The sequence below is a fragment of the Oncorhynchus mykiss genome, chromosome 14, assembly GCF_013265735.2.
Source record: "Oncorhynchus mykiss isolate Arlee chromosome 14, USDA_OmykA_1.1, whole genome shotgun sequence".
Classification (NCBI taxonomy): Eukaryota; Metazoa; Chordata; class Actinopteri; order Salmoniformes; family Salmonidae; genus Oncorhynchus; species Oncorhynchus mykiss.
The window spans coordinates 36041003-36113091 of record NC_048578.1 but is presented as its reverse complement, the minus strand read 5'-3'; the positions used below and the strand labels follow the sequence as shown (position 1 = coordinate 36113091).

Here is a 72089-nt window from a genome sequence, read left to right as displayed (position 1 = left end):
GGTGTTATATGTTATATTATCTCTGTTGTATTAGTGGTGTTATATTGTCTCTGTTGTATTAGTGGTGTTATATTGTCTCTGTTGTATTAGTGGTGTTATATTATCTCTGTTGTATTAGTGGTGTTATATTGTCTCTGTTGTATTAGTGGTGTTATATGTTATATTGTCTCTGTTGTATTAGTGGTGTTATATTGTCTCTGTTGTATTAGTGGTGTTATATTATCTCTGTTGTATTAGTGGTGTTATATTGTCTCTGTTGTATTAGTGGTGTTATATTGTCTCTGTTGTATTAGTGGTGTTATATTGTCTCTGTTGTATTAGTGGTGTTATATTATCTCTGTTGTATTAGTGGTGTTATATTGTCTCTGTTGTATTAGTGGTGTTATATTGTCTCTGTTGTATTAGTGGTGTTATATTGTCTCTGTTGTATTAGTGGTGTTATATTGTCTCTGTTGTATTAGTGGTGTTGTATTGTCTCTGTTGTATTAGTGGTGTTATATTGTCTCTGTTGTATTAGTGGTGTTATATTATCTCTGTTGTATTAGTGGTGTTATATTGTCTCTGTTGTATTAGTGGTGTTATATGTTATATTATCTCTGTTGTATTAGTGGTGTTATATTGTCTCTGTTGTATTAGTGGTGTTATATTGTCTCTGTTGTATTAGTGGTGTTATATTGTCTCTGTTGTATTAGTGGTGTTATATTGTCTCTGTTGTATTAGTGGTGTTATATTAGCTCTGTTGTATTAGTGGTGTTATATGTTATATTATCTCTGTTGTATTAGTGGTGTTATATTGACTCTGTTGTATTAGTGGTGTTATATTGTCTGTGTTGTATTAGTGGTGTTATATGTTATATTGACTCTGTTATATTAGTGGTGTTATATTGTCTCTGTTGTATTAGTGGTGTTATATTGTCTCTGTTGTATTAGTGGTGTTATATTGTCTCTGTTGTATTAGTGGTGTTATATTGACTCTGTTGTATTAGTGGTGTTATATTGACTCTGTTGTATTAGTGGTGTTATATTGTCTCTGTTGTATTAGTGGTGTTATATTGACTCTGTTGTATTAGTGGTGTTATATTGTCTCTGTTGTATTAGTGGTGTTATATTGACTCTGTTGTATTAGTGGTGTTATATGTTATATTGTCTCTGTTGTATTAGTGGTGTTATATTGTCTCTGTTGTATTAGTGGTGTTATATTGTCTCTGTTGTATTAGTGGTGTTATATTGTCTCTGTTGTATTAGTGGTGTTATATGTTATATTGTCTCTGTTGTATTAGTGGTGTTATATTGTCTCTGTTGTATTAGTGGTGTTATATTGTCTCTGTTGTATTAGTGGTGTTATATTGTCTCTGTTGTATTAGTGGTGTTATATTGTCTCTGTTGTATTAGTGGTGTTATATGTTATAGTATCTCTGTTGTATTAGTGGTGTTATATTGTCTCTGTTGTATTAGTGGTGTTATATTATCTCTGTTGTATTAGTGGTGTTATATTGTCTCTGTTGTCTTAGTGGTGTTATATTGTCTCTGTTGTATTAGTGGTGTTATATTGTCTCTGTTGTATTAGTGGTGTTATATTATCTCTGTTGTATTAGTGGTGTTATATTGTCTCTGTTGTTGATCTCTTGATCTGATAAGTTCCCCTGATTCCGTCCAATGGTCGGGGGGGGGACTACTCTTAAACGCTTGCATACTCACAACACTATATTGACCAGCGTCATTGTATCAATACATATCTTTACGTTTGAACTCACTTTGCTGTGCATCATCAATGGACCCAATTATGATAATCAGTTTATGACCGACTGACCAATATCTACAGATCAGTGTTCCTCCATGTAATGTCAAAGTCCAGCACCTTCCCCTTCTTCTCCTCTCCTCCTTTTAAAATGTACATTGTAGATGTAGATGTAGATCCCACATCAGAAGGCAGGGCATCATGAAACCTGCTATATGACACTTTCTTTTTTGCGTGACCCGACCATATTCACATAGAAATGTGAGTCATAGATCTGTCATTCTCATTGAAAGCAAGTTTAAGAAGCAGTAGATCTGTTCTGTGTGTGCTATTTCTATGCCACTCGTACTTAAGTTGTTTTTTTTGACTTTTGGTTTTGTGCACCAGCTTCAAACAAGTTGAATAACAATATTTTTGTTTATGGAAAATATATTTTACAGCGGTTTAGATTGTACAATGATTCTCTACACTAAGCTTGTTTATTTTGTCACGTAAACTGACATTTTTTAGCAACCAGGAAATGACAGAGCGTTCTGCATCTTTAACTTGACATTGAATGGGAGGAGCTGACATTAAAATTGTGGTTTTCAGCCGCAACATCTGCTTGTCAGCTGAATCATATCTCTTCCTCCATTAGCGTGCCACTCCTCATGTCCAATCACAGAATGGGTAGGAGAGGAAAGTAGATGAGAGGAGGGGAGGAGAAAGGAAAGGAGATGAGAGGAGAGGAGAGGAGAGGAGATGAGAGGAGAGGAGAAGAAAAGTGATGAGAGGAGAGAAGAAAGGAAATGAGATGAGAGGAGAGGAGAAGAAAGGTGATAAGAGGAGGGGAGAAGAAAGGTGATGAGAGGAGAGGAGATGAGTGGACAGGAGAAGAAAGGAGATGAGAGGAGAGGAGACACCACTATAAACTTTAATTAAGTGACAGCAGCGAGTCTGTTACAGCTCTGTGTCTTTGATCTGACTGCTACATCAGTGTGTGAACATGCTGACCATTAAGTTACAGTGGACCATAACTCGATGTGATGCAAATTACACCTTTTTTCACTCTGAAGTCAGATATTGGCTGGAAACATAGGTCTACAGTTGAATCAAATCCCTGAATACACTTGAAAAGGAATTGTCCAGTAGTACAGTAGGATGCTGTACTACTGAAGGGTCAGGTCAGAGGTGTAGAAGGGTCAGGTCAGAGGTGTAGAAGGGTCAGGTCAGAGGTGTAGAAGGGTCAGAGGTGTAGAAGGGTCAAGTCAGAGGTGTAAAAGGGTCAGAGGTGTAGAAGGGTCAGGTCAGAGGTGTTATCAGACAATACACCAGATTGTGCTTGTTTAGCCATGGACCACAGATCTATTTTATGTTTTTAGTTCACCTTTATTTAAATAGGCCATAGTAGCAAGGTATTACAATTTAGCAAATGAACACTGAATTTATAGATGTGCAGATGATGATGTGCAAGTAGAAATACCGGTGTGCAAAAGAGCAGAAAAGCAAATAAAAACAATATGGGGATGAGGTAGGTAGATTGGATGGGCTATTTACAGATGGGCTATGTACAGCTGCAGCGATCGGTTAGCTGCTCGGATAGCTGATGTGTAGGCATATTGACATTTGAGAGAGACATAAAGCAAGGCATAATACAATCACAGGTGTTGATTGGGAGAGCTAGCTAAGACAACAACAGGTAAGACAACAACAGGTAATCAGCTAAGACAACAGGTAAAACGGCGATGAGTTGGATGAGAGAGGGTCAGTGAACTACACACAGGGCCTGAGTTCGAGGCTGGGGCCGACAGATAAACAAAAAATAAACTAACTGGTATCTATGCATTTTACAAAATCGTCTTAGATGTCCCACAATAAAGAGGAGAGGTTTAGTCAACCATGTAACAGTTCAACTATAAATCTGTGTTTTTTTCTGTGATACTCCAAGATTGAGAACAGAAGCTCAATATAACGCCTCTAAGGGTATTTATTTGCTAATCATGTTGTCAGTACACTATAAATAATATATAAGCCATAATACATAATTCTACATAATGCAGTGTTAGTTGTTGTCTTGCAGCTGACCATAGAATATCACTGACACATTGTCAGCTGTGCACCTTGCTACTGCTGTGTGCTGCTGTATCCACTCTCCAGCTGGTCTGGGGAGGCTATTTTCAGATAGTGGTTGGGTTGGGTTGGACTACAGCGTGTCCCTCAGGAGGGGGCTTTATGGATGGGCGAATATGCAGAACATCACAAGTGACAATCTGGAGTGAGAGAAAGAAAACAAATGACTGTGTTGCATAAGAATACCAATACAGAATACCAATACAGAATACCAAAACAGAATACCAAAACAGAATACCAATACAGAATACCAAAACAGAATACCAATACAGAATACCAATACAGAATACCAATTCAGAGTACCAATACAGAATACCAATACAGAATACCAATACAGAATACCAAAACAGAATACCAATACAGAATACCAATTCAGAGTACCAATACAGAATACCAATACAGAATACCAATACAGAATACCAATACAGAATACCAATACAGAATACCAATACAGAATACCAATACAGAATACCAAAACAGAATACCAAAACAGAATACTAATACAGAATACCAATACAGAATACCAATACAGAATACCAAAACAGAATACCAATACAGAATACCAATACAGAATACCAAAACAGAATACCAATACAGAATACCAATTCAGAATACCAATACAGAATACCAAGACAGAATACCAAGACAGAATACCAATACAGAATACCAAAACAGAATAACAATACAGAATACCAATACAGAATACCAATAAAGAATACCAAAACAGAATATCAAAACAGAATACCAAGACAGAATACCAAGACAGAATACCAAAAACAGAATACCAAAAACAGAATACCAATAAAGAATACCAATAAAGAATACCAAAACAGAATACCAATACAGAATACCAGAAAGAATGCCAAAACAGAATACCAAGAAAGAATACCAAGAAAAAATACAAAGAAAGAATACCAAGAAAGAATACCAATACAGAATACCAATACAGAATACCAAGAAAGAATACCAAGAAAGAATACCAAGACAGAATACCAAGAAAAAATACCAAGAAAGAATACCAATACAGAATACCAATACAGAATACCAAGAAAAAATACCAAGAAAGAATACAAAGAAAGAATACCAAGAATTAATACCAATAATTAATACCAATACAGAATACCAAGAAAGAATACCAAGAAATAATACCAATACAGAATACCAAGAAAGAATAACAAGAAAGAATACCAGAAAAGAATACCAATACAGAATACCAATACAGAATACCAATACAGAATACCAAGAAAGAATACAAAGAAAGAATACCAAGAAGGAATACCAAGAAGGAATACCAAGAAAAAATACAAAGAAAGAATACCAAGAAAGAATACCAAGACAGAATACCAAGACAGAATACCAATACAGAATACCAAGAAATAATACCAATAAATATTACCAATACAGAATACCAAGAAAGAATACCAGAAAAGAATACCAAGAAAGAATACCAAGAAAGAATGCCAATAAAGAATACCAATAAAGAATACCAAGAAAGAATACCAAGAAATAATACCAATACAGAATACCAAGAATGAATAACAAGAAAGAATACCAGAAAAGAATACCAATACAGAATACCAAGAAATAATACCAAGAAAGAATACCAATACAGAATACCAAGGAAAAATACTAAGAACGAATACCAATACAGAATACCAATAAACAATTCCAATACAGAATACCAATAAAGAATACCAATACAGAATACTAATAAAGAATACCAATACAGAATACCAATAAACAATTCCAATACAGAATACCATTAAAGAATACCAATACAGAATTCATCAATAAAGAACTGCATGATCTTTCAAGTCAGCCCCTTTCTGATGTTCTCAAGCTCTAAGCCTTCATGAATGTCTCTTTACTAGAAACATCACACATGCATGAGTTGTATATATATATAACATGTTCATCCGCTTCATGCTCTAGTGCTGCTGAGCCATCATCCAATGGTTCATGGCTTCTCTATGAATAGCTACATCAGTCTTCATTTTCATCAGCAGAGACACACACACACACACACACACACACACACACACACACACGAGACAGACACACACACACAAACACGTCTTCACACGCACTCTCAGTCAGTCATTCATACATGCAGGGTCCACTGCTCCTCAGTCTGTAACGTTGTCTCAGTAATCCAGTTCAGTAAAACATGGTCCCTCAGGGGAACAGAATGTAAATTCATCTCTCTCTATGGTTCCGTGTTGCAGCATCCCTCTCTGTGGTTACGTGTTGCAGCATCTCTCTCTGTGGTTCCGTGTTGCAGCATCTCTCTCGGTGGTTCCGTGTTGCAGCATCTCTCTCTATGGTTCCGTGTTGCAGCATCTCTTTCTGTGGTTCCGTGTTGCAGCATCTCTCTCTGTGGTTCCGTGTTGCAGCATCTCTCTCTCTGTGGTTCCGTGTTGCAGCATCTCTCTCTATGGTTCCATGTTGCAGCATCTCTCTCTGTGGTTCCGTGTTGCAGCATCTCTCTCTATGGTTCCATGTTGCAGCATCTCTCTCTGTGGTTCCGTGTTGCAGCATCTCTCTCTATGGTTCCATGTTGCAGCATCTCTCTCTGTGGTTCCGTGTTGCAGCATCTCTCTCTATGGTTCCATGTTGCAGCATCTCTCTCTATGGTTACGTGTTGCAGCATCTCTCTCCATGGTTACGTGTTGCAGCATCTCTCTCTGTGGTTCCATGTTGCAGCATCTCTCTCTGTGGTTCCGTGTTGCAGCATCTCTCTCTGTGGTTCCGTGTTGCAGCATCTCTCTCTATGGTTCCGTGTTGCAGCATCTCTCTCTGTGGTTCCGTGTTGCAGCATCTCTCTTTATGGTTACGTGTTGCAGCATCTCTCTCTATGGTTACGTGTTGCATGGTTTTATGTGATGAAATAGCAACGATTAAGAGTGTCTCAGGAGTCTAAATGACTTGCAGGAAACAGAAACGTCATTTCTGGTTGTAGGAGGACTGACAACCAGGAAACCAAGGCCGTGTGTTCTCTAATGAACAAATGATATAATTTATTGATGAATGTCCTCTGTTGAAATGACCACTTAACCTCTAATCCCCTCTTCAACCCATTCACATCCCTCTGTTCACATCAACATCTGTTCCCATTCACATCTGTTCACATCAACATCTGTTCCCATTCACATCCCTCTGTTCACATCAACATCTGTTCCCATTCACATCCCTCTGTTCACATCAACATCTGTTCCCATTCACATCCCTCTGTTCACATCAACATCTGTTCCCATTCACATCCCTCTGTTCACATCAACACTATCTACAGTTGGTCAAATACATGAATGATCTGAAACTGTGGTCGGAGGCGTCGTATGGGGGGTCGGAGGCGTCGTATGGGGGGTCGGAGGCGTCGTATGGGGGGTCGGAGGCGTCGTATGGGGGGTCGGAGGCGTCGTATGGGGGGTCGGAGGCGTCGTATGGGGGGTCGGAGGCGTCGTATTGGGGGGTCGGAGGCGTCGTATGGGGGGTCGGAAGCGTCGTATGGCGGGTCGGAGGCGTCGTATGGGGGGTCGGAGGCGTCGTATGGGGGGGTCGGAGGCGTCGTATGGGGGGTCGGAGGCGTCTTATGGCGGGTCGGAGGCGTCGTATGGGGGGTCGGAGGCGTCGTATGGGGGGTCGGAGGCGTCGTATGGGGGGTCGGAGGCGTCGTATGGGGGGTCGGAGGCGTCGTATGGGGGGTCGGAGGCGTCGTATGGGGGGGTCGGAGGCGTCGTATGGGGGGTCGGAGGCGTCGTATGGGGGGTCGGAGGCGTCGTATGGGGGGTCGGAGGCGTCGTATGGGGGGTCGGAGGCGTCGTATGGGGGGTCGGAGGCGTCGTATGGGGGGTCGGAGGCGTCGTATGGGGGGTCGGAGGCGTCGTATTGGGGGGTCGGAGGCGTCGTATGGGGGGTCGGAAGCGTCGTATGGCGGGTCGGAGGCGTCGTATGGGGGGTCGGAGGCGTCGTATGGGGGGGTCGGAGGCGTCGTATGGGGGGTCGGAGGCGTCTTATGGCGGGTCGGAGGCGTCGTATGGGGGGTCGGAGGCGTCGTATGGGGGGTCGGAGGCGTCGTATGGGGGGTCGGAGGCGTCGTATGGGGGGTCGGAGGCGTCGTATGGGGGGTCGGAGGCGTCGTATGGGGGGTCGGAGGCGTCGTATGGGGGGGTCGGAGGCGTCGTATGGGGGGTCGGAGGCGTCGTATGGCGGGTCGGAGGCGTCGTATGGGGGGTCGGAGGCGTCGTATGGGGGGTCGGAGGCGTCGTATGGGGGGTCGGAGGCGTCGTATGGCGGGTCGGATGCAATTGCGGGGGGGGGGGGGGGGGGGCTCAATATAACTCTTCATTAACATGATTGGGTGAAGGTAGGTGAGGGCAGGAGGTCCTGTATAAACACAAATTCACTTCCTTGAAAACAGCTCTGCGCTGCTCCTCGAAGCTCAAGAAACACGAATGCCCTGACTTCTGCAGAGGCCAAGACACACCTCCAACAACAACACATAAAACCTCACATTATTCTGCCCAAAAACAATTACAATTTCTCTCAACCAGAGACACATGGGCTTTTTTAGGTGAGCGCTGATGCCGCCCTGTGATAAGCAGTGTCCACTTTGTCAAAGGCAGGGACGCAACATATTTATCTTTGTCCATACCCAGCGCTCCTCTCCAGGGTGCTGTTGGAGAGAGGTGTCAATGCGTCGCTCCCACCAACGTTCCGTCCCCCCCCCAAAAAATGTATCTAACATGAATCATGTAGCAGATTTAGGATACGGTAGAAAGAGTCTGTGGCCTTTTCTGTAGCCTTCAGGCTGGAGGTAAAATGTGAGAGACAGTTACGCTTTACGTCATGCAGCTTTCTCCAATCAAATAGCCTAACCTGAATGGCGCCCAATCAAAAAACACAAATGCGTTGCCATGTTAACAAACAACATATCCTAAAGAAGAGGATTGGTCAAAGGAAGATGGATGATATGGATCATCAGGATACTCATAACTGCTGCCCAGGAGTTTCATCCCGAGGGGTAAATTGTCACGATCAGACGTTTCAAGTTTGAATCCGTAACTTTTTATACGAGCTGATCCATATCGAAAAAGAAAATACTTCTGTGTTTCCTGCCAATAGGCTCACGATAAGTCCTGATGAAGTTGGGTAGCTGATATTCTGAGCTTAAATAGGCTCACGATAAGTCCTGATAAAGTTGGGTATCTGATATTCAGAGCTTAAATAGTCAAATCGATAAGTCACAGGAATCAGGACTAATAAAGCCAATGCAACGGCTTGTTTTACAAACGGTGGGCCTACCACATGGATGGGCCTACCACATGGATGGGCCTACCACATGGATGGGTCTACCACATGGATGGGTCTCTACCACATGGATGGGTCTCTACCACGTGGATGGGCCTACCACATGGATGGGTCTACCACATGGATGGGTCTACCACATGGATGGGTCTACCACGTGGATGGGCCTACCACGTGGATGGGCGTACCACATGGATGGGCCTACCACATGGATGGGCCTACCACATGGATGGGTCTACCACATGGATGGGCCTACCACATGGATGGGTCTACCACATGGATGGGCCTACCACGTGGATGGGTCTACCACATGGATGGGTCTACCACATGGATGGGCTTACCACATGGATGGGTCTACCACATGGATGGGCCTACCACATGGGTGGGTCTACCACATGGATGGGCCTACCACATGGATGGGTCTACCACATGGGTGGGTCTACCACATGGATGGGCCTACCACATGGGTGGGTCTACCACATGGATGGGCCTACCACATGGATGGGTCTACCACATGGGTGGGTCTACCACATGGATGGGTCTACCACATGGATGGGCCTACCACATGGATGGGTCTACCACATGGATGGGCCTACCACATGGATGGGTCTACCACATGGATGGGCCTACCACATGGATGGGCCTACCACATGGATGGGTCTACCACATGGATGGGCCTACCACATGGATGGGCCTACCACATGGATGCTTCTACCACATGGATGGGCCTACCACATGGGTGGGTCTACCACATGGATGGGTCTACCACATGGATGGGCCTACCACATGGATGGGTCTACCACATGGATGGGCCTACCACATGGATGGGTCTACCACATGGATGGGCCTACCACATGGATGGGCCTACCACATGGATGGGTCTACCACATGGATGGGCCTACCACATGGATGCTTCTACCACATGGATGGGCCTACCACATGGATGGGTCTACCACATGGATGGGCCTACCACATGGATGGGCCTACCACATGGATGGGTCTACCACATGGATGGGTCTACCATGTGGATGGGCCTACCACGTGGATGGGCCTACCACATGGATGGGTCTACCACATGGATGGGTCTACCACATGGATGGGTCTACCACGTGGATGGGCCTACCACGTGGATGGGCGTACCACATGGATGGGCCTACCACATGGATGGGCCTACCACATGGATGGGTCTACCACATGGATGGGCCTACCACATGGATGGGTCTACCACATGGATGGGCCTACCACGTGGATGGGTCTACCACATGGATGGGTCTACCACATGGATGGGCTTACCACATGGATGGGTCTACCACATGGATGGGCCTACCACATGGGTGGGTCTACCACATGGATGGGCCTACCACATGGATGGGTCTACCACATGGGTGGGTCTACCACATGGATGGGCCTACCACATGGGTGGGTCTACCACATGGATGGGCCTACCACATGGATGGGTCTACCACATGGGTGGGTCTACCACATGGATGGGTCTACCACATGGATGGGCCTACCACATGGATGGGTCTACCACATGGATGGGCCTACCACATGGATGGGTCTACCACATGGATGGGCCTACCACATGGATGGGCCTACCACATGGATGGGTCTACCACATGGATGGGCCTACCACATGGATGGGCCTACCACATGGATGCTTCTACCACATGGATGGGCCTACCACATGGGTGGGTCTACCACATGGATGGGTCTACCACATGGATGGGCCTACCACATGGATGGGTCTACCACATGGATGGGCCTACCACATGGATGGGTCTACCACATGGATGGGCCTACCACATGGATGGGCCTACCACATGGATGGGTCTACCACATGGATGGGCCTACCACATGGATGCTTCTACCACATGGATGGGCCTACCACATGGATGGGTCTACCACATGGATGGGCCTACCACATGGATGGGCCTACCACATGGATGGGTCTACCACATGGATGGGTCTACCACGTGGATGGGCCTACCACGTGGATGGGCCTACCACATGGATGGGTCTACCACATGGATGGGCCTACCACATGGATGGGTCTACCACATGGATGGGTCTACCGCATGGATGGGTCTACCACATGGATGGGTCTACCGCATGGATGGGTCTACCACATGGATGGGTCTACCGCATGGATGGGTCTACCACATGGATGGGCATTCATACAATTCCATTGTGGCCCGACATGGTAGGCTACAGCCCAGTAAGCACGGACCGATGCTGACGTCTTTTGGACGTCTTTTGTGTTGGTGCGGTCCAGATAGGCCTTGATTTCCACATGCACGGACTTTGGTTTTTGGTATGGTCCAGATAGGCCTTGATTTCCACATGCACGGACTTTGGTTTTTGGTATGGTCCAGATAGGCCTTGATTTCCACATGCACGGACTTTGGTTTTTGGTATGGTCCAGATAGGCCTTGATTTCCACATGCACGGACTTTGGTTTTTGGTATGGTCCAGATAGGCCTTGATTTCCACATGCACGGACTTTGGTTTTTGGTATGGTCCAGATAGGCCTTGATTTCCACATGCACGGACTTTGGTTTTTGGTATGGTCCAGATAGGCCTTGATTTCCACATGCACGGACTTTGGTTTTTGGTATGGTCCAGATAGGCCTTGATTTCCACATGCACGGACTTTGGTTTTTGGTAGGGTCCGGACCAAATCTGAACCAATCCTAGACGTCTAGAAAAATTTTTTTTTTCAACTTTCATTCAGAACCAAAAATTTACCTGAATTCAACACCCGGAAAATATATATTTTCAACTTTCATCCAAACCCCGAAAATGAACGTAATACGTTGTGGGTGTGACCTCTACGTTGCCCTCTGTTCAGTGTTGATGTCCTGAGTTTGTGTTCTCTGTAGCTCATGTCATCAGCATGGTCTTTTCCCAGGCTCCCGCTGGCTTCTGGCTGACTCTAAGGTGTGTGTGTGTGTTCTCTCTCTCTCTCCGTGTGTGTGTGTGTGTGTGTGTGCATGCGTGAGAGAGAGAGACACACACCTTAAAGCCAGCCAGAAGCCAGCGGGAGGCTGGGCAAAGACCACGGCATCAGGACTAATAAACACACACACCGTCCTGCTGGTTTGCCCTCTGCACCCTCTCTGGTCTAAAAGAAGATGTACACACCAAGCATCCGTAATTAACTGAGACAAATAGAAAACGAGTCTCATAAGAATGTGCCACAGAAGCAGAGATCAACCAGAGAGAACCAAGAGGTTTTTGGGAGCCTTTGATTCTTGTGGTAAAAAGGACAATCTGCCAACACTTCCCAACAGAAACCCAATTTGCAATAGCCTGAAAGTGTTACCCCCTTTCCTTAAACAACTAAAAAATGTGTTATCTCTTCAGTAACCCCATCGCTCACAGAAGTATCACCTCATTTCCACATATGATCTGACTTACTAACTAATGATTTTATAAGAGCTCAGTCCCTTCGTCCCTGGAGAGATGACGTGTGCAGAGATGACAACTTTAAAGGTTATTTGTTAAAGTCTGTCTTCCCTGTTCCCTGCAGTCGTAATTAGGAACAAAAGTTCAAACACCCATAAACACACACACACACACACACAGAGAGAGAGAGAGAACACACACATACATGCACACACACACACACACAGAGAGAGAACACACACAGACACACACACACACACACACACGGAGAGAGAGAGAGAGAGAACACACACAGACAGGCGGTTCAGCACAGATGAGGTTATTGTCCTCGTTATTATCATCCTGGCACAGCAAAAATGCTTTCCGTCACTGGGTCTGGTTCTCGGGAAAATGTTAATTCTGAAATGTTAATTCTACAATCTGAGTGAGACAGTCATTAGCTGTATCATAAGGCTTTAGAAAAACCCACGATGGATGTTGATTGAAATACTGTGACGCACTGATGGTCCGTTCAGATACAACAAGTCTCTTAACGGGGGGAATCTGTTGCATAGGAGGGGGGGGGGGGGGGGGGGGGTAGACTCAGTAGGCTGTTTTCAAAACTATACAATATTTTAATGTTTATCAGATATCGATTATGTTTCTCTGAAAAGCTCCATCGTAGAGATCCTCTCGACGGGCCTGATTCAGACTTAGGAAATCCTTTCCTACGCACGTCTTTCCTACGCACTTCTCAGTAGTTGGTGTTCAGACTTACCTTATTCACGGTGCGGTACGGGCTTTGCAAGCGTGGTTCCCTTGCATGCTGAATAAATGTAATTCAACGGCTGAAAACCCTCCCACTTGCTGACCAACACATTTTTCTTGTGGCGTTTTCATTTAATGGTGTTTTCAGTAAATGTATCTAAAGCCATCCCTTTAAATATGGTGTACCTTTAAATTATAATTTTTTTTCAACATGCGCTAGAATACATGGTAGAGAAGGTTCAGAATATCAGGGACCAATGAATGAAAGCCATGTAAATACATGCATATTCATCACCTGTTCAGCAACAATTGGTCGATCCACTATTGCTAGCGGTCCTCAGGAACAACCACACAAACGTGACAGGGGAAAGAAAGGTAAACTAACAATGTCATGCAAAATGTAAGGAAACGAAGACTAAAGTGACAGTTATAAATGTAAGTGTAAAGGTGAGTAACCGGTGGCAGGGAAGTCAGACGTAGGAGAGCAGAACTAGGTAATAGCCGAGGCGGTTTCATTGTCAAAACCAACGGCATAACGAAATAAACAAACATAGGTACAAAACGTGACGCGCACCAGTAACACGTGCTCAAGCACTTACAATAAACAATTCCACACAAAGACATGGATCGACGATGGCTAGAAGACTGGCGACACCGAGCACCGCCCGAACAAGGAGAGGAAACGACTGACAGTAACCCCCCCCCCATTGACCGGCCTCGGGGACGACCCGGAGGGCGAGGTGCAGGGCGATCCGGACGGAGACGTTGGAACTCCCGCAGCATTGAAGGGTCCAACACGTCCTCCACCGGAACCCAGCATCTCCGGTCCGGAGGAGAAATCGTCATCGTAGTGAGACCCCAGTGTTCGCACCGGTGGACCGGGTCTGGCTCTCAACCCGAAACCTGCCCCTCCGCCTGCTCTGCCTTCGGTGGAAGTCGTGACAGTAAGGAAACGTATGTTATAAATGTATGTTGGTAACGGATGGTGGCTAATATTTAACACGATGCAAATTGTAGTGAAAAGTCTGGGCATATGATTTAAAACAGTCTGGAAATCATGAATCAACTCGGTAGGTTAGGTGCTATACTGTCATTTGCAAATGGCTACCAAAGCCTATAACCTGGGTCTCCAAAGTTCATCCCTGCAAGTTATAAGGCCAGCATTTAATAAACTTCGATGTTGAAAATGTGATATGCTTGTTGCCATATGACTGGTTCCACGTGTCTCCAGCGAGGTAAAAATAGATTTAAAACAGTTCTCCTTTATATTTACAATCCATTTATCCAAACGGCTTACTCATTTACCCAGCTCTTATCAAGATCTCTTATTGATTTTGTAAATGAATGCATTGGCATGGAGAATGCTGTCGTTTCTATTGGGGGGAAAAATTAAGTAGTTGTTGTTCCATTTGGATCCCACAGGTTGTTCAGCCGTATTCATCGTTTCATCGATGGTAGAATTCTGTGGGAATTAAGTCAAGGTCAACATAGGTCAAACTCTGTAGACTACACCTCCTCCATACCCCAGAAAACTGCAAGTAAGTTCATGCTTAGGTTCAAGAATACACGTTCAGAATAGACGTTCAAGAATACACGTTCAGAATACACGTTCAGAATAGACGTTCAAGAATACACGTTCAGAATACATGTTCAAGAATACACGTTCAGAATACACGTTCAGAATACACGTTCAGAATAGACGTTCAAGAATACACGTTCAGAATAGACGTTCAGAATACACGTTCAGAATACACGTTCAGAATACACGTTCAGAATAGACGTTCAGAATACACGTTCAGAATACACGTTCAGAATACACGTTCAAGAATACACGTTCAGAATACACGTTCAGAATACACGTTCAGAATAGACGTTCAGAATACACGTTCAGAATACACGTTCAAGAATACACGTTCAGAATACACGTTCAGAATAGACGCTCAAGAATACACGTTCAGAATACACGTTCAGAATACACGTTCAGAATAGACGTTCAAGAATACACGTTCAGAATACACGTTCAGAATACACGTTCAGAATAGACGTTCAAGAATACACGTTCAGAATACACGTTCAGAATACACGTTCAGAATAGACGTTCAAGAATGCACGTTCAGAATAGACGTTCAAGAATACACGTTCAGAATAGACGTTCAAGAATACACGTTCAGAATACACGTTCAGAATACACGTTCAGAATACACGTTCAGAATACACGTTCAGAATAGACATTCAAGAATGCACGTTCAGAATAGACGTTCAAGAATACACGTTCAGAATACACGTTCAGAATACACGTTCAGAATACACGTTCAGAATAGACGTTCAAGAATGCACGTTCAGAATAGACGTTCAAGAATACACGTTCAGAAAACACGTTCAGAATACACGTTCAGAATACACGTTCAGAATAGACGTTCAAGAATACACGTTCAGAATACACGTTCAGAATACACGTTCAGAATACACGTTCAGAATAGACGTTCAAGAATACACGTTCAGAATACACGTTCAAGAATACACGTTCAGAATAGACGTTCAAGAATACACGTTCAGAATACACGTTCAAGAATACACGTTCAGAATAGACGTTCAAGAATACACGTTCAAGAATACACGTTCAGAATACACGTTCAGAATACACGTTCAAGAATACACGTTCAGAATACACGTTCAGAATACACGTTCAAGAATACACGTTCAAGAATACACGTTCAGAATACACGTTCAGAATACACGTTCAAGAATACACGTTCAAGAATACACGTTCAGAATACACGTTCAGAATACACGTTCAGAATACACGTTCAGAATGGACATTCAGAATACACGTTCAGAATACACGTTCAGAATACACGTTCAGAATACACGTTCAAGAATGCACGTTCAGAATACACGTTCAGAATACACGTTCAGAATACACGTTCAGAATACACGTTCAATAATACACAGTCAGAATACACGTTCAGAATACACGTTCAGAATACACGTTCAGAATACACGTTCAGAATAGACGTTCAAGAATACACGTTCAGAATACACGTTCAGAATACACGTTCAGAATACACGTTCAGAATACACGTTCAGAATACACGTTCAGAATACACGTTCAGAATACACGTAGAGAAAAGTGCATTAAAAAGGGAATTACTCTCCATTCTCACATGCTTTAACTCGGGTTAGAATTTATCCTTTAAAATTATCACTACGAAGCACCTTACAGGTTTGAGATACAGTATCATTCAGTATCTAAACCCCTGTCAACCATGAAGAACCTTACAGGTTTGAGATACAGTATTATTCAGTATCTAAGCCCCTGTCAACCATCTGTATCTATCTTCCCTTCCTGGAATGCCAAGCACTGCCACCCTTTGAGAGTCATTCTGTCAATCCAAGAAATATCCCCCACTCAGAAAATGTCATTTATATTCCTTCACCTCTTTATCCTCCTTCCCAATCTCAGACCATGTTTACTGCACCTGGGAGAGCAGAGCATGGTATCGGAGAGCAGGACTGCTTCCAAAATGGCACCCTATTCCCTTTATAGGGCAATACTTTTGACCAGGCTCTATGGGGAGTAGAGGGATGAGAGGAGAGATGGAGAGGGACAGAAGACGAGATGGAGGTATGGGAGGAGAGAAGAGATGGAGGGATGGGAGGAGAAATGGAGGGATGGGAGGAGAGAATGGAGGAGAGGGATGGGAGGAGAGATGGAGGGATGGGAGGAGAGGAGAGATGGAGGGATGGAGGAGAGAAGGGAGGAGAGGGACGGGAGGAGAGATGGAGGGATGGGAGGAGAGGAGAGATGGAGGGATGGGAGGAGAGAAGAGATGGAGGGATGGGAGGAGAGAAGGGAGGAGATGGATGGGAGGAGAGAGGGAGTGATGGGAGGAGATAAGGAGGGAGAGGGATGGAAGGAGAGGAGAGATGGATGACAGATGGAGGGAGAGGAGGATACATGAAAAGATGGAGGGAGAGGAGGAGAGATGGAGGGATGAGAGGAGAGGAGAGATGGAGGGATGGAGGAGAGAAGGGAGGAGAGGGATGGGAGGAGAGATGGAGGGATGGGAGGAGATAAGGAGAGGGAGGGGGATGGAAGGAGAGGAGATATGGATGACAGATGGAGGAGAGATGGAGGGATGAGAGGAGAAATGGAGGGATGGGAGGAGAGATGGAGGAGATAAGGGAGGAGAGGGATGGGAGGAGATGGGAGGAGATAAGGAGGGAGAGGGGTGGAAGGAGAGGAGAGATGGATGACAGATGGAGGAGAGATGGAAAGATGGAGAGGAGGAGATGAGGAGGGAGAGTGATGGGAGGACAGATGGAGGGAGAGGAGGAGACATGGAAAGACGGAGGGAGAGGAGGAGAGATGGAGGGATGAGAGCAGAGGGACGGAGGGATGGGAGCAGAGGGATGTTAGAGGTGAGGTGTAAAATGGGATGATTCAGCGTAACATCTCAAGGGTAGCTTGTGATTCCAATTAGATAGGACTGATTTACCATACAAGTACTGTCACACCCTGACCTTAGTATTCTTTGTTATCCTTGTTATTTTGGTTAGGTCAGGGTGTGACATGGGTGATGTATGTGTTTTCTTGTCTGGTTGTTTTGTATGTTTATGGGGCTGTATCCTTTCTAGGTAGTTTGTATGTCTATGGTTGCCTAGATTGGTTCTCAATTAGAGGCAGCTGTCTATCGTTGTCTCTGATTGGGAAGCATATTTAGGCAGCCATATTCTGTGGGTACTTTGTGAGTGATTGTCTATGTCTGTGATATTGCATGGTTGCATTCAGTATTTATTAGCGGTCTTTGTTTGTTTGTTTGTTTGTTTGTTTGTTTGTTTGTTTGTTTGTTTGTTTGTTTGTTTGTTTGTTTGTTTGTTTGTTTGTTTGTTTGTTTGTTTGTTTGTTTGTTTGTTTGTTTGGTGTACTTTGTGTTTGTTTTCATCTATCATTAAAAGGATGTATTCACATCACGCTGCGCTTTGGTCTCCTCACTACGACGTTCGTCACAAGTACAGTATATACCTGTCTCTGATGAAGGGCAGGTTTCCAAGACACAAACCAGCCGTAGTTTTCTGTTTTCTACTTTGTTTCCTGACTATATGTTTACTTGAATAGAAAGATATGTTTGAGAAATTATAGCCTGTTTAAACCAGACTGAAATCTGTAGCTACACTGGTTTAAGTCTTTCAGTCTGGTTTAACCAGGCTATGCAATGTTGTAAACTGGTGTACATCCATCTAGGTCTCCAGTTGCCTGCCAGGGTCGGAGCTGTGCTCCGCAACACAACAGCTTTAAAATGTCAACCAAGACCTCTCTCTCCTCCGTACTGAGCCTTCACAGTGCATTCAGAACGAACCGAAAAAGGGTTACTTACAAATACCACAGAGTTCTTAATGTCTCAGAGAGCTCTGAACTGGAGTAGGGCCCAAATAGGATTACTGAAGCTTGAATGGCTCGGATGTACTGCTCTTACTGTAGTGTCACTATCTCCATCTCCCCTGCAGGTCTCACAGGGAAGTCCTCTTACTGTCAGAGAACATCGTAGTGAGATATTCCTGGCACTCCAACTCGACAGAAAGCTCCTAAACCATGAAAAGATTACGGATACAGTAGTTTGATCCTGACATTTGGGGGGGGGGGAGAAAAGAGTTTAATATCAAGATGTTAATGCAATATAAAATGCAATATCTCTCATCTTCCCTCTCTATGGATTAAGATGATTTAGGCCCCAAATTGAATTTTTGTCACATAATCCCTCTATGAACTAAATGCCGAAAAGATTTGAAAGATATGAAGTGGTGAAACAACACGAGGAATCCAGTCGTCTACAAGTAAAAGTGTGTGTGAAGACTACAGGCTCTTGTCCAAAGTAGTGCACTACCCTATGGGTCCTTGTCCAAAGTAGTGCACTACCCTATGGGCCCTTGTCCAAACTAGTGCACTACCCTATGGGCCCTTGTCCAAAGTAGTGCACTACCCTATGGGCCCTTGTCCAAAGTAGTGCACTACCCTATGGGCCCTTGTCCAAAGTAGTGCACTACCCTATGGGCCCCAGGTCCAAAGTAGTGCACTACCCTATGGGCCCTTGTCCAAAGTAGTGCACTACCCTATGCACTAGAAAGGGAATAGGGTGCCATTGACTATTTTTTACTTAAGACTTATTTTTCTTAAAACTACATTGTTGGTTAAGGGCTTGTAAGTAAGAATCTCACTGTAAGGTTGTATTCGGTGCATGTGACAAATACAATTTGATTTGATTTGGGAGACACCCATGAGTCAATGACAAACTGGTTGTGAAGTTGGGAAGGTTCTTCTGTTGTTGAAAACAACCATAATAAGTCCTACAGGGTTGAGAGAATATAATCCTACAAAAAATCAATCCATTACAAACGTTAAGTTGGAAATTGCTTGTGGTCCAAAGAGGTAATGTCCTACGTAGCCTAACTCCACTCAGTCTACAGTACAGTCGATCATCTAAAAACTAAAGATGCTATGTTTTCATTTATTATTTATTTATTTATTTATTTATTTATTTCATTTGTGCACTTTATTTAGTCAGGGAGTCATGCAGAGACCACAGTCTCTCGTACTTCCTATTTATTTTTTTTACCTTTATTTAACTAGGCAAGTCAGTTAAGAACAAATTCTTATTTACAATGACGGCCTAGGAACTGTGGGTTAACTGCCTTGTTCAGGGGCAGAACAACATATTTTTACCTTGTCAGCTCGGGGATTTGATCAAGCAACCTTTCAGGTTACTGGCCCAACGCTCTAACCACTAGACTACCTGCCACCCATATAGAGGTATTGGCCATCAGGAAACCTTGCGGTGCCCTTCTTTGGAAAACAACATATTACGTCATAGAGCGTGAGAAAAATAATCGTTGAATGTAAATTGATTACAACATAAATTCAGAGATTGCTTGTGCTCCTTGGTCCACAGATTTCTCGTTCTATATGCAGCTGTCTTCACTCTAGAGTAAGTACTACAGTACAGACAAGCTGCTCACACACACACACACACACACACACACACACACACACACACACACACACACACACACACACACACACACACACACGCATACTTCTTCACTCAGTCTGCAAGCCACTGCCAGCATTTATCAGATTGCTGTTGACAACGATAATTTGCAAGGGCATTTGGAATCGATCAGGTAGAGACTCTCATTACCTCCACTCCGTTTCCAAAAACACACACACACACACACACACACACACACACAACCCTCAGAGCTGTCAGTAGAGCCAATACTGTGGCCCGGTATACTCACAACCTCAAGGTCTCCTTCATGACTGAGGAACTCTGGGTAATAAAGTTGAATTATGGTTGATGACACCTCAACATATCGAGCGCTTGGGACTATAAGGTTCTATCCGCAAAAAAAGATAATTCTGAGATAATTGGCTTTAATGTTCCGGTCAGGTTTAAATGTTGTCAGCTATTTTACATTGTATATTGTATGCTTTTGAAGTTAACAACATGAAGGAAGGTATTTAGAGTACTACATAGGTAGAGAACATTGAGCAGAACGAGGCTACGGCAATAACTATATTTAGACAAAATGCCAGAGAGAACCTAATAGTCCCAAACTCTCCATATTGTGTAATGACTTTCTGAACCTGATCTGAGATGGAGCTCTAAAAGGAATCAGTAGATCACTTTATAGAGTAGAGATGTAGTAGAATATCACTTTATAGAGTAGAGATGTAGTAGTAGAATATCACTTTATAGAGTAGAGATGTAGTAGAATATCACTTTATAGAGTAGAGATGTAGTAGAATATCACTTTATAGAGTAGAGATGTAGTAGTAGAATATCACTTTATAGAGTAGAGATGTAGTAGTAGAATATCACTTTATAGAGTAGAGATGTAGTAGTAGAATATCACTTTATAGAGTAGAGATGTAGTAGTAGATCACTTTATAGAGTAGAGATGTAGTAGTAGAATATCACTTTATAGAGTAGAGATGTAGTAGTAGAATATCACTTTATAGAGTAGAGATGTAGTAGAATATGACTTTATAGAGTAGAGATGTAGTAGTAGAATATCACTTTATAGAGTAGAGATGTAGTAGAATATCACTTTATAGAGTAGAGATGTAGTAGAATATCACTTTATAGAGTAGAGATGTAGTAGAATATCACTTTATAGAGTAGAGATGTAGTAGTAGAATATCACTTTATAGAGTAGAGATGTAGTAGAATATCACTTTATAGAGTAGAGATGTAGTAGAATATCACTTTATAGAGTAGAGATGTAGTAGTAGAATATCACTTTATAGAGTAGAGATGTAGTAGTAGAATATCACTTTATAGAGTAGAGATGTAGTAGTAGAATATCACTTTATAGAGTAGAGATGTAGTAGAATATGACTTTATAGAGTAGAGATGTAGTAGTAGAATATCACTTTATAGAGTAGAGATGTAGTAGAATATCACTTTATAGAGTAGAGATGTAGTAGAATATCACTTTATAGAGTAGAGATGTAGTAGAATATCACTTTATAGAGTAGAGATGTAGTAGTAGAATATCACTTTATAGAGTAGAGATGTAGTAGAATATGACTTTATAGAGTAGAGATGTAGTAGTAGAATATCACTTTATAGAGTAGAGATGTAGTAGAATATCACTTTATAGAGTAGAGATGTAGTAGAGTATCACTTTATAGAGTAGAGATGTAGTAGAATATCACTTTATAGAGTAGAGATGTAGTAGTAGAATATCACTTTATAGAGTAGAGATGTAGTAGAATATCACTTTATAGAGTAGAGATGTAGTAGAATATCACTTTATAGAGTAGAGATGTAGTATATCACTTCATAGAGTAGAGATGTAGTAGAATATCACTTTATAGAGTAGAGATGTAGTAGAATATCACTTTATAGAGTAGAGATGTAGTAGAATATCACTTTATAGAGTAGAGATGTAGTATATCACTTCATAGAGTAGAGATGTAGTAGAATATCACTTTATAGAGTAGAGATGTAGTAGAATATCACTTTATAGAGTAGAGATGTAGTAGAATATCACTTTATAGAGTAGAGATGTAGTAGAATATCACTTTATAGAGTAGAGATGTAGTAGTAGAATATCACTTTATAGAGTAGAGATGTAGTAGAATATGACTTTATAGAGTAGAGATGTAGTAGTAGAATATCACTTTATAGAGTAGAGATGTAGTAGAATATCACTTTATAGAGTAGAGATGTAGTAGAATATCACTTTATAGAGTAGAGATGTAGTAGAATATAACTTTATAGAGTAGAGATGTAGTAGTAGAATATCACTTTATAGAGTAGAGATATAGTAGAATATAACTTTATAGAGTAGAGATGTAGTAGTAGAATATCACTTTATAGAGTAGAGATGTAGTAGAATATCACTTTATAGAGTAGAGATGTAGTAGATCACTTTATAGAGTAGAGATGTAGTAGTAGAATATGACTTTATAGAGTAGAGATGTAGTAGTAGAATATCACTTTATAGAGTAGAGATGTAGTAGAATATAACTTTATAGAGTAGAGATGTAGTAGAATATCACTTTATAGAGTAGAGATGTAGTAGTAGAATATCACTTTATAGAGTAGAGATGTAGTAGAATATGACTTTATAGAGTAGAGATGTAGTAGAATATGACTTTATAGAGTAGAGATGTAGTAGAATATGACTTTATAGAGTAGAGATGTAGTAGTAGAATATAACTTTATAGAGTAGAGATGTAGTAGTAGAATATCACTTTATAGAGTAGAGATGTAGTAGAATATGACTTTATAGAGTAGAGATGTAGTAGAATATCACTTTATAGAGTAGAGATGTAGTAGAATATCACTTTATAGAGTAGAGATGTAGTAGTAGAATATAACTTTATAGAGTAGAGATGTAGTAGAATATCACTTTATAGAGTAGAGATGTAGTAGTAGAATATAACTTTATAGAGTAGAGATGTAGTAGAATATCACTTTATAGAGTAGAGATGTAGTAGTAGAATATCACTTTATAGAGTAGAGATGTAGTAGTAGAATATCACTTTATAGAGTAGAGATGTAGTAGAATATAACTTTATAGAGTAGAGATGTAGTAGAATATCACTTTATAGAGTAGAGATGTAGTAGTAGAATATCACTTTATAGAGTAGAGATGTAGTAGAATATAACTTTATAGAGTAGAGATGTAGTAGAATATCACTTTATAGAGTAGAGATGTAGTAGTAGAATATCACTTTATAGAGTAGAGATGTAGTAGAATATAACTTTATAGAGTAGAGATGTAGTAGAATATCACTTTATAGAGTAGAGATGTAGTAGTAGAATATCACTTTATAGAGTAGAGATGTAGTAGAATATCACTTTATAGAGTAGAGATGTAGTAGAATATCACTTTATAGAGTAGAGATGTAGTAGTAGAATATCACTTTATAGAGTAGAGATGTAGTAGAATATCACTTTATAGAGTAGAGATGTAGTAGTAGAATATCACTTTATAGAGTAGAGATGTAGTAGAATATAACTTTATAGAGTAGAGATGTAGTATATCACTTCATAGAGTAGAGATGTAGTAGTAGAATATCACTTTATAGAGTAGAGATATAGTAGAATATAACTTTATAGAGTAGAGATGTCGTAGTAGAATATCACTTTATAGAGTAGAGATGTAGTAGAATATAACTTTATAGAGTAGAGATGTAGTAGTAGAATATCACTTTATAGAGTAGAGATGTAGTAGTAGAATATCACTTTATAGAGTAGAGATGTAGTAGAATATGACTTTATAGAGTAGAGATGTAGTAGTAGAATATCACTTTATAGAGTAGAGATGTAGTAGAATATCACTTTATAGAGTCGAGATGTAGTAGAATATCACTTTATAGAGTAGAGATGTAGTAGTAGAATATCACTTTATAGAGTAGAGATGTAGTAGAATATCACTTTATAGAGTAGAGATGTAGTAGTAGAATATCACTTTATAGAGTAGAGATGTAGTAGAATATCACTTTATAGAGTAGAGATGTAGTAGTAGAATATCACTTTATAGAGTAGAGATGTAGTAGAATATAACTTTATAGAGTAGAGATGTAGTAGTAGAATATCACTTTATAGAGTAGAGATGTAGTAGTAGAATATCACTTTATAGAGTAGAGATGTAGTAGTAGAATATCACTTTATAGAGTAGAGATGTAGTAGTAGAATATCACTTTATAGAGTAGAGATGTAGTAGAATATCACTTTATAGAGTAGAGATGTAGTAGAATATAACTTTATAGAGTAGAGATGTAGTAGTAGAATATCACTTTATAGAGTAGAGATGTAGTAGTAGTAGATCACTTTATAGAGTAGAGATGTAGTAGATCACTTTATAGAGTAGAGATGTAGTAGTAGAATATGACTTTATAGAGTAGAGATGTAGTAGTAGAATATCACTTTATAGAGTAGAGATGTAGTAGAATATCACTTTATAGAGTAGAGATGTAGTAGAATATCACTTTATAGAGTAGAGATGTAGTAGAATATCACTTTATAGAGTCGAGATGTAGTAGAATATCACTTTATAGAGTAGAGATGTAGTAGTAGAATATCACTTTATAGAGTAGAGATGTAGTAGAATATCACTTTATAGAGTAGAGATGTAGTAGTAGAATATCACTTTATAGAGTAGAGATGTAGTAGAATATGACTTTATAGAGTAGAGATGTAGTAGAATATCACTTTATAGAGTAGAGATGTAGTAGTAGAATATCACTTTATAGAGTAGAGATGTAGTAGTAGAATATCACTTTATAGAGTAGAGATGTAGTAGAATATCACTTTATAGAGTAGAGATGTAGTAGTAGAATATCACTTTATAGAGTAGAGATGTAGTAGAATATCACTTTATAGAGTAGAGATGTAGTAGATCACTTTATAGAGTAGAGATGTAGTAGTAGAATATGACTTTATAGAGTAGAGATGTAGTAGAATATAACTTTATAGAGTAGAGATGTAGTAGAATATCACTTTATAGAGTAGAGATGTAGTAGAATATGACTTTATAGAGTAGAGATGTAGTAGAATATCACTTTATAGAGTAGAGATGTAGTAGATCACTTTATAGAGTAGAGATGTAGTAGTAGAATATCACTTTATAGAGTAGAGATGTAGTAGAATATCACTTTATAGAGTAGAGATGTAGTAGATCACTTTATAGAGTAGAGATGTAGTAGAATATCACTTTATAGAGTAGAGATGTAGTAGTAGAATATCACTTTATAGAGTAGAGATGTAGTAGAATATCACTTTATAGAGTAGAGATGTAGTAGAATATCACTTTATAGAGTAGAGATGTAGTAGTAGAATATCACTTTATAGAGTAGAGATGTAGTAGAATATCACTTTATAGAGTAGAGATGTAGTAGATCACTTTATAGAGTAGAGATGTAGTAGTAGAATATGACTTTATAGAGTAGAGATGTAGTAGAATATCACTTTATAGAGTAGAGATGTAGTAGAATATCACTTTATAGAGTAGAGATGTAGTAGATCACTTTATAGAGTAGAGATGTAGTAGTAGAATATCACTTTATAGAGTAGAGATGTAGTAGAATATAACTTTATAGAGTAGAGATGTAGTAGTAGAATATCACTTTATAGAGTAGAGATGTAGTAGTAGAATATCACTTTATAGAGTAGAGATGTAGTAGAATATCACTTTATAGAGTAGAGATGTAGTAGATCACTTTATAGAGTAGAGATGTAGTAGTAGAATATCACTTTATAGAGTAGAGATGTAGTAGATCACTTTATAGAGTAGAGATGTAGTAGTAGAATATCACTTTATAGAGTAGAGATGTAGTAGAATATCACTTTATAGAGTAGAGATGTAGTAGATCACTTTATAGAGTAGAGATGTAGTAGTAGAATATCACTTTATAGAGTAGAGATGTAGTAGATCACTTTATAGAGTAGAGATGTAGTAGTAGAATATCACTTTATAGAGTAGAGATGTAGTAGATCACTTTATAGAGTAGAGATGTAGTAGTAGAATATCACTTTATAGAGTAGAGATGTAGTAGATCACTTTATAGAGTAGAGATGTAGTAGTAGAATATCACTTTATAGAGTAGAGATGTAGTAGATCACTTTATAGAGTAGAGATGTAGTAGTAGAATATCACTTTATAGAGTAGAGATGTAGTAGAATATCACTTTATAGAGTAGAGATGTAGTAGATCACTTTATAGAGTAGAGATGTAGTAGAATATCACTTTATAGAGTAGAGATGTAGTAGATCACTTTATAGAGTAGAGATGTAGTAGAATATCACTTTATAGAGTAGAGATGTAGTAGATCACTTTATAGAGTAGAGATGTAGTAGTAGAATATCACTTTATAGAGTAGAGATGTAGTAGATCACTTTATAGAGTAGAGATGTGTAGTAGAATATCACTTTATAGAGTAGAGATGTAGTAGAATATCACTTTATAGAGTATATACACTACTTTTCAAAAGTTTGGAGTCACTTAGAAATGTCCTTGCTTTTGAATGAAAATCTTTTTTTTTGTCCATTAAAATAACATCAAATTGATCAGAAATACAGCGTAGACATGGTTAATGTTGTAAATGACTATTGTAGCTGGAAACGGCTGATTTTTAATGGAATATCTACATAGGCATACAGAGGCCCATTATCAGCAACCATCACTCCTGTGTTCCAATGACACGTTGTGTTAACTCATCCAAGTTGATCATTTTAAAAGGCTAATTGATCATTAGAAAACCCTTTTGCAATTATGTTAGCACAGCTGAAAACTGTTGTGTTGATTAAAGAAGCAATACAACTGGCCTTCTTTATACTAGTTGAGTATCTGGAGCATCAGCATTTATGGGTTCGATTAGAGGCTCAAAATGGCCAGAAACAAATAAATTTCTTCTGAAACTCTTCAGTCTATTCTTGTTCTGAGAAATTAAGGTTATTCCATGTGAGAAATTGCCAAGAAATTTAAGATCTCGTAGAACGCTATGTACTACTCCCTTCACAGAAGAGCGCAAACTGGCACTAACCAGAATAGAAAGAGGAGTGGGAGGCCCCGGTGCACAACTGAGCAAGAGGAAGAGTACAGTAGAGTGTCTAGTTTGAGAAATAGATGCCTCACAAGTCCTCAACTGGCAGCTTCATTAAATAGTACCTGCAAAACACCAGACTCAATGTCAACATTGAAGAGGTTACTCCGGGACTCTGGCCTTCTAGGCACAGTTGCAAAGAAAAAGCCATATCGCAGACTGGCCAATAAAAAGAAAAGATTAAGATGGACAAAAGAACACAGCCACTGGACAGAGTAAAACTGTCTTACTGTATTAGTAGTCAGACCCCTTGACCTTTTCCACATTTTGTTACGTTACAGCCTTATTCTAAAATGGATTAGATAGTTTTTCCCCCTCATCAATCTACACACACACACAATACCCCATAATGACATCACAATACCCCATAATGACATCACAATACCCCATAATGACATCACAATACCCCATAATGACATCACAATACCCCATAATGACATCCCAATACCCCATAATGACATCACAATACCCCATAATGACATCCCAATACCCCATAATGACATCACAATACCCCATAATGACATCCCAATACCCCACAATGACATCACAATACCCCATAATGACAAAGCTAAAACAGGTTTTTCGACATTTTTGCAAATGTATTAAAATAAAAAACTGAAATATCACATTTCTATAAGTATTCAGACCCTTTACTTAGTACTTTGTTGAAACACCTTCGGCAGTGAGTACAGCCTCGGCTCTTCTTCGGTATGACGCCACAAGGTTGGCATACCTGTATTTGGGGAGTTTCTCCCATTCTTCTCTGCAGATCTTCTCGTGCTCTGTCAGTTTAGATGGGGAGCGTCGCTGCACAGCTATTTTCAGGTCTCTCCAGAGATGTTCAATTGGTTTCAAATCTGGGTTCTGTCTGGGCCACTCAAGGGCATTCAGAGACTTGTCTCGAAGCCACTCTTGCGTTGTCTTGGCTGTGTGCGTAGAGTCGTTGTCCTGTTGGAAGGTGCACCTTCACCCGAGTCTAAGGTCCAGAGCGCTCTGGAGCAGGTTTTCATCAAGGATCTCTCTGTACTTTGCTTCGTTCACCTTTCCCTCAATCCTGACTAGACTCCCAGTCCCTGCCACTGCAAATCATCCCCACAGCAAGATGCTGCCACCACCATACTTCACCGTAGGGATGGTGCCAGGTTTGCTCCAGACGTGACGCTTGGCATTCAGGCCAAAAAGTTCAATCTTGGTTTTATCAGACCAGAGAAACTTGTTTCTCGTGGTCTGAGAGTCCTTTAGGTGCTTTTTGACAAACTCCAAGTGGGCTGTCATGTGCCTTTTACTGAGAAGTGGCTTCTGTCTGGCCACTCTACCATTAAGGCCTGATTTATGGAGTGCTGCAGAGATGGTTGTCCTTTTGGAAGGTTCTCCCATCTCCACAGAAGAACTCTGGAGATCTGTCAGTTACCATCAAGTTCTTGGTCACCTCCCTGACCAAGGCACTTCTCCCCCAATTGCTCAGTTTGGCTGGGCGGCCAGCACCAGGATAAGTCTTGGTGGTTCCAAACTTCTTCCATTTAAAAATGATGGAGGCCACTCTATTCTTGGGGACCTTCAATGATGCAGACATTTTTTGGTAGTCTTCACCAGATCTGTGCCTCAACACAATCCTGTTTTGGAGCTCTACGGACAATTCCTTCGACCTCATGTCTTGGTTTTTGCTCTGACATGCACTGTCAACTGTGGGACATTATATAGACAGGTGTGTTGCTTTCCAAATCATGTTTAATGAATTGAATTTACCACAGGTGGACTCCACTCAAGTTGTAGAAACATCAAGGATGATCAATGGAAACTGGATGCATCTGAACTCAATTTCGAGTCTCATCGCAAAAGGGTCTGAATACTTTTGTAAATAAGGTATATATATATATATATTTTTTACTTTGATTAAGTTTTCACTTTGTCATTAGTGTGTGTAGATTGTAAATATATATTTATTTGTTAGTCCATTTTAGAATAAGGCTGTAACGTAACAAAACGTGGATAAAGTCTTACTCTGATGTTATGGTTCATGTTTTTATCCAAGTGACACATCATCATTTAATGAATCACACTATCTTGCCTGTAGCCTTACTCTGGACAGACACATAGATCATTTGGAGGAAAATAGAAGTATTTTCCTATGCCCTAAGTGGCATCCTAACGGGTCTAAACCGTGACCAGGAGTCAATGAATCACATTCTGAATATCTATGTTTATTATCGAATTCTATACAACCTCCACAAACATGTTCTAAAATGTGTCCGTCTCACAGATATCCTTCTGGTTGTCTTTGACAGCTCCAAACCCCCAGATGGTGTTGTGATCAATCAGGTTAGGATTTCTCAATAGATGTAATGTGTAATGTGTTGGGTGGAGGATATCGACTGTTTCTATTCACCAGTGAAGGTGTTCTGGATTAAATTAGCCGGGCTAATCATCATCAGTCTACGGAGGAATTTGTTCCACAACAGTTTGTCAGCTCATAGGGAAAGGCATTTTTTCAGTCATTTACGTGGCTTTGTGGAAATGTAGAAGATGTATATATTTTCAGTAACTAAAAGTAAAGTAAAGTCTCGCATTCTGTCTACAGAGGAAATTGTACAAAACATTAAGAACACCTGCTCTTTCCATGACATAGACTGACCAGGTGAATCCAGGTGAAATCTATGATCCCTTATTGATGTCACTTGTTAAATCCACTTCAATCAGTGTAGATGAAGGGGAGTAGACGGGTTAAAGAAGGATTTTTAATCCTTGAGACAATTGAGTCATGGATTGTGTATGTGTTCCGTTCAGAGGGTGAATGGGCAAGACAAAATATTTAAGTGCCTTTGAACGGGGTATGGTAGTAGGTGTCAAGAACTGCAGCGCTGCTGGGTTTTTCATGCTCAACAGTTTCCCGTGTGTGTCAAGAATGATCCACCACCCAAAAGACATTCAGCCAACTTGACACAACTGTGGGAAGCATTGGGGTCAACATGGGCCAGCATCCCTGTGGAACGCTTTCGACACATTGTAGAGTCCATGCCCGGACGAATTGAGACTGTTCTGAGGGCACCAGAGGGTGCAACTCAATATTAGGAAGGTGTTCCTAATATTTTGTCCACTCCTTGTATGTGTAGTATAATGATTAAACCCTCTGAGAGTTGCATTTACCTAAGAACAATCGTTAAGGTCAGTTCCCATATTGAAAACAAATACGGACGTTTGAGAAGATGATGAGGCACATAGTCTTTAAGATGAAAATGGAGGAAAGGATGAAACACTGACCGGATCTTAAGTGTCATACCGTAGACAGAGATAATAGTGAAAGGGTTGATGGTGAGAGGAGAACAGGGGGAGAAGTCTCACGCCTGGTTATTGAGGCGTTCCGTTACTACCATGGCTTCTACAGACTCTACATGTTGGTTTCTCTGGGGAACGCTGTTTTAAAAACCACAACTGAGACTAAGGCAGCGGTATCCTTCTGAAACGTTCTCAGTGGTCTTATTTCTGGTGCTAAAAAAAGAACAAAACAAAACAAAACATAAAAGACGCACTGTAATATTCATAACAGGTCATTACATTGAATCTACCAATATCCCTTTTTACCTGCAGTAACATACTGCGCAGGCGATAGACACGGCCGTGCTATTTGGAGGTAACTAACGTAGGTGAAAACCTGTCGTATGAACTGCTACTTTCTGTTGTGTTAACAGACCAATTGGAAATGGTTTTGTGTTGGTGTTGCCAAGGTCATCCATCCATCCACTGCCCAGGTCCTTTGTCTTGGAACAGACTCCTCCTGTACATTGTGAACTGAAGGCCATGCAGCAGAGGAAGTCGTTTATGCGTCCCAAATGGCACCCTATTCCCTATGTATAATGCACTACCTTTGACCCTTGACCCTGAGCCATCATTGTGAAGTCCCGTAACACTGCAGCAGTGTCCCTGTTTGTAGTGAAGTCATTGTGAAGTCCCGTAACACTGCAGCAGTGTCCCTGTTTGTAGTGAAGTCCTTGTGAAGTCCCGTAACACTGCAGCAGTGTCCCTGTTTGTAGTGAAGTCATTGTGAAGGCCAAGCCCCTGCAGCAGTGTCCCTGTTTGTAGTGAAGTCCTTGTGAAGGCCAAGCCCCTGCAGCAGTGGAAGGACATAACACAACAGACTGTCTTTAGTGGAACACCAATTACATTCAACCCCTGGAGTTTCTCCAGCCTGCTAGTCTGTTACTAGGGATAAAACACAATGCTTTGGGTTACTCTTGTTTCTATGCTGTTTGACATTGTTTCATCAGATCCTATTTTGCAGATTTTGAAGATGCCTAGTCTTGCAGCATTCCAGAATTGTTTGTTGGGAACACTTCTGTAAAATACATTTGCCTACCAAGGTGGCTGGGTGCTTGTTACCAAACCTTAGTAAACTTCTGAACAAAATGGTGGTTGACCAGATACAATGTTATTTCACCGTAAACAAAATGACAACAGACTTTCAGCACGCTTATAGGGAAGGACACTCAACAAGCACAGCACTTACACAAATGACTGATGAATGACTGAGAGAAATTTATGATAAAATTATTGTCTTGTTAGACTTCAGTGCAGGAAAAATGCATGTGTTATGGCTTTACACCCCTTGCTATAATGTGGATAAAGCATTACTTGCCTAACAAAACACAGAGGGTGTTCTTTAATGGAAGTCTCTCAAACATAATCCAGGTAGAATCAGGAATCCCCCAGGGTATCTGTTTTAGGCCCCTTGCTTTTTATTTTTTTTACTAACAAATCAAATCAAATCAAATGTATTTATATAGCCCTTCGTACATCAGCTGATATCTCAAAGTGCTGTACAGAAACCCAGCCTAAAACCCCAAACAGCAAGCAATGCAGGTGTAGAAGCAACAACATGCCAGTGACTTTGAGTAAGGCCAGTGTGTCTATGTATGCGGATGACTCAACACTATACCCGTCAGCTACCACAGCGACTGAAATGACTGCAACACTTAACAAAGAGCTGCAGTTAGTTTTGGAATGGGTAGCAAGGAATAAGTTGGTCCTAAATATTTCGAAAACTAAAAGCATTGTATTTGGGACAAATCACTCACTAAACCCTAAACTTCAACTACGTCTCGTAATGAATAATATGGAAATTGAGCACGTTGAGGTGACTAAAGTGGTTGGAGTAACCCTGGATTGTAAACTGTCATGGTCTTAACATATTGATACAAGAGTAGCTAAGATGGGGAGAAGTCTGTCCATAATAAAACTCTGCTCTGCCTTCTTAACAACACTATCAACAAGGCAGGTCCTACAGGCCCTAGTTTCTACCTTCTTAATAAATAAAATATGGCTATAGACTGACATCTAGTGAGTATGAATGGATAGTAATTTTAAAGTATTTTTTACCAACATTGTAGTGAGGAATCAGATTTGAGACTCGCTCGAGTAGCTTTGGTACCATCTATTGGCTATGTATGGAACAAACATCCAATCTTTAACAGGCCGGGAACATAACGAACACGTCCTCCGACAGCTGAGTTATGATTGGCCCCTTCCAGCTAAGGTTAGGTATGATTGGTTCAGTTGGTGAGAGCGTAACAGTGGTCAGATTACAGTCATGTTGACATTTGTCGTGGGGCACAAACGCCTTCCTCTTGTACTATTTAATATTTTATAACCACACAATCAAACACAGCTTGAAACCCACTCACTCATACACAGGCATAACTGTGTCCCTCCACCACAGAGAAACAGTGGATGTTGTGCCTCAGTCACACACTGGTTGACTTCTATCTGCATCGCTCCAGCTCCTCCCTTGTAAAAACATCTACGACTGTAAAAGGGGGCTAAAGCCAGAAGTAGCCTAGCCTATAGACCATTGCTGTTCAAATCCAGTCCTGGAGGGCCAGTACACTTCCGGTTTTTGTTTCTCCCCGGTAGTTAATTGAACTCACCTGGTGTCCCAGGTCTGAGTTAGTCCCTGATTAGAAGGAAACGATGAAAACCAGAAGGGTTTGGTCCCTCCAGGATGCCCTTGAACAGTCCTGCATGCTGATAGGCGATGTTAAGTAATGATAAGTAAGATTACTATAGTATACAGCCCCTTAGTCTAGTATACAGCCCTTTAGTCTAGTATACAGCCCGTTAGTCTAGTATACAGCCCGTTAGTCTAGTATACAGCCCCTTAGTCTAGTATACAGCCCCTTAGTCTAGTATACAGCCCCTTAGTCTAGTATACAGCCCGTTAGTCTAGTATACAGCCCGTTAGTCTAGTATACAGCCCCTTAGTCTAGTATACAGCCCTTTAGTCTAGTATACAGCCCGTTAGTCTAGTATACAGCCCGTTAGTCTAGTATACAGCCCGTTAGTCTAGTATACAGCCCATTGGTTTAATATACAGCTCAGTTAGTCTAATATACAGCTCTGTTAGTTTAATATACTACCCCGTTAGTCTAATATACAGCCCCTTAGTCTAGTATACAGCCCGTTAGTCTAATATACAGCCCTTTAGTCTAGTATACAGCCCGTTAGTCTAGTATACAGCCTCTTAGTCTAGTATACAGCCCCTTAGTCTAGTATACAGCCCTTTAGTCTAGTATACAGCCCTTTAGTCTAGTATACAGCCCCTTAGTCTAGTATACAGCCCCTTAGTCTAGTATACAGCCCCGTTAGTCTAATATACAGCTCAGTTAGTCTAATATACTACCTCGTTAGTGTAGTATACAGCCCCTTAGTCTAGTATACAGCCCCTTAGTCTAGTATACAGCCCCTTAGTCTAGTATACAGCCCCGTTAGTCTAATATACAGCTCAGTTAGTATAATATACTACCTCGTTAGTCTAGTATACAGCCCCTTAGTCACCCTGAAACAAGAGACACTTTGATATGGTTCTCGCAACTATAAACACAACTCTGCTTTGATTCACTCCAGTATGTCATCCTGAACCGTTACCCAAAGCTTTATCTTGTGTCTAGACTCCAAATCAATCATTACAACTAAAGTATCTATTGACCAGATCTTCCAATCATAAACAGTGTAAACTTTGTATCTTAAAAAAAAAGAGTATATATATATATATATAGATATAGCGTCATTTATATACATATAGCGTCATTTAGTAGAATGTCTCGTATCCCCCCTACTGTTCCACTACCAGGCGTGGGAAACTCCAGTCCTCAGGGGCCTGATTGATGTCACACTTTTGTCCCAGCCCAGCTAACACACCTGACTCCAATAATCAACTAATCATGATCTTTAGTTAAACATGTAATTAGTTTAAATCAGGTGTGTTTGCTAGAGATGGAGAAGAAGTGTGACACCAATCAGACCTCCGAGGACTGGGATTTTCCAGGCCTGCACTAGACCCTACATCCTCTGGGGGGGGGGGGGGGAGTAGGTACAACAATCCCACTCATGCAGTAGCTGTATAGCCTGTCTAACATGACTCAGTATGAGGATGGGTAAAAATGTCCAAAAAACAAAAGCCCCCGTGGCCACGCCATCTGACCACTAGCATTGAACTTTGGAAGTTGTGTTGAAATTGTGTTAAATGTCAAACCAGTTATCAACTACACACAGCAGATTACATATTGACAATGTGTGTGTCACCAAGGCCAGCCACGAGCAGGATTGGGTAGGTTACTTTCTAACTGTAAACCGGTACAGTGGCTTCCGAAAAGTTTTCACCCCCCTATTTTGTTGCCTTACAACCTGAAATGAAAATTGATTTTTTTGTGGGGGTTTGAATCATTTGATTTACACAACATGCCTACCACTTTGACAATGCAAAATATGTTTTTCTTGTGAAACAAACAACAAATAACAAAACTGAAAACTTGAGCGTGCATAACTATTCAACCCCCCCTCTCCCCAAAAAAAGTCAACACTTTGTAGTCACCTTTTGCAGCAATTACAGCTGCAAGTCTCTTGGGGTATGTCTCTATAAGCTTGGCACATCTAGCCACTGGGATTCTTGCCCGTTCTTCAAGGCAAAACTGCTCCAGCTCCTTCAAGTTGGATGGGTTCCGCTGGTGTACAGCAATCTTTAAGTCATACAACAGATTGTCAATTGGATTGAGGTCTGGGCTTTGACTAGGCCATACCAAGACATTTAAATGTTTCCCCTTAAACCACTCAAGTGTTGCTTTAGCAGCATGCTTAGGGTCATTGTCCTGCTGGAAGGTGAACCTCCTTCCCAGTCTCAAATCTCTGAAAGACTGAAACAAGTTTCCTTCAAGAATTTCCCTGTATTTAGCGCCATCCACCATTCCTTCAATTCTGACCAGTTTCCCAGTCCCTGCCGATGAAAAACATCCCCACAGAATGATGCTGCCACCACCATGCTTCACTGTGGGGATGGTATTCTCGGGGTGATGAGAGGTGTTGTGTTTGCGCCAGACATAGTGTTTTCCTTGATGGCCAAAAAGCAACATTTTAGTCTCGTCTGACCAGAGTACCTTCTTCCATGTGGATGGGTAGTCTCCCACATGCCTTGGGTAGTCTGGTAGTCTCCCGCCAAACATGTCTGCTTATTTTTTTCTTTAAGCAATAGCTTTTTCTGGCCACTCTTCCGTAAAGCCCAGCTCTGTGGAGTGTACGGCTTAAAGTGGTCCTATGGACAGATACTCCAATCTCCGATGTGGAGCTTTGCAGCTCCTTCAGGGTTATCTTTGGTCTCTTTGTTGCCTCTCTGATTAATGCCCTCCTTGTCTGGTCCGTGAGGTTTTGGTGGGCGGCCCTCTCTTGGCAGGTTTTTTGTGTTGCCATATTCTTTTAATTTTTTAATAATGGATTGAATGGTGCGCCGTGGGATGTTCAAAGTTTCAGATATTTTTTTATAACCTGTTCTTGTCCAAAACGTTGTCCCTGACCTGTTTGGAGAGCTCCGTGGTCTTCATGGTGCCGCTTGCTTGGTGGTGCCCCTTGCTTAGTGGTGTTGCAGACTCTGGGGCCTTTCAGAACAGGTGTGTATATACTGAGATCATGTGACAGATCATGTGACACTTAGATTGCACACAGGTGGACTTTATTTAACTAATTATGTGACTTCTGAAGGTAATTGGTTGCACCAGATCTTATTTAGGGGCTTCACTTTTCCATTTTAATTTTTTTTAATTTTTTTTGAAACAAGTAGTTTTTTTCATTTCACTATTTTGTGTACTACATGAAATTGAAATAAAAATCCATTTAAATTACAGGTTTTAATGCAACAAAATAGGAAAATATCCAAGGGGGGTGAATACTTTTGCAAAGCACTGTACCTGTCCAAAATTGTAATCAGTAACGTAACTTTTGGATTACCCAAATTCAGTAATGTAATCTGATTACATTCAGTTACTTTTGGATTCCTTTCCCCTTAAGAGGCATTAGAAGAAGATAAAAATGTAAGTTACCAATTGAACAACATATATTGCAGGATAAATCAATGTTAAAGTTTACATACTGTAGCTGACCATATATGGATGTTAAATTTTACTTTATGGGTTGGTTATGTAGGCTTCTTCTAACCCATCGCTTTCTACTACATATAATAACATGATTAAATTTTATATTTACATTAAAAACCAAAGTCTATCAGAATTGCAGTCATTCCAATATATGTTACACCCCTTGATCTTCAAGAATAGGACTTGGAAATATGGAAGTATAGATTAGCCAAATTGTTTAACCTGAGCATAACCCCAAAACGAAGGACTCATTATCCAGCCATACTCTGTTGTTTATGATTTTGCTGTCATGGAGGACTGATTGGACTCATTGATTCGAGTTGAAAAATAAACGCTGCGCTCATGGAATGGCTTTGAGCACTACTGAAAAGTGCTATTTACATGTGAAAAATGAATGCCATATGCTGCATTTGCTATAGGCCTTTTGTTTCCCTTTTTTGCAGGTGTCACTTTGATATCTTCATAATATGCAGCTGTTTAAAGTGCAAATCCACAGTAGAAACAGTAACAAAACAGTGCCCAGCCTGTGTTTTGGTAAAAAGCTGAGGGATGGGCCTGGAGAAATGTAACCACTCTCAAGGACTGACAGTCCATGATATCAAAAGTATTGTTTTTAACCATGTTATGAGGCTGTACAAACATTTGAGAAAGTGTGGGAACTTCTTCAAGACTGTTGGAAAAGCATTCCAAGTGAAGCTGGTTGAGAGAATGCCAGAGTGTGCAAAACTGTCATCAAAAGGGGTGACTACTTTGAAGAATCTCAAATATAAAATATATTTTGATTTATTGTATTTAACACTTTTTTGGTTACTACATGATTCCATATGTGTTATTTCATAGTGTTGATGTCTTCACTGTTATTCCACAATGTAGAAAAAAGTAAAAATAAAGAAAAACCCTGTAATGAGTAGGTGTGTCCAAACTTTGGACTGGTAAAGTATATATATAATTTATAAGTGCAAACATGGTTGTAGCAACTACAAATTGCCCCTTTAAGTCGATCAAAAGTGTGCGAGTTTGAGCATGTTTTCATTAGGCCTATGGATTTTTTTTCAGCATCATTTAGATTGAGCAATAAAATCCTCACTTTTATTCCATTATTCCACTATACAGGTGTTGCAAGAGCGCATTTTTCACTGGCTGTCCACTGGTTTCAAAAACAATGATTGATAGGCAGTTTAAACTTCTTGAATTCAACCATCATTGGGTTCAAATGCACATTTAGATTTTTGAATAGCCATCCATAACAACCACAATCCGTAAAGCGCAAATAGCTAAATGAGAGAGCGGCAGCGTGATTCACATCAATAATAAGTGATATCCGTATCGCCATAGACAACGTCACTGATGTCACTGCTGCTCCAAGCGTTTATTCAAGTTGGATCATTTTCGGATGCCGACAGCAGTCTCGCCATTGGAAGACATAGCTTGGACTGTAGCCTGCTCTTTCCCCGCGATCCATCAAACACATTTGGTGTGTTATCATAGTGGTCTCTGACTTGTGTTCAGACTCGTTCGGGTGGAATAAACTTAAACTTGCCCCTTTTTTCAATACTGATTTGAATGTCATTGAGAAAGTGTGTCAATTATTATTTATTTTTTTATCGCAAACATCCTTTCTGAATGTAAAAGTAATCCTTGAAGTAATCATCTAGTTTTTCAAAAGTATCCGTAATGTGATTACAATATTTTTTGCTGGTAACGTGTTTCTGTAACCCCTTACATGTAATGCTGGTACTCCCCAACCCTGGCCACGAGTGGGCTAGCCATTAGCTGATATGTACAATACCTATCTGGGCGTTGTAAGGTCTGGCAGGCGTCAGCAAAGCCTGGGCAGAGGAATGTGCCCACGCTCTCTCTCGTTCTCTCACTCTCTCTTAATGTTATTTTATCATAGCCATTTCAAACAACATTTAATGTTTTTTTGGTAATAACATGTATTGTAATTATGCCCATTTTGAAATGGATGTGCTTCTCATAACAAACAGCTGGCCTCCCATTATGGAAAGAAAATGTGTAATTCCTCAATTCAAAATAAAAAAATGTTGTCGTCTGGTCATGTCATCTGCTGCGTGAGTTTCATCATCATCATCAATCTGAACCATCCACTACCTGGCTCGGGCTGGCCCTTTAAAGGACACGCTTTGGAAGAAAGCAGATGCATGAGGCATGCATTGCGCAATCCGAGTATGCATACATGCCACACATGAGCGACTCCATCCCAACGGTGTCAGCACATTTGGGACGAAAGGGACTCGTTTCAACCTCGGTAAGATAACGCACGCAGACACCCTGTGCACAGACCACCGGCTATACCTTTAATACGCCCTTATTTACATACATCTGACTCTTATTTTTATATTCCACATGGATGGATGACTCAATATCGTTTTTATCTCCTCCTCCTGAATAATTGACATCTCTCCAGCTCGGTTCTTCAACAGGCATGGTCTGTAAGGTAAGGGAAATCCCGTGCCAACATAGACCCCCCCTTCTTTTCCCCCAGATGATTATTCATGCGTAAATGTTCTCTCCCCTCATATTCGGAGCATCGGAATGGTCAGTTCTGTACCTGTCGATATGGAAAACCAACTCCTACACGCACATATGTCACCCGTTATTTGAACACGAGCCGTCACAAAAGGTTTCCACTAGTCTGACAGTGATAACACTCAACATACCATCGGCGGATAGTTGGTGCTGTTAGAGTCACTGAACACTAAGACTAATAGTTATTATTTCATTATTTTTTTCTACTTCTTTTTTAAAAAACAATTTAAACTGTTTTGAACTTCATCAAACATGAACATCAAAGGTAAGGATGATATGGTTTCCATCCTCTATCCATTGGCTGTAACAGTGTGGGGTTTTATTAAAAATGCAATGGACATTTTCTTGTCAGAAGTTAATAATTACAAGGCTTTTTTGGGGGGGGGCCCAACATGTGCTTAAAGTTTAGTCTGTTCGTGTGAGTGATGAAAGCAATCCTAACTGATGTAAATCAGTCCTGGAATGGTTTACTGTAAATTACACTGTACTATTACAGTGGTTCCCAACTCCAGTCCCTGACAGTACACATTTTTGTTGTAGCCGCAGATAAACGTACCTAATTCAACTAATTGAGGGCCTGATGATTTGTTGAATCAGGTGTGCTTTTTCAAGGCTACAATGAAAATGTGAACTGTTGGGAGGTACTGGAGGACCGGAGTTGGGAACCACTATAACTACTAGATGATACATTGATAGCAGGCTAGTTAACTACTGATAGCGATAGCTGCTGCAGTTACACTATAAATATAAATATATATACAAAAGTATGTGGACACCTCTTCAAATTAGTGTAGTTGGCTATATTTGCATAGAGCCCTGACCTCAACCCTGTTGAACACCTTTGGGATGAATTGGAACACCGACTGCGAGCCAGGACTAATCGCCCAAAATCAGTGCCCGACCTCACAGCTCTTGTGTCTGAATGGATGCAAGTCCCCCTCAGCAATGTTCCAACATCTAGTGGAAAGCCTTCCCAGTAGAGTGGAGGCTGTTATAGCAGCAATGTTCCAACATCTAGTGGAAAGCCTTCCCAGAAGAGTGGCTGGTTTGGCAGCAAAGGGAGGGGGGACCAACTCCATATTAATATCCATGATTTTGGAATGAGATGTTGGATGAGCAGGTGTCCACATACTTTTGGTCATAGTGTTCAGTGACTCTAACAGCACCAACTATACGCCGATGGTATGTTGAGTGTTATCTCTGTCAGACTAGTGGAAACCCAAACCTCTTGCTCCGGCCAAACTCTAAGCCACGCCCACTGACGCGAAAGATAGATTATCACAATAATTGAATTTGAGTCGTCAGGCAGTTATAGTGATTTATGAATGATTGTGTCCTGTTTTGACAGTTATATAAACTGTTAGCTGTAGTTCTGATTTTTTTTATTTATTTTTTTTATATTGTTGTTATTAATTTACAAAACAGTGATTGATTTCTACAATATGTTGTTCCAGCAATTCAGAGTTCTGGAGAGTTGTACCTCTTGTTATGGGGAGTTGTACCTCTTGTTGCTCTTTTTAGTTTTAGAGAGTTGTACCTCTTGTTATGGGGAGTTGTACCTTTTGTTGCTCTTTAGAGTTTTGGAGAGTTGTACCTCTTGTTATGGGGAGTTGTACCTCTTGTTGCTCTTTAGAGTTTTAGAGAGTTGTACCTCTTGTTATGGGGAGTTGTACCTCTTGTTGCTCTTTAGAATTTTGGAGAGTTGTACCTCTTGTTGTTGCTCTTTAGAGTTCTGGAGAGTTGTGCCTCTTGTTGCGCTTTAGAGTTTTGGAGAGTTGTACCTCTTGTTGTTGCTCTTTAGAGTTCTGGAGAGTTGTGCCTCTTGTTGCGCTTTAGAGTTTTGGAGAGTTGTACCTCTTTTTGTTGCTCTTTAGAGTTCTGGAGAGTTGTACCTCTTGTTATGGGGAGTTGTACCTCTTGTTGCTCTTTAGAGTTCTGGAGAGTTGTACCTCTTGTTATGGGGAGTTGTACCTCTTGTTGCTCTTTAAAGTTTTGGGGAGTTGTACCTCTTGTTGCTCTTTAGAGTTTTGGAGAGTTGTACCTCTTGTTATGGGAAGTTGTACCTCTAGTTGTCCTTTAGAGTTTTGGAGAGTGTTGGAGAGTTGTGCCTCTTGTTGCGCTTTAGAGTTTTGGAGAGTTGTACCTCTTGTTGTTGCTCTTTAGAGTTCTGGAGAGTTGTGCCTCTTGTTGCTCTTTAGAGTTTTGGAGAGTTGTACCTCTTGTTATGGGGAGTTGTACCTCTTGTTGCTCTTGAGAGTTTTGGGGAGTTGTGCCTCTTGTTATGGGGAGTTGTACCTCTTGTTGCTCTTTAGAGTTCTGGAGAGTTGTGCCTCTTGTTGCGCTTTAGAGTTTTGGAGAGTTGTACCTCTTTTTGTTGCTCTTTAGAGTTCTGGAGAGTTGTACCTCTTGTTGCTCTTTAGAATTTTGGAGAGTTGTACCTCTTGTTGTTGCTCTTTAGAGTTCTGGAGAGTTGTGCCTCTTGTTGCGCTTTAGAGTTTTGGAGAGTTGTACCTCTTGTTGTTGCTCTTTAGAGTTCTAGAGAGTTGTACATCTTGTTGCTCTTTAGAATTTTGGAGAGTTGTACCTCTTGTTGTTGCTCTTTAGAGTTCTGGAGAGTTGTGCCTCTTGTTGCGCTTTAGAGTTTTGGAGAGTTGTACCTCTTTTTGTTGCTCTTTAGAGTTCTGGAGAGTTGTACCTCTTGTTATGGGGAGTTGTACCTCTTGTTGCTCTTTAGAGTTCTGGAGATTTGTACCTCTTGTTGCTCTTTAGAGTTCTAGAGAGTTGTACATCTTGTTGCTCTTTAGAATTTTGGAGAGTTGTACCTCTTGTTGTTGCTCTTTAGAGTTATGGAGCGTTGTACCTCTTGTTGCTCTTTAGAGTTTTGGAGAGTTGTACCTCTTGTTATGGGGAGTTGTACCTCTTGTTGCTCTTGAGAGTTTTGGGGAGTTGTGCCTCTTGTTATGGGGAGTTGTACCTCTTGTTGCTCTTTAGAGTTCTGGAGAGTTGTGCCTCTTGTTGCGCTTTAGAGTTTTGGAGAGTTGTACCTCTTTTTGTTGCTCTTTAGAGTTCTGGAGAGTTGTACCTCTTGTTGCTCTTTAGAATTTTGGAGAGTTGTACCTCTTGTTGTTGCTCTTTAGAGTTCTGGAGAGTTGTGCCTCTTGTTGCGCTTTAGAGTTTTGGAGAGTTGTACCTCTTGTTGTTGCTCTTTAGAGTTCTAGAGAGTTGTACATCTTGTTGCTCTTTAGAATTTTGGAGAGTTGTACCTCTTGTTGTTGCTCTTTAGAGTTCTGGAGAGTTGTGCCTCTTGTTGCGCTTTAGAGTTTTGGAGAGTTGTACCTCTTTTTGTTGCTCTTTAGAGTTCTGGAGAGTTGTACCTCTTGTTATGGGGAGTTGTACCTCTTGTTGCTCTTTAGAGTTCTGGAGATTTGTACCTCTTGTTGCTCTTTAGAGTTCTAGAGAGTTGTACATCTTGTTGCTCTTTAGAATTTTGGAGAGTTGTACCTCTTGTTGTTGCTCTTTAGAGTTATGGAGCGTTGTACCTCTTGTTGTTTTCATGCTGTAGTAACACTACAGTATCAAACTCAGATCACCACACACTCTGGTCTATAATAGCTTTAAAATAGAATAAATAGACTAGAATAGCATAGACTAGAAAAGCATAGAATAGAATAGACTAGCATAGAATAGCATAGACTAGAATAGCATAGACTAGAATAGCATAGAATAGAATAGCATAGAATAGAATAAATAGAATAGACTAAAATAGCATAGACTAGAATAGCATAGAATAGAATAGACTAGAATAGCATAGACTAGAATAGCATAGAATAGAATAGCATAGAATAGAATAAATAGAATAGACTAGAATAGCATAGACTAGAATAGCATAGACTAGAATAGCATAGAATATAATAGACTAGAATAGCATAGACTAGAATAGCATAGAATAGAATAACATAGAATAGAATAAATAGAATAGACTAAAATAGCATAGACTAGAATAGCATAGAATAGAATAGACTAGAATAGCATAGACTAGAATAGCATAGAATAGAATAGCATAGACTAGAATAGACTAGAATAGAATGGCAATTCTTATCAAAATAAAACACAAACTGGGCACATAAAACAACTATACAAATACAGTATGTTGGTGGTTGTGTTGGTTTTGGTGTGTGTTTGTCCAGCAGTTTGCTTTAGTTATTGTCTCCCTCTTCTCTCCACTGAGTAGAGAGGAGTACGATGACAGAGTTCTGGAAGGAGCACAGCCGCCAGGCCACGGTTGAGGAAATGATGTTGGACTCTCATGCCCAGGAGCTGACCCTGCACGAACTGCCTGAGATCCTCTCCCTGCTGCCCAGCCTTTCCGGCCAGAGGGTCCTGGAGCTGGGCGCCGGCATCGGGTCAGTGGGTCTATTGAACTATATCTATAAAACAACTGACCAGATAGACTGTTAATAACATCAAGCATGTACTGTGTCATGATCTCTGTAGAGCCATGAGGTTTAACTGACCATGTGACCTGACACGGAAAACTCCTGGCCCTGGGCTATGATGGGGACCTGTGTTTTTCCTGGTCAGGTGATGTGGACACTTGTTAGCAGTTTGACCCTCGCTGTCTGATGTGGAAGTGTTTGACCCTTTGTGTTTGTGTGTTTGGTCTCTTCCAGTAGGTACACCAGCCACCTGTTGACCCAGGCCAGTCACGTGACAGCGGTCGACTTCATGGAGAGCTTCGTGGAGAAGAACAGACAGGACAACAGTCACCATGGCAACGCCTCCTTTCTACAGGCAGACGTCACCAAGCTGGACTTCCCCAAAAACAGGTTTGCTTTTGGATATAATAATAATATAATATATTATAAAACAGGTTTGTGTAAGGTTGCAAAGCTACCGGTAATTTACCAAAGTTACCAGAATCTTCTGTAATTTGGGTAATTAAGAGGTAATCTATGGCAATCTAAGGTAAATTTGGTAATTTATACTTGCAAAACTGTAAAAAAAAATCTATATTATTAATATATAGTATGCATTTTTTATATCTGTGTCCATATTGTCCAGTAGTTTCTGATAGATAGACCATATGGTTCAAGAGAAAGTAACCAAATACATTTTTAAAAGCATCTAATCAACAATGGCTTTATTTTCAATGAACTCTTGCTCTTATTTACTGCCACCAACATTGACAACAGACATGTTCACATAGAATAGCAAAGTCTGTACAAGATAATATAAAGTATATTTCATGCTGAATGGTTTATGTTTTATTTAAGATTATGTTTTGTCATTCTTTTATTTATTTTAAAATCATCTTAAATATTTTCCATGTAGTGAGGCCACACAGAGGGCCAGAGATCATTACAGACACCGGTGATAATCTGAAGTACCCAAAAAAGGACACTTGATTTTTATCTTCTAAAATGCCGTATATTCCGTTGAAAGTGAACAAAATTCTGGGTAGTTTACTGGTAAACTTAGAAAGATAAGAAAAGTTATCTGATTTGGGATGTTTTGTTTGCATAAAGCTATTGACTTTGGATTGATAAGGCGTAGCGAAACATGTTCAAAGTCTATGACTAAGGTATTTTTAAAAAAAAACTGTTTTGACGAGATGTCTCACCTATCTCGCCTTAGCCTTCGGTTAGAACTGAATACACTAATATGAGGTGACACTGCATGTGTCCCAAATGACACCCTATTCCCTATGTAGTGCACTACTTTTGACCAGGGACCATAGAGCTCCAGTCAAAAGTAGTGCACTATATGGAGACTATGGTGCCATTTGGGACACATTTTGCCTAAAGCCGATGGGTATAACGCATTAATACTTGTTCTAAGCTTTTGTGAGCCTTTATAACATCCTACTATCAGGCTTATTATGTTATTCTGATGTGTACCTCCCCCCATCAGATATGGTGTTATTCTGATGTGTACCTCCCCCCCCCCCATCAGTTATGGTGTTATTCTGATGTGTACCTCCCCCCCCCCCATCAGTTATGGTGTTATTCTGATGTGTACCCCCCCCCCCCCCATCAGTTATGGTGTTATTCTGATGTGTACCTCCCCCCCCCATCAGTTATGGTGTTATTCTGATGTGTACCCCCCCCCCCTCAGTTTTGACATCATCTTCTCCAACTGGCTACTGATGTATCTGAGTGACGAGGAGCTGACGTCACTAACAGAGAGGATGCTGGGATGGCTCTGCCCCGGAGGATACCTGTTCTTCAGGGAATCCTGCAACTACCAATCAGGTACGAGCTCTAAAATCACCTGAATATCTATTGTGAGTCACCATTCCAGTCTAATGAATCCCTTAACCCTCAGTAGAACTGAGAGGTTTTGATAGATGGAAGCAACATGGGGATTTATCTACCCAGACACTCTTCTCATCCTGTCGTCTGTCTCATCATTTATTAGCTAACTTAACAGATCCCCTTATTCAGTCCACTTTCACCTTCATGGGATACTTAAATTCACATCAGATAGTTCTACTTCCAGCTGTTGTGTAAGTAAGGGATAATCACTGAGAGGCTATGCGTTCTATGGTGAGTAATTAATAACGTGACCCTTCCACGGAGTTGTATTATTTTCCAGAGAACGCATAGAGCCCCGAGTTGATTATCCTTTTTTAATACCTTGGCTATCATTTAACACATTTGCCACTAGATATATGTTCCTTTGCCGCTAGATGGGTGTTCAACATCCACTGAAGTAGCTAGCTAGTTTACAGTAATTGCCGTGGTAACCAAACAAACAGACTTGCTAGTTTATCTAAGTAAACAATCAGTTCTAGCTTGCCATTATGAAAATGTTTTCAATTCATCTTTTGCTTTCAAAACCAGCTCAGAATGATCTATAGCCATTGAATTCTACCGTGCTGATATACTGTGTGTTATAGGAAAATAGAATCTAGAATGCTCTAGAATGCCCTTCAAGCCAATCAGAAACAAATATATATATCTGTCTGTCTGTCTGTCTGTCTGTCTGTCTGTCTGTCTGTCTGTGTGTGTCTGTCTGTCTGTCTGTCTGTCTGTGTGTGTGTTTGTCTGTGTCTGTCTGTCTGTCTGTCTGTCTGTCTGTCTGTCTGTCTGTCTGTCTGTCTGTCCAGGTGACTGTAAGAGGACATTTAACCCCACCCACTACAGATCGTCGGCCCACTACAGTCACTTGATGACAACAACACTGCGGGAGGAGTCAGAGGGGGCGGAGAAGCAGGTGTTTGGCTTTGACATCGTGCTCAATAAAACCGTGCAGACATACATCAAGGTAGGGTGCTTTATTGCTACTGATTGTGTTGTGTCTTAATATAATGTGTGTAAATAAACATTAATGCCACTGTCAGACTATTGTGTGTGTGTGTGTGTGTGTGTGTGTGTGTGGAAACGGAGTGGAGGTAATGAGAGTCTCTACCTGATCGATTCCAGATGCCCTTGCAAATTATCGTTGTCAACAGCAATCTGATAAATGCTGGCAGTGGCTTGCAGACTGAGTGAAGAAGTATGCGTGTGTGTGTGTGTGTGTGTGTGTGTGTGTGTGTGTGTGTGTGTGTGTGTGTGTGTGTGTGTGTGTGGGTGCGTGTGTGTTTGTGTGTGTGTGTGTGTGTGTGGCATCTACATCTCCCTATATCTTCCTGTCTCATTCCCCTCTTCAGATGAAGAACAACCAGAACCAGGTGTGTTGGCTGTTGGAGAAGGTGGGTCGGGACACCGCCTGTCAAGAGGGCTTCAGAACCTTCCAGCAGTTTCTGGACAACCAGCAGTACACACGCAAAGGCATCCTGCGATACGAGAAGATGTTTGGGGCAGGATACGTCAGCACTGGGGGACACAGCACTACCAAGGTAGGTTTGAGGTTTGGGAGTCCTGCACACACGCACACACACACACATGCACGCTCGTGCCCACATACAAACACACTCACACATGCACACACATACACACGCCGCCAACACAGGTTTGTGACATGAAGACCCAGAGCAGAAAGGTTGTTGTTTTTCTATGGACAGATGGACAGGTTGTGTAGTTACTGTTTAGACTAGGTTACACAGACTGCTGAAACATGGAAGGACAACACACAGGAGAGGTCATGTAGTTACTGTTTAGACTGGGTTACACAGACTGCTGAAACATGGAAGGACAACACACAGGAGAGGTCATGTAGTTACTGTTTAGACTAGGTTACACAGACTGCTGAAACATGGAAGGACAACACACAGGAGAGGTCATGTAGTTACTGTTTAGACTGGGTTACACAGACTGCTGAAACATGGAAGGACAACACACAGGAGAGGTCATGTAGTTACTGTTTAGACTGGGTTACACAGACTGCTGAAACATGGAAGGACAACACACAGGAGAGGTCATGTAGTTACTGTTTAGACTGGGTTACACAGACTGCTGAAACATGGAAGGACAACACACAGGAGAGGTCATGTAGTTACTGTTTAGACTGGGTTACACAGACTGCTGAAACATGGAAGGACAACACACAGGAGAGGTAATGTAGTTACTGTTTAGACTGGGTTACACAGACTGCTGAAACATGGAAGGACAACACACAGGAGAGGTCATGTAGTTACTGTTTAGACTGGGTTACACAGACTGCTGAAACATGGAAGGACAACACACAGGAGAGGTCATGTAGTTACTGTTTAGACTGGGTTACACAGACTGCTGAAACATGGAAGGACAACACACAGGAGAGGTCATGTAGTTACTGTTTAGACTGGGTTACACAGACTGCTGAAACATGGAAGGACAACACACAGGAGAGGTCATGTAGTTACTGTTTAGACTGGGTTACACAGACTGCTGAAACATGGAAGGACAACACACAGGAGAGGTCATGTAGTTACTGTTTAGACTGGGTTACACAGACTGCTGAAACATGGAAGGACAACACACAGGAGAGGTCATGTAGTTACTGTTTAGACTGGGTTACACAGACTGCTGAAACATGGAAGGACAACACACGGGAGAGGTCATGTAGTTACTGTTTAGACTGGGTTACACAGACTGCTGAAACATGGAAGGACAACACACAGGAGAGGTCATGTAGTTACTGTTTAGACTGGGTTACACAGACTGCTGAAACATGGAAGGACAACACACAGGAGAGGTCATGTAGTTACTGTTTAGACTGGGTTACACAGACTGCTGAAACATGGAAGGACAACACACAGGAGAGGTCATGTAGTTACTGTTTAGACTGGGTTACACAGACTGCTGAAACATGGAAGGACAACACACAGGAGAGGTCATGTAGTTACTGTTTAGACTGGGTTACACAGACTGCTGAAACATGGAAGGACAACACACAGGAGAGGTCATGTAGTTACTGTTTAGACTAGGTTACACAGACTGCTGAAACATGGAAGGACAACACACAGGAGAGGTCATGTAGTTACTGTTTAGACTGGGTTACACAGACTGCTGAAACATGGAAGGACAACACACAGGAGAGGTCATGTAGTTACTGTTTAGACTGGGTTACACAGACTGCTGAAACATGGAAGGACAACACACAGGAGAGGTCATGTAGTTACTGTTTAGACTGGGTTACACAGACTGCTGAAACATGGAAGGACAACACACAGGAGAGGTCATGTAGTTACTGTTTAGACTGGGTTACACAGACTGCTGAAACATGGAAGGACAACACACAGGAGAGGTCATGTAGTTACTGTTTAGACTGGGTTACACAGACTGCTGAAACATGGAAGGACAACACACAGGAGAGGTCATGTAGTTACTGTTTAGACTGGGTTACACAGACTGCTGAAACATGGAAGGACAACACACAGGAGAGGTCATGTAGTTACTGTTTAGACTGGGTTACACAGACTGCTGAAACATGGAAGGACAACACACAGGAGAGGTCATGTAGTTACTGTTTAGACTGGGTTACACAGACTGCTGAAACATGGAAGGACAACACACAGGAGAGGTCATGTAGTTACTGTTTAGACTGGGTTACACAGACTGCTGAAACATGGTTACTGTTTAGACTAGGTTACACAGACTACCACGGTACTGTGCTCTTTTGGCCTTCTCTATATACAAATACAGAACGTGTGTGTAGTTATTATTGGAATGGGCTTGACACGTTCTGTTTTTTTTGGGGTGGGGGTTTCACTTTGTGTTAAAAAAGGAGTTTGTTAACCTGCTGAACTTGAAGCCTGGGATGAAGGTGCTGGATGTGGGCTGTGGCATCGGTGGTGGAAACTTCTACATGGCAAAGGTCAGCCCCCAGTGACATTTAGTATATAGGAAGTTTATGATATATATTGTTGGAAATGGACCAGTCCACCATATGAACATTCACATCACACACAGCAGGATGTGGTTAGGTCATACAGTGGGGAGAACAAGTATTTGATACACTGCCGATTTTGCAGGTTTTCCTACTTACAATGCATGTAGAGGTCTATATTTAAAAAAATCATAGGTACACTTCAATCATACAAATCATACAATGTGATTTTCTGGATTTTTGTTTTAGATTCTGTCTCTCACAGTTGAAGTGTACCTACGATAAAATATTACAGACCTCTACATGCTTTGTAAGTAGGAAAACCTGGAAAAATCGGCAGTGTATCAAATACTTGTTCTCCCCACTGTATATTCGAATGATGACGATGATGTTCTGCAGGCCTTCGGCGTGGAGGTGCTGGGCCTGGACCTCTCAGCCAACATGGTGGATATCGCCATAGAGAGGTCCATGGAGGAGAAGCTTCCATCGGTGAGTCTGATTGGTCATCAGTTGAATGAGGTCATGTCGTTGCTGTCATCTGGACTGGGACCTGTTTGATGGTGGAACAACAGTTGGTTCCTTCCTTGTTATTTATGTGTTTCCCTACAATGAGAAACATACTAGGTTATGGTTACTAGGTCTACAATGAGAAACATACTAGGTTATGGTTACTAGGTCTACAATGAGAAACATACTAGGTTATGGTTACTAGGTCTACAATGAGAAACATACTAGGTTATGGTTACTAGGTCTACAATGAGAAACATACTAGGTTATGGTTACTAGGTCTACAATGAGAAACACACTAGGTTATGGTTACTAGGTCTACAATGAGAAACATACTAGGTTATGGTTACTAGGTCAACAATGAGAAACATACTAGGTTATGGTTACTAGGTCTACAATGAGAAACATACTAGGTTATGGTTACTAGGTCTACAATGAGAAACATACTAGGTTATGGTTACTAGGTCTACAATGAGAAACATACTAGGTTATGGTTACTAGGTCTACAATGAGAAACATACTAGGTTATGGTTACTAGGTCTACAATGAGAAACATACTAGGTTATGGTTACTAGGTCAACAATGAGAAACATACTAGGTTATGGTTACTAGGTCTACAATGAGAAACATACTAGGTTATGGTTACTAGGTCTACAATGAGAAACATACTAGGTTATGGTTACTAGGTCTACAATGAGAAACATACTAGGTTATGGTTACTAGGTCTACAATGAGAAACATACTAGGTTATGGTTACTAGGTCAACAATGAGAAACATACTAGGTTATGGTTACTAGGTCTACAATGAGAAACATACTAGGTTATGGTTACTAGGTCTACAATGAGAAACATACTAGGTTATGGTTACTAGGTCTACAATGAGAAACATACTAGGTTATGGTTACTAGGTCTACAATGAGAAACATACTAGGTTATGGTTACTAGGTCTACAATGAGAAACATACTAGGTTATGGTAACTAGGTCTACAATGAGAAACATACTAGGTTATGGTTACTAGGTCTACAATGAGAAACATACTAGGTTATGGTTACTAGGTCTACAATGAGAAACATACTAGGTTATGGTTACTAGGTCTACAATGAGAAACATACTAGGTTATGGTTACTAGGTCTACAATGAGAAACATACTAGGTTATGGTTACTAGGTCTACAATGAGAAACATACTAGGTTATGGTTACTAGGTCTACAATGAGAAACATACTAGGTTATGGTTACTAGGTCTACAATGAGAAACATACTAGGTTATGGTTACTAGGTCTACAATGAGAAACATACTAGGTTATGGTCACTAGGTCTACAATGAGAAACATACTAGGTTATGAGAAACATACTAGGTTATGGTTACTAGGTCTACAATGAGAAACATACTAGGTTATGGTTACTAGGTCTACAATGAGAAACATACTAGGTTATGGTTACTAGGTCTACAATGAGAAACATACTAGGTTATGGTTACTAGGTCTACAATGAGAAACATACTAGGTTATGGTTACTAGGTCTACAATGAGAAACATACTAGGTTATGGTTACTAGGTCTACAATGAGAAACATACTAGTTTATGGTTACTAGGTCTACAATGAGAAACATACTAGGTTATGGTTACTAGGTCTACAATGAGAAACATACTAGGTTATGGTTACTAGGTCTACAATGAGAAACATACTAGGTTATGAGAAACATACTAGGTTATGGTTACTAGGTCTACAATGAGAAACATACTAGGTTATGGTTACTAGGTCTACAATGAGAAACATACTAGGTTATGGTCACTAGGTCTACAATGAGAAACATACTAGGTTATGGTTACTAGGTCTACAATGAGAAACATACTAGGTTATGGTTACTAGGTCTACAATGAGAAACATACTAGGTTATGGTTACTAGGTCTACAATGAGAAACATACTAGGTTATGGTTACTAGGTCTACAATGAGAAACATACTAGGTTATGGTTACTAGGTCTACAATGAGAAACATACTAGGTTATGGTTACTAGGTCTACAATGAGAAACATACTAGGTTATGGTTACTAGGTCTACAATGAGAAACATACTAGGTTATGGTTACTAGGTCTGCAATGAGAAACATACTAGGTTATGGTTACTAGGTCTACAATGAGAAACATACTAGGTTATGGTTACTAGGTCTACAATGAGAAACATACTAGGTTATGGTTACTAGGTCTACAATGAGAAACATACTAGGTTATGGTTACTAGGTCTACAATGAGAAACATACTAGGTTATGAGAAACATACTAGGTTATGGTTACTAGGTCTACAATGAGAAACATACTAGGTTATGGTTACTAGGTCTACAATGAGAAACATACTAGGTTATGGTCACTAGGTCTACAATGAGAAACATACTAGGTTATGGTTACTAGGTCTACAATGAGAAACATACTAGGTTATGGTTACTAGGTCTACAATGAGAAACATACTAGGTTATGGTTACTAGGTCTACAATGAGAAACATACTAGGTTATGGTTACTAGGTCTACAATGAGAAACATACTAGGTTATGGTTACTAGGTCTACAATGAGAAACATACTAGGTTATGGTTACTAGGTCTACAATGAGAAACATACTAGGTTATGGTTACTAGGTCTACAATGAGAAACATACTAGGTTATGGTCACTAGGTCTACAATGAGAAACATACTAGGTTATGGTTACTAGGTCTACAATGAGAAACATACTAGGTTATGGTCACTAGGTCTACAATGAGAAACATACTAGGTTATGGTTACTAGGTCTACAATGAGAAACATACTAGGTTATGGTTACTAGGTCTACAATGAGAAACATACTAGGTTATGGTTACTAGGTCTACAATGAGAAACATACTAGGTTATGGTTACTAGGTCTACAATGTGAAACATACTAGGTTATGGTTACTAGGTCTGCAATGAGAAACATACTAGGTTATGGTCACTAGGTCTACAATGAGAAACATACTAGGTTATGGTTACTAGGTCTACAATGAGAAACATACTAGGTTATGGTTACTAGGTCTACAATGAGAAACATACTAGGTTATGGTTACTAGGTCTACAATGAGAAACATACTAGGTTATGATTACTAGGTCTACAATGAGAAACATACTAGGTTATGGTTACTAGGTCTACAATGAGAAACATACTAGGTTATGGTTACTAGGTCTACATTGAGAAACATACTAGGTTATGGTTACTAGGTCTACAATGAGAAACATACTAGGTTATGGTTACTAGGTCTACAATGAGAAACATACTAGGTTATGGTTACTAGGTCTACAATGAGAAACATACTAGGTTATGGTTACTAGGTCTACAATGAGAAACATACTAGGTTATGGTTACTAGGTCTACAATGAGAAACATACTAGGTTATGAGAAACATACTAGGTTATGGTTACTAGGTCTACAATGAGAAACATACTAGGTTATGGTTACTAGGTCTACAATAAGAAACATACTAGGTTATGGTCACTAGGTCTACAATGAGAAACATACTAGGTTATGGTTACTAGGTCTACAATGAGAAACATACTAGGTTATGGTTACTAGGTCTACAATGAGAAACATACTAGGTTATGGTCACTAGGTCTACAATGAGAAACATACTAGGTTATGGTTACTAGGTCTACAATGAGAAACATACTAGGTTATGGTAACTAGGTCTACAATGAGAAACATACTAGGTTATGGTTACTAGGTCTACAATGAGAAACATACTAGGTTATGAGAAACATACTAGGTTATGGTTACTAGGTCTACAATGAGAAACATACTAGGTTATGGTTACTAGGTCTACAATGAGAAACATACTAGGTTATGGTTACTAGGTCTACAATGAGAAACATACTAGGTTATGGTTACTAGGTCTACAATGAGAAACATACTAGGTTATGGTTACTAGGTCTACAATGAGAAACATACTAGGTTATGGTTACTAGGTCTACAATGAGAAACATACTAGGTTATGGTAACTAGGTCTACAATGAGAAACATACTAGGTTATGGTTACTAGGTCTACAATGAGAAACGCACTAGGTTATGGTTACTAGGTCTACAATGAGAAACATACTAGGTTATGGTTACTAGGTCTACAATGAGAAACATACTAGGTTATGGTTACTAGGTCTACAATGAGAAACATACTAGGTTATGGTTACTAGGTCTACAATGAGAAACATACTAGGTTATGGTTACTAGGTCTACAATGAGAAACATACTAGGTTATGGTTACTAGGTCTACAATGAGAAACATACTAGGTTATGGTTACTAGGTCTACAATGAGAAACATACTAGGTTATGGTTACTAGGTCTACAATGAGAAACATACTAGGTTATGGTTACTAGGTCTGCAATGAGAAACATACTAGGTTATGGTCACTAGGTCTACAATGAGAAACATACTAGGTTATGGTTACTAGGTCTACAATGAGAAACATACTAGGTTATGGTTACTAGGTCTACAATGAGAAACATACTAGGTTATGGTTACTAGGTCTACAATGAGAAACATACTAGGTTATGGTTACTAGGTCTGCAATGAGAAACATACTAGGTTATGGTTACTAGGTCTACAATGAGAAACATACTAGGTTATGGTTACTAGGTCTACAATGAGAAACATACTAGGTTATGGTTACTAGGTCTACAATGAGAAACATACTAGGTTATGGTTACTAGGTCTACAATGAGAAACACACTAGGTTATGAGAAACATACTAGGTTATGGTTACTAGGTCTACAATGAGAAACATACTAGGTTATGGTTACTAGGTCTACAATGAGAAACATACTAGGTTATGGTCACTAGGTCTACAATGAGAAACATACTAGGTTATGGTTACTAGGTCTACAATGAGAAACATACTAGGTTATGGTTACTAGGTCTACAATGAGAAACATACTAGGTTATGGTTACTAGGTCTACAATGAGAAACATACTAGGTTATGGTTACTAGGTCTACAATGAGAAACATACTAGGTTATGGTTACTAGGTCTACAATGAGAAACATACTAGGTTATGGTTACTAGGTCTACAATGAGAAACATACTAGGTTATGGTTACTAGGTCTACAATGAGAAACATACTAGGTTATGGTTACTAGGTCTGCAATGAGAAACATACTAGGTTATGGTTACTAGGTCTACAATGAGAAACATACTAGGTTATGGTTAGTAGGTCTACAATGAGAAACATACTAGGTTATGGTTACTAGGTCTACAATGAGAAACATACTAGGTTATGGTTACTAGGTCTACAATGAGAAACATACTAGGTTATGAGAAACATACTAGGTTATGGTTACTAGGTCTACAATGAGAAACATACTAGGTTATGGTTACTAGGTCTACAATGAGAAACATACTAGGTTATGGTCACTAGGTCTACAATGAGAAACATACTAGGTTATGGTTACTAGGTCTACAATGAGAAACATACTAGGTTATGGTTACTAGGTCTACAATGAGAAACATACTAGGTTATGGTTACTAGGTCTACAATGAGAAACATACTAGGTTATGGTTACTAGGTCTACAATGAGAAACATACTAGGTTATGGTTACTAGGTCTACAATGAGAAACATACTAGGTTATGGTTACTAGGTCTACAATGAGAAACATACTAGGTTATGGTTACTAGGTCTACAATGAGAAACATACTAGGTTATGGTTACTAGGTCTGCAATGAGAAACATACTAGGTTATGGTCACTAGGTCTACAATGAGAAACATACTAGGTTATGGTTACTAGGTCTACAATGAGAAACATACTAGGTTATGGTTACTAGGTCTACAATGAGAAACATACTAGGTTATGGTTACTAGGTCTACAATGAGAAACATACTAGGTTATGGTTACTAGGTCTACAATGAGAAACATACTAGGTTATGGTCACTAGGTCTACAATGAGAAACATACTAGGTTATGGTTACTAGGTCTACAATGAGAAACATACTAGGTTATGGTCACTAGGTCTACAATGAGAAACATACTAGGTTATGGTTACTAGGTCTACAATGAGAAACATACTAGGTTATGGTTACTAGGTCTACAATGAGAAACATACTAGGTTATGGTTACTAGGTCTACAATGAGAAACATACTAGGTTATGGTTACTAGGTCTACAATGTGAAACATACTAGGTTATGGTTACTAGGTCTGCAATGAGAAACATACTAGGTTATGGTCACTAGGTCTACAATGAGAAACATACTAGGTTATGGTTACTAGGTCTACAATGAGAAACATACTAGGTTATGGTTACTAGGTCTACAATGAGAAACATACTAGGTTATGGTTACTAGGTCTACAATGAGAAACATACTACGTTATGATTACTAGGTCTACAATGAGAAACATACTAGGTTATGGTTACTAGGTCTACAATGAGAAACATACTAGGTTATGGTTACTAGGTCTACATTGAGAAACATACTAGGTTATGGTTACTAGGTCTACAATGAGAAACATACTAGGTTATGGTTACTAGGTCTACAATGAGAAACATACTAGGTTATGGTTACTAGGTCTACAATGAGAAACATACTAGGTTATGGTTACTAGGTCTACAATGAGAAACATACTAGGTTATGGTTACTAGGTCTACAATGAGAAACATACTAGGTTATGGTAACTAGGTCTACAATGAGAAACATACTAGGTTATGGTTACTAGGTCTACAATGAGAAACATACTAGGTTATGAGAAACATACTAGGTTATGGTTACTAGGTCTACAATGAGAAACATACTAGGTTATGGTTACTAGGTCTACAATGAGAAACATACTAGGTTATGGTTACTAGGTCTACAATGAGAAACATACTAGGTTATGGTTACTAGGTCTACAATGAGAAACATACTAGGTTATGGTTACTAGGTCTACAATGAGAAACATACTAGGTTATGGTTACTAGGTCTACAATGAGAAACATACTAGGTTATGGTAACTAGGTCTACAATGAGAAACATACTAGGTTATGGTTACTAGGTCTACAATGAGAAACACACTAGGTTATGGTTACTAGGTCTACAATGAGAAACATACTAGGTTATGGTTACTAGGTCTACAATGAGAAACATACTAGGTTATGGTTACTAGGTCTACAATGAGAAACATACTAGGTTATGGTTACTAGGTCTACAATGAGAAACATACTAGGTTATGGTTACTAGGTCTACAATGAGAAACATACTAGGTTATGGTTACTAGGTCTACAATGAGAAACATACTAGGTTATGGTTACTAGGTCTACAATGAGAAACATACTAGGTTATGGTTACTAGGTCTACAATGAGAAACATACTAGGTTATGGTTACTAGGTCTGCAATGAGAAACATACTAGGTTATGGTCACTAGGTCTACAATGAGAAACATACTAGGTTATGGTTACTAGGTCTACAATGAGAAACATACTAGGTTATGGTTACTAGGTCTACAATGAGAAACATACTAGGTTATGGTTACTAGGTCTACAATGAGAAACATACTAGGTTATGGTTACTAGGTCTGCAATGAGAAACATACTAGGTTATGGTTACTAGGTCTACAATGAGAAACATACTAGGTTATGGTTACTAGGTCTACAATGAGAAACATACTAGGTTATGAGAAACATACTAGGTTATGGTTACTAGGTCTACAATGAGAAACATACTAGGTTATGGTTACTAGGTCTACAATGAGAAACATACTAGGTTATGATCACTAGGTCTACAATGAGAAACATAGTAGGTTATGGTTAGTAGGTCTACAATGAGAAACATACTAGGTTATGGTTACTAGGTCTACAATGAGAAACATACTAGGTTATGGTTACTAGGTCTACAATGAGAAACATACTAGGTTATGGTTACTAGGTCTACAATGAGAAACATACTAGGTTATGGTTACTAGGTCTACAATGAGAAACATACTAGGTTATGGTTACTAGGTCTACAATGAGAAACATACTAGGTTATGGTTACTAGGTCTACAATGAGAAACATACTAGGTTATGGTTACTAGGTCTGCAATGAGAAACATACTAGGTTATGGTTACTAGGTCTACAATGAGAAACATACTAGGTTATGGTTACTAGGTCTACAATGAGAAACATACTAGGTTATGGTTACTAGGTCTACAATGAGAAACATACTAGGTTATGGTTACTAGGTCTACAATGAGAAACATACTAGGTTATGAGAAACATACTAGGTTATGGTTACTAGGTCTACAATGAGAAACATACTAGGTTATGGTTACTAGGTCTACAATGAGAAACATACTAGGTTATGGTCACTAGGTCTACAATGAGAAACATACTAGGTTATGGTTACTAGGTCTACAATGAGAAACATACTAGGTTATGGTTACTAGGTCTACAATGAGAAACATACTAGGTTATGGTTACTAGGTCTACAATGAGAAACATACTAGGTTATGGTTACTAGGTCTACAATGAGAAACATACTAGGTTATGGTTACTAGGTCTACAATGAGAAACATACTAGGTTATGGTTACTAGGTCTACAATGAGAAACATACTAGGTTATGGTTACTAGGTCTACAATGAGAAACATACTAGGTTATGAGAAACATACTAGGTTATGGTTACTAGGTCTACAATGAGAAACATACTAGGTTATGGTTACTAGGTCTACAATGAGAAACATACTAGGTTATGGTCACTAGGTCTACAATGAGAAACATACTAGGTTATGGTTACTAGGTCTACAATGAGAAACATACTAGGTTATGGTTACTAGGTCTGCAATGAGAAACATACTAGGTTATGGTCACTAGGTCTACAATGAGAAACATACTAGGTTATGGTTACTAGGTCTACAATGAGAAACATACTAGGTTATGGTTACTAGGTCTACAATGAGAAACATACTAGGTTATGGTTACTAGGTCTACAATGAGAAACATACTAGGTTATGGTTACTAGGTCTACAATGAGAAACATACTAGGTTATGGTCACTAGGTCTACAATGAGAAACATACTAGGTTATGGTTACTAGGTCTACAATGAGAAACATACTAGGTTATGGTCACTAGGTCTACAATGAGAAACATACTAGGTTATGGTTACTAGGTCTGTAACGGTTTTCTTCGTGAGAAGGAGAGTCGGACCAAAATGCAGCGTGTCGATTGCGATTCATGTTTAATGAAAAAAACACACTAAACACAAACACTACAAAAACAATAAACGTAACGAAAACCTAAACAGCCTATCTGATGAAAACACATAGACAGGAACAATCACCCACAAACACACAGTGAAACCCAGGCTACCTAAATATGGTTCCCAATCAGAGACAATGACGAACACCTGCCTCTGATTGAGAACCATATCAGGCCGAACATAGAACTAGACAAACTAGACATGTAACATAGAATGCCCACTCAGATCACACCCTGACCAATCAAAACATAGAAAATACAAAGTAAACTATGGTCAGGGCGTGACAGTACCCCCCCCCCAAGGTGCGGACTCCGGCCGCAAAACCTGAACCTATAGGGGAGGGTCTGGGTGGGCATCTGTCCGCGGTGGCGGCTCTGGCGCTGGACGTGGACCCCACTCCATGACAGTTTTAATCCCCCTCCTAAACGTCCCTAAATAAGTTACCCACCACAATGATAACATGGGACAGAGGGACAGCTCGGGACAGAGGTAACTCGGGACAGATGGGTAGCTCAGCACTGAGAGGAAGCTCAGCACTGAGAAGAAGCTCAGCACTGAGAGGAAGCCCAGGCAGGTAGTAGAAACTACCAGAACCTGGCTGGCTGGCGGTTTCAGCAGATCCTGGTCGACTAGCAGATCTGGAAGAATCTGGTCGACTGGCGGATCTGGAAGAATCTGGTCGACTGGCGGATCTGGGAGAATCTGGTCGACTGGCGGATCTGGGAGAATCTGGTCGACTGGCGGATCTGGGAGAATCTGGTCGACTGGCGGATCTGGGAGAATCTGGTCGACTGGCGGATCTGGGAGAATCTGGTCGACTGGCAGATCTGGGAGAATCTGGACGACTGGCAGATCTGGAAGAGTCTGGACGACTGGCAGATCTGGAAGAGTCTGGACGACTGGCAGATCTGGAAGAGTCTGGACGACTGGCAGATCTGGAAGAGTCTGGACGACTGGCAGATCTGGAAGAGTCTGGACGACTGGCAGATCTGGAAGAGTCTGGACGACTGGCAGATCTGGAAGAGTCTGGTCGACACAGACTGGCTGCTCTGGCTGCTCCATGCTGACTGACAGCTCTGGCTGCTCCATGCTGACTGACAGCTCTGGCTGCTCCATGATGACTGGTAGCTCTGGCTGCTCCATGCTGACTGGCTGCTCCATGCTGACTGGCAGCTCTGGCTGCTCCATGCTGACTGGCTGCTCCATGCTGACTGGCAGCTCTGGCTGCTCCATGCTGACTGGCTGCTCTGGCTGCTCCATGCTGACTGGCTGCTCCATGCTGACTGGCTGCTCCATGCTGACTGGCGGCCCTGGCTGCTCCATGCTGACTGGCGGCCCTGGCTGCTCCATGCTGACTGGCGGCCCTGGCTGCTCCATGCTGACTGGCGGCCCTGGCTGCTCCATGCTAACTGGCAGCTCTGGCGGCTCCTTGCAGACTGGCAGCTCTGGCGGCTCCTTGCAGACTGGCAGCTTTGGCGGCATCCTGCAGACTGGCAGCTCTGGCGGCTCCTTGCAGACTGGCAGCTCTGGCGGCATCCTGCAGACTGGCAGCTCTGGCGGCTCCTTGCAGACTGGCAGCTCCTTGCAGACTGGCAGCTCTATGCAGACTGGCAGCTCCTTGCAGACTGGCAGCTCCTTGCAGACTGGCAGCTCCTTGCTAACTGGCAGCTCTATGCTAACTGGCAGCTCTATGCTAACTGGCAGCTCTATGCTAACTGGCAGCTCTATGCTAACTGGCAGTTCTGAACAGGTGGGAGACTCCGGCAGCGCTGTAGAGAAGGAAGGCTCTAACAGCGCTAAACAGGCGGGAGACTCCGACAGCGCTGGAGAGGAGGAGGGCTCCGACAGCACTGGACAGGCGAGGCGCACTGTAGGCCTGATGCGTGGTGCTGGCACTGGTGGTACTGGGCCGAGGACACGCACAGGAAGCCTGGTGCGGGGAGCTGCTACCGGAGGGCTGGGGTGTGGAGGTGGTACTGGAAAAACCGGACCGTGCAGGCGCACTGGAGCTCTTGAGCACCGAGCCTGCCCAACCTTACCTGGTTGAATGCTCACGGTCGCCCTGCCAGTGCGGCGAGGTGGAATAGCCCGCACTGGACTATGCAGGCGAACCGGAGAAACCGAGCGCAAGGCTGGTGCCATGTAAACCGGCCCAAGGAGACGCACTGGGGACCAGCTGCGTAGAGCCGGCTTCATGGCATTAGGCTCGACGCTCAATCTAGCCCGGCCGACACGCGGAGCTGGAATATACCGCACCGGGCTATGCACCCGCACTGGAGACACCGTGCGCACCACTGCATAACACGGTGCCTGTCCGGTCTCTCTAGCCCCCCGGTAAGCACAGGGAGTCTGCCCAGGTCTCCTACCTGGCATAGCCATACTCCCTGTTAGCCCCCCCCCAAGAAATTTTTGGGGCTGCTTCTCAGGCTTCCATCCGCTACGTCGTGCTGCCTCCTCATATCTGCGCCTCTCAGCTTTCGCCGCCTCCAGTTCCTCCTTGGGGCGGCGATATTCTCCAGGCTGAGCCCAGGGTCCTTTACCGTCCAGTTCTTCCTCCCATGTCCATTTCTCCAGGTGGTGCAGCCTCTCCCACTGCAGCTGCTCCTGCTGCTTCTTCTCCTGCTGCACCTTTGGGCGGCTACACTCCCCTGGTTTAGCCCAGGGTCCTCTCCCGTCGAGGATTTCCTCCCATGTCCAGAAGTCCTTATTGCGCGTCTCCTCGCGCTGCTCCTGCCTGTTGACACGCTGCTTGGTCCGTTGGTGGTGGGTGATTCTGTAACGGTTTTCTTCGTGAGAAGGAGAGTCGGACCAAAATGCAGCGTGTCGATTGCGATTCATGTTTAATGAAAAAAACACACTAAACACAAACACTACAAAAACAATAAACGTAACGAAAACCTAAACAGCCTATCTGATGAAAACACATAGACAGGAACAATCACCCACAAACACACAGTGAAACCCAGGCTACCTAAATATGGTTCCCAATCAGAGACAATGACGAACACCTGCCTCTGATTGAGAACCATATCAGGCCGAACATAGAACTAGACAAACTAGACATGTAACATAGAATGCCCACTCAGATCACACCCTGACCAATCAAAACATAGAAAATACAAAGTAAACTATGGTCAGGGCGTGACAAGGTCTACAATGAGAAACATACTAGGTTATGGTTACTAGGTCTACAATGAGAAACATACTAGGTTATGGTTACTAGGTCTACAATGAGAAACATACTAGGTTATGGTTACTAGGTCTACAATGTGAAACATACTAGGTTATGGTTACTAGGTCTGCAATGAGAAACATACTAGGTTATGGTCACTAGGTCTACAATGAGAAACATACTAGGTTATGGTTACTAGGTCTACAATGAGAAACATACTAGGTTATGGTTACTAGGTCTACAATGAGAAACATACTAGGTTATGGTTACTAGGTCTACAATGAGAAACTTACTAGGTTATGATTACTAGGTCTACAATGAGAAACATACTAGGTTATGGTTACTAGGTCTACAATGAGAAACATACTAGGTTATGGTTACTAGGTCTACATTGAGAAACATACTAGGTTATGGTTACTAGGTCTACAATGAGAAACATACTAGGTTATGGTTACTAGGTCTACAATGAGAAACATACTAGGTTATGGTTACTAGGTCTACAATGAGAAACATACTAGGTTATGGTTACTAGGTCTACAATGAGAAACATACTAGGTTATGGTTACTAGGTCTACAATGAGAAACATACTAGGTTATGGTTACTAGGTCTACAATGAGAAACATACTAGGTTATGAGAAACATACTAGGTTATGGTTACTAGGTCTACAATGAGAAACATACTAGGTTATGGTTACTAGGTCTACAATGAGAAACATACTAGGTTATGGTTACTAGGTCAACAATGAGAAACATACTAGGTTATGGTTACTAGGTCTACAATGAGAAACATACTAGGTTATGGTCACTAGGTCTACAATGAGAAACATACTAGGTTATGGTTACTAGGTCTACAATGAGAAACATACTAGGTTATGGTTACTAGGTCTACAATGAGAAACATACTAGGTTATGGTTACTAGGTCTACAATGAGAAACATACTAGGTTATGGTTACTAGGTCTACAATGAGAAACATACTAGGTTATGGTTACTAGGTCTACAATGAGAAACATACTAGGTTATGGTTACTAGGTCAACAATGAGAAACATACTAGGTTATGGTCACTAGGTCTACAATGAGAAACATACTAGGTTATGGTTACTAGGTCTACAATGAGAAACATACTAGGTTATGGTTACTAGGTCTACAATGAGAAACATACTAGGTTATGGTTACTAGGTCTACAATGAGAAACATACTAGGTTATGGTTACTAGGTCTACAATGAGAAACATACTAGGTTATGGTTACTAGGTCTACAATGAGAAACATACTAGGTTATGAGAAACATACTAGGTTATGGTTACTAGGTCTACAATGAGAAACATACTAGGTTATGGTTACTAGGTCTACAATGAGAAACATACTAGGTTATGGTTACTAGGTCTACAATGAGAAACATACTAGGTTATGGTTACTAGGTCTACAATGAGAAACATACTAGGTTATGGTTACTAGGTCTACAATGAGAAACATACTAGGTTATGGTTACTAGGTCTACAATGAGAAACATACTAGGTTATGAGAAACATACTAGGTTATGGTTACTAGGTCTGTAATGAGAAACATACTAGGTTATGGTTACTAGGTCTACAATGAGAAACATACTAGGTTATGGTTACTAGGTCTACAATGAGAAACATACTAGGTTATGGTTACTAGGTCTACAATGAGAAACATACTAGGTTATGGTTACTAGGTCTACAATGAGAAACATACTAGGTTATGGTTACTAGGTCTACAATGAGAAACATACTAGGTTATGGTTACTAGGTCTACAATGAGAAACATACTAGGTTATGGTTACTAGGTCTACAATGAGAAACACACTAGGTTATGGTTACTAGGTCTACAATGAGAAACATACTAGGTTATGAGAAACATACTAGGTTATGGTTACTAGGTCTACAATGAGAAACATACTAGGTTATGGTTACTAGGTCTACAATGAGAAACATACTAGGTTTTAGTTACTAGGTCTACAATGAGAAACATACTAGGTTATGGTTACTAGGTCTACAATGAGAAACATACTAGGTTATGGTTACTAGGTCTACAATGAGAAACATACTAGGTTATGGTTACTAGGTCTACAATGAGAAACATACTAGGTTATGGTTACTAGGTCTACAATGAGAAACATACTAGGTTATGGTAACTAGGTCTACAATGAGAAACATACTAGGTTATGGTTACTAGGTCTACAATGAGAAACATACTAGGTTATGGTTACTAGGTCTACAATGAGAAACATACTAGGTTATGGTTACTAGGTCTACAATGAGAAACATACTAGGTTATGAGAAACATACTAGGTTATGGTTACTAGGTCTACAATGAGAAACATACTAGGTTATGGTTACTAGGTCTACAATGAGAAACATACTAGGTTATGGTTACTAGGTCTACAATGAGAAACATACTAGGTTATGGTTACTAGGTCTACAATGAGAAACATACTAGGTTATGGTTACTAGGTCTACAATGAGAAACATACTAGGTTATGGTTACTAGGTCTACAATGAGAAACATACTAGGTTATGGTTACTAGGTCTACAATGAGAAACATACTAGGTTATGGTAACTAGGTCTACAATGAGAAACATACTAGGTTATGAGAAACATACTAGGTTATGGTTACTAGGTCTACAATGAGAAACATACTAGGTTATGGTTACTAGGTCTACAATGAGAAACATACTAGATTATGGTTACTAGGTCTACAATGAGAAACATACTAGGTTATGAGAAACATACTAGGTTATGGTTACTAGGTCTACAATGAGAAACATACTAGGTTATGGTTACTAGGTCTACAATGAGAAACATACTAGGTTATGAGAAACATACTAGGTTATGGTTACTAGGTCTACAATGAGAAACATACTAGGTTATGGTTACTAGGTCTACAATGAGAAACATACTAGGTTATGGTCACTAGGTCTACAATGAGAAACATACTAGGTTATGGTTACTAGGTCTACAATGAGAAACATACTAGGTTATGGTTACTAGGTCTACAATGAGAAACATACTAGGTTATGGTTACTAGGTCTACAATGAGAAACATACTAGGTTATGGTTACTAGGTCTACAATGAGAAACATACTAGGTTATGGTTACTAGGTCTACAATGAGAAACATACTAGGTTATGGTTACTAAGTCTACAATGAGAAACATACTAGGTTATGGTTACTAGGTCTACAATGAGAAACATACTAGGTTATGGTTACTAGGTCTACAATGAGAAACATACTAGGTTATGGTTACTAGGTCTACAATGAGAAACATACTAGGTTATGGTTACTAGGTCTACAATGAGAAACATACTAGGTTATGGTCACTAGGTCTACAATGAGAAACATACTAGGTTATGGTTACTAGGTCTACAATGAGAAACATACTAGGTTATGGTTACTAGGTCTACAATGAGAAACATACTAGGTTATGGTTACTAGGTCTACAATGAGAAACATACTAGGTTATGGTTACTAGGTCTACAATGAGAAACATACTAGGTTATGGTCACTAGGTCTACAATGAGAAACATACTAGGTTATGGTTACTAGGTCTACAATGAGAAACATACTAGGTTATGGTTACTAGGTCTACAATGAGAAACATACTAGGTTATGGTTACTAGGTCTACAATGAGAAACATACTAGGTTATGGTTACTAGGTCTACAATGAGAAACATACTAGGTTATGGTTACTAGGTCTACAATGAGAAACATACAAGGTTATGGTTACTAGGTCTACAATGAGAAACATACTAGGTTATGGTTACTAGGTCAACAATGAGAAACATACTAGGTTATGGTTACTAGGTCTACAATGAGAAACATACTAGGTTATGAGAAACATACTAGGTTATGGTTACTAGGTCTGCAATGAGAAACATACTAGGTTATGGTTACTAGGTCTACAATGAGAAACATACTAGGTTATGGTTACTAGGTCTACAATGAGAAACATACTAGGTTATGGTTACTAGGTCTACAATGAGAAACATACTAGGTTATGGTTACTAGGTCTACAAGGGAGTGAAGTTCAAGCGGTCTTTTTTATTTCTATGCTTCCATTGTTTTGAATATGTTCTACATGTCTTTTAATGCTGGATAGATCACGGTCGTGTTAATTGAATTACAATTAAATGTAGTAGGAAGTGTTTTAGTGACAGGTATTACCTGCCATTTCCTGCAGGTTCATTTCGAGGTGGCCGACGCCACTAAGAGAGAGTTCCCAGAAGCGTCGTTTGATGTGGTCTACAGTCGAGATACCATCCTGCACATCGACGACAAACTGGCAATGTTCAAACGCTTCCACGTGAGTGTGTGTACACACACACACACACACACACACACACACACACACCTTAACATCAATTCCAGACTATATTATATTTTTCTGGCTGTTTTTACCATCCAAAACACTGTTTATCTTCCTCTTCAGTCGTGGTTGAAGCCCGGTGGCCAGGTTCTGATCACTGACTACTGCTGTGGAGAGAAGCCCTGGACTCCTCCGTTCCAGGAGTACGTCAAACAGAGAGGTTACATTCTCTACACCCCACCACAGTACGGCAAGGTAGGCCCAATCATAAACCGGATAATACCCTGATAATATCACCCTGACCTGACTTTTACCACACTTGTTATATAATATCTTAGATTTAGTCTGTGTAGCACCGTGTACTGTGACTGTCTGTCTGCAGTTCCTCCAGCAGGCAGGTTTCTCTAACGTACGTGCTGAGGACAGGACAACTCAGTTCATGCAGGTGATCCAGACAGAGCTGGAGAGAGCAGGGGCTATGGAAGACGAGTTCATTAAGGTAGACCATGTACTGTCTTTCTGTCTCTGTCTCTCTCTGTATGTCTCTCTCTCTCTCTCTCTCTCTCTCTGTCTCTCTTTCTGTCTCTCTCTGTATGTGTCTGTATCTCTCTCTCTCTCTCTCTCTCTGTGTCTCTCTCTCTCTCTCTCTGTCTCTCTCTCTGTCTCTCTCTCTCTCTGTCTCTCTCTCTCCCTCTCTGTGTCTCTCTCTCTCTCTGTCTTTCTTTCTGTCTCTCTCTGTATGTGTCTGTATCTCTCTCTCTCTCTGTCTCTCTCTCTGTCTCTCTCTCTCTGTCTCTCGCTCTGTCTCTCTCTCTCTGTTTCTCTCTCTCTCTCTCTGTATGTCTCTCTCTCTCTCTCTCTCTCTCTCTCTCTGTCTCTCTTTCTGTCTCTCTCTGTATGTGTCTGTATCTCTCTCTCTCTCTGTCTCCCTCTCTGTCTCTCTCTCTCTGTCTCTCTCTGTCTCTCTCTCTGTCTCTCTCTCTCTCTGTTTCTCTCTCTCTCTCTCTCTCTGTGTCTCTCTCTCTCTCTCTGTCTCTCTCTCTCTCTGTCTGTCTGTCTCTCTCTCTCTCTCTGTGTGTCTCTGTCTGTCTCTGTCTCTGTCTCTCTCTGTCTCTCACGCACACACACACACAGTTGTAATAGTGGTGATCACCAGGGCCTAAAATGAACACCCGCCACCTGCCGAATGCGGGTAGATTTTAGCATTGGTGGGTAAAGATGTCTTCTTCACCAGCCACATTGATGGGTGGTCAGGGCTCCACTGTACAAGCACTTCACTCGCATTTGTGAATAGAAATAGTCAAGTACGATCACATTTATAGCTAAATAAATACTGCATTAGATGTTTTCCAAGTATTTCTGCCGTGTTGTTTTTTAGCTGGTAAACGAATCGCACAAAGTCAAAGGAGTAGGAATCCTATAGGCTATCCCACCTGGTGCTGCAACACTGCTTGGCTGGGGACTGTGTGCACATGAAGAGCTGAGTGAAAGATTTGTTTTTAGATTTGTTTTGTGTTATTGACTGTACGTTTGTTTGTCCCATGTGTAACTCTGTGTTGTTTTTTTTGTGTCGCACTGCTTTGCTTTATCTTGGCCAGGTTGCAGTTGTACATGAGAACTTGTTCTCAACTGGCCTACCAAAATGTTTTAAAAAGCGCTGTTCACAGGCATAAAAGTTTATCACATTTTTTTCAAACTTAAGTCTACTGAAGTGAGACTTTGTCCTTGTGTTTCTTGGCTATTTACATTGTTTGTTAACAAGCTAGGTTGTTTATCAGTGTTTGAGTTTCAACTGCTAGGGAAGAGAAGCCAACGCTTCTATTGGTCAGACTCAATCTCACAGGCACAAACATGACTCGAGTGGCGTTACCACAGTAACCTCCCGCCCGGTAACCTCCCGCAGGTGAACATTTGTCTTGTGATATTTTGGTTAAAAGACTAGACTACTTTTGGTTAAAAGACAATATACCACATTACTTCTTACTGGGAATACATGTATTGTTTTAAAAACATTACAAAACATGCTCATCCATTTTTGGGGGGGTGTTTTGTTGGTGTAATTTTAATTTTAAAAATGTTTTGACTGGTAAGAAACCTGAGTGGCTGGTTGATTTTTAGATCTACCTGAAAACAGTGTCTGGTGGATCAAGAAAAGTACATTTTATACCTTGGCGATCACAATGTTGATTCTTTGTTGGACTGTTATTAAACCCATGTTATCCTTGTATCTTGGGTCTTTTCCCAGGAGTTCTCAGAGGAAGACTACCTGGCCATTGTCAACGGCTGGAGAGACAAACTAAAACGCTGCAAATCTGGAGACCAACGGTGGGGCCTATTTCACGCAACAAGGAACTGAGAGAGCGAGAGAGGAGAAAAATAACCCATTCAGGAGGGAGAGTTCAGTGCCTGGGCCCAGCCGCACTGCTTTTAGATCAACTAGAGGAGATTACCAGGCACCAGTACGCCAAAATCTGAGATTACATACACTGAGGCAATTACAGATGGTGAAGTATTTTATTTTGAAGTGAGAAATTGTCATTATCCAAGGACCAGTCTAACTTTAGTTTTTATCTTTAATATCTATGGAGTGAGAGGTGAAACCGATTCCTGTTTCTTACTTTACTTAATTTGTTATTTTATTTTTTTATTTCACCTTTATTTAACCAGGTAGGCTAGTTAAGAACAAGTTCAGGTTTATAACTGCGACCTGGTCAAGATAAAACACAGCAGTTCGACACATACAACAACACAGAGTTAGTTACACATGGAATAAACAAAACATACAGTCAATAATACAGTAGAACAAAAGTATAAATACAGTGTGTGCAAATGAGGTGAGATAAGGGAGGTGAAGGCAATACAATAGGCCGTAGTGGCGAGGTAATTACGATATAACAATTAAACACCCGGAGTGATAGATGTGCAGAAGATGAATGTGCTTTACTTTACTTATTGTACTTTGTTTAAATACTTTACTTACTTTAAAAATATTTCACAAAAATTGTTATGGAACCAAACTAAATTTGATTAAATCATTTTAACTTGATGTAAAGTTGACAAAATTATTGTCTTGTTATCAATAGTGAATGTGCATCATTTCCCAGTCTGTACTATCAACATACCATAGTTTCATAGGTTTTTACAAATAAATGTTTGAAAACCTCCCGGCTTGCTGTCTCTGCCTCATTGTTCTGCCTACATGGCAAAAAATACCTCTGTATTTACTTGTATTTACCTAGGTCTACCACTAGGTGGTAGTAGAGGAGTTAGTCTAAGAATAAACTCTGATATTCAGAACATTTTAATTTTAATAGCAGGATTCTATTGTGTGTTCAAATGGGGCACCCAGGGTAACCTAGGGGTTAGAGTGTTGGGCTAGTAACCGAAAGGTTGCGAGTTCGGATCCCCGAGCTGACAAGGTACAAATCTGTCGCTCTTGCCCCTGAACAAGGCAGGTTAACCCACTGTTCCTAGGCCGTCATTGTAAATAAGAATTTGTTCTTAACTGAATAAAAATGTTCCCTATACACAGGGTTGGGGAGTAACAGATTACATGTACCAGAAAAACTGTGACTGTTACCTGCAAAAAAAAACTGCAATCAGATTACATGTACTTTGTGAAAAACTGGATGACATTTACATTCAGAAAGGATGTTTGTGAAAAAATACATAATGTCACCTTTCGGTTTTCTCAATGACTTTCAATTCAGCACTGAAAGAAAGGAGAAACTTTACATGTGCCACCTGAGAAAGTCTGACCTCCCTGTGATGACACACCAAATGATGACCACCAATCAGAGACCACTATGATGACAGTGTTCTCTGATTGGAGGTCATCATTTGGTGTGTCATCATAGTGGTCTCTGATCGGTGGTCATCATTTGGTGTCTCATCATAGTGGTCTCTGATTGGTGGTCATCATTTGGTGTCTCATCATAGTGGTCTCTGATTGGTGGTCATCATTTGGTGTGTCATAATTTTTGGATAGTTAACTAGTAACTGTAATGGATTACGTTCACAAAGTAACCTAGGCAACCTAATGGCCAGATAGTCAGTTTGCTAATGTATCTTGGTTAGGTTCATTCATACACCCCATTCTTACCCTATCTCCTTCACAGGGCCATTCTCACCTCCTCCCACCCTTGGTAACACCTCAGGTCTCATTGGGCATGTAACCCCCAAGACCATTTACCGGCTGGGGAAACACCCCCCAACCCCCCTCTATCCTGAATCAACCGAGATCCCCCCCCCCCCCCACACACACACACACACACACACACACCTATACATACACCCATGATAAATGAGATTGCAGAACTTGGGACTTTTACATTGTAGTATTTAAGCTCCCTCCAGATACTGAAACCGATAGACTTGAATTCAGAAAAGTGTACTTCCTGCTGCTGGACCACAGAGGATGATTCTTCTTCTTCTGGCTGTTTGTTGGTAAGTGCCTTCAAATCAAAGTTTATTTGTCACGTGCGCCGAATACAACAGGTGTAGTAGACCTTACAGTGAAATGCTGAATACAACAGGTGTAGTAGACCTTACAGTGAAATGCTGAATACAACAGGTGTAGTAGACCTCACAGTGAAATGCTGAATACAACAGGTGTAGTAGACCTTACAGTGAAATGCTGAATACAACAGGTGTAGTAGACCTTACAGTGAAATGCTGAATACAACAGGTGTAGTAGACCTTACAGTGAAATGCTGAATACAACAGGTGTAGTAGACCTCACAGTGAAATGCTGAATACAACAGGTGTAGTAGACCTTACAGTGAAATGCTGAATACAACAGGTGTAGTAGACCTCACAGTGAAATGCTGAATACAACAGGTGTAGTAGACCTCACAGTGAAATGCTGAATACAACAGGTGTAGTAGACCTTACAGTGAAATGCTGAATACAACAGGTGTAGTAGACCTTACAGTGAAATGCCGAATACAACAGGTGTAGTAGACCTCACAGTGAAATGCTGAATACAACAGGTGTAGTAGACCTTACAGTGAAATGCCGAATACAACAGGTGTAGTAGACCTCACAGTGAAATGCTGAATACAACAGGTGTAGGTAGACCTTACAGTGAAATGCTGAATACAACAGGTGTAGTAGACCTTACAGTGAAATGCCGAATACAACAGGTGTAGTAGACCTCACAGTGAAATGCTGAATACAACAGGTGTAGGTAGACCTTACAGTGAAATGCTGAATACAACAGGTGTAGTAGACCTTACAGTGAAA

The 72089-nt window shown here is 40.8% G+C and overlaps 2 protein-coding genes across 5 annotated transcripts; one reads left to right on the top strand and one right to left on the bottom strand.

The window, feature by feature from the left end:
- Positions 1 to 7126: 7126 nt before the first annotated feature.
- Positions 7127 to 8694, bottom strand: LOC118938763 (extensin-1-like). Its single transcript, XM_036943646.1, has 2 exons — positions 8690 to 8694; positions 7127 to 8186 (listed from the first exon to the last, which is right to left on the bottom strand). Exons 1-2 carry the CDS (start codon positions 8692 to 8694, stop codon positions 7127 to 7129), a joined length of 1065 nt encoding a protein of 354 aa, XP_036799541.1.
- A 30295-nt stretch (positions 8695 to 38989) lies between these two features.
- Positions 38990 to 70010, top strand: LOC110489193 (phosphoethanolamine N-methyltransferase 3). Of its 4 annotated transcripts, XM_036943471.1 has the most exons (13): positions 39053 to 39104; positions 39264 to 39293; positions 43617 to 43788; positions 44056 to 44211; positions 45500 to 45636; positions 46494 to 46651; positions 47037 to 47225; positions 49535 to 49624; positions 50036 to 50125; positions 66720 to 66842; positions 66969 to 67100; positions 67228 to 67344; positions 69091 to 70010. In XM_036943471.1, exons 3-13 carry the CDS (start codon positions 43628 to 43630, stop codon positions 69199 to 69201), a joined length of 1464 nt encoding a protein of 487 aa, XP_036799366.1. In that variant the 5' UTR covers positions 39053 to 39104; positions 39264 to 39293; positions 43617 to 43627; the 3' UTR covers positions 69202 to 70010. The 4 variants fall into 4 exon arrangements, with proteins under 4 accessions (XP_036799362.1, XP_036799366.1, XP_036799363.1 ...); XM_036943467.1 differs by lacking the exon at positions 39264 to 39293 and having other exon boundaries at positions 38990 to 39104; XM_036943468.1 differs by lacking the exons at positions 39053 to 39104; positions 39264 to 39293 and adding an exon at positions 39412 to 39650 and having other exon boundaries at positions 43614 to 43788.
- The last annotated feature ends 2079 nt before the right edge of the window (positions 70011 to 72089 follow it).

Coding starts and splice junctions, on each gene's coding strand:
- LOC110489193 (XM_036943467.1), top strand. CDS start 39,005: ATGCATTGCGCAATCCGAGTATGCATACATGCCACACATGAGCGACTC. Junction 39,105..43,616: donor AGGGACTCGTTTCAACCTCG/GTAAGATAACGC, acceptor TCCACTGAGTAG/AGAGGAGTACGATGACAGAG. Junction 49,625..50,035: donor GAAACTTCTACATGGCAAAG/GTCAGCCCCCAG, acceptor GATGTTCTGCAG/GCCTTCGGCGTGGAGGTGCT.